The 72089-nt window shown below is 39.7% G+C and overlaps 2 protein-coding genes across 5 annotated transcripts in view; both read left to right on the plus strand.

The window, feature by feature from the left end:
* Positions 1–4589: 4589 nt before the first annotated feature.
* Positions 4590–34689, plus strand: LOC139365139 (nuclear GTPase SLIP-GC-like). Of its 4 annotated transcripts, XM_071102552.1 has the most exons (23): positions 4590–4660; positions 7360–7493; positions 12610–12690; positions 12875–12978; positions 15580–15669; positions 15889–15916; positions 16083–16175; positions 16296–16389; positions 16715–16940; positions 17509–17730; positions 18463–18657; positions 19442–19620; positions 22119–22164; positions 22254–22352; positions 27486–27585; positions 27980–28113; positions 28187–28369; positions 28644–28798; positions 28907–29033; positions 32110–32218; positions 32895–33025; positions 33128–33212; positions 33310–34689. In XM_071102552.1, the coding sequence occupies exons 3-23, from the start codon at positions 12624–12626 to the stop codon at positions 33381–33383; spliced, it is 2541 nt and encodes an 846-aa protein (XP_070958653.1). In that variant the 5' UTR covers positions 4590–4660; positions 7360–7493; positions 12610–12623; the 3' UTR covers positions 33384–34689. The 4 variants fall into 4 exon arrangements, with proteins under 4 accessions (XP_070958653.1, XP_070958654.1, XP_070958656.1 ...); XM_071102553.1 differs by lacking the exons at positions 4590–4660; positions 7360–7493 and adding an exon at positions 7740–7805; XM_071102555.1 differs by lacking the exons at positions 4590–4660; positions 7360–7493 and adding an exon at positions 7930–8029.
* A 33708-nt stretch (positions 34690–68397) lies between these two features.
* The window catches only part of LOC139423598 (nuclear GTPase SLIP-GC-like), an 18422-nt gene continuing 14730 nt past the window's right edge, over positions 68398–72089 (plus strand). The window contains exons 1-4 of the mRNA XM_071175184.1: positions 68398–68412; positions 69454–69491; positions 69675–69782; positions 70031–70136. Coding sequence (XP_071031285.1) covers positions 68408–68412; positions 69454–69491; positions 69675–69782; positions 70031–70136 — 257 coding nt within the window. The 5' untranslated portion in view covers positions 68398–68407. The remainder of the gene's footprint in view (positions 68413–69453; positions 69492–69674; positions 69783–70030; positions 70137–72089) is intronic.

The raw sequence follows: 72089 nt of genomic DNA on the forward strand, positions 1-72089 counted from the left end.
GTGTGGGCTCATTTAAAGGAAATACAGAGATTTGCAACTTTATGTGATGTGAGTATAAACCTTTTATTTTATTTCAAATAAGTGGCAGCATGAATTAGGTTAGCTTGAAATAGTAGCAGAATGACTGAGCGATGTTTTACAGACATTACAAATCTGTTCTGCAATAGAAACAAACTTTTTTAATGGCCAAATCACCTAAAGTCAAACCAAATATCGAGTTTATTTCAGTGGAGTTCAGTTGATTTGGCCATGAAATATTTGGCCCCAACCCACATCCAGAGTGCAGCGGAAATTTTCCTGGGATTTGCTCATTTCTACCGTCGCTTCATTTGGGGCTACAGCACCCTGGCTTCTCCCCTCTCTGCACTCGATTCTCCCAAGGTGCCATTAACATGGTCAACCCGGCTGTTAACAGGGCGTTTTTGGACCTTAAGCATCGGTTTACTACAGCCCCCATCCTCATCCATCCGGACCCGTCCCTTCAGTTTGTGGTTGAGGTCGACCCTTCTGACGTTAGATTGGGGGCTTGAAGGGGCGGAACATGCATTTTTGGTGTGGACCAACCATAAGAATTTACAATATCTCCACACAGCCAAGCGCCTTAACTCTAGGCAGACCCGTTGGGCTCTGTTATTCACCAGATTCAACTTTCCCATCTCCTACTGCCCAAGGTCCAAGAATGTGAAGCCTGATGCTCTCTCTCGCCTGTATAGTTCTGCTGCCACACCTTCTGACTCTGAGACCATTCTCCCTACCTCATGTCTTGCAGTTACAGTTGTCTGTGGCATCGAGAGGCACAATGTTGTCTGGTCCACAAGGCACAACGCTAACCGGATGTTTGTCCCAGCTCCAAGCTCACCTGCCATCCTGGCTCCCGTCAAACCCTGGCCTTCCTCCGACAACGCTTTTGGTTCCTGACGTCTCAGCCTTCGTCGCTGCATGCATGGTATGTGCTCAGAATAAGACTCCGTGGCAAGCTCCGGCTGGCCTCATTCAACCACTCCCTGTTCCTCATTGCCCCTGGTCCCATATCTCCCTGGACTTTGTCACTGGGCTTCCTCCATCTGATGGCAACACCATCATCCTTACAGTGGATAGGTTCTCTAAAGCCGCCCATTTCATCCCCCTCCCCAAGTTACCTTCAGTCATGGAGACGGCCCAGCTCATGGTCAGCACGTCTTTCGAATCCATGGACGCCCTATCGACATAGTCTTCGATCGTGGTCCTCAATTCACATCCTGATTCTGGAAGGCGTTCTGCACCCTCATTGAGTTGTCGGCCAGTCTGTCCTCCGGGTTTCACCCCCAGTCCAATGGCCAGTCAGAAGGTGCCAATCAGGACCTGGAGACGAATCTTCAGTGCCTCGTCTCGACCAACCCCACCGTCTTGTCTCGTCAAGCCTACCAGTGTGTTGTTCCGTACTCCTGTTTTTTCTAGTCCTCCCGGTTCCGACCTTTTCTGCCTGCCCTGACACTGAGCCCGCCTGCCAGACCATTCAGCCTGCCCTGACCTCGAGCCTGCCTGCCACTCTGTACCTTTTGGACTCTGACCTGGTTTACGATCTTCTGCCTGTCCTCAACTTGCCTCTTGCCCGCCCCTTGTATTTTAATAAATATCAGAGACGCGAACCATCTGCCTCCTGTGTCTGCATCTGGGTCTCATCCTGTGTCGTTTTACAACCATAGAGATCCTATTAGATCTTGCAGATTTATACCATCTGCCTATCTGCACTGACTCTATCTTGCATTGACACTACGCACACACACTAGACTTTAAATACACACCATATATACACACTCACGCACACTATATTGTCACTCCCACACAAAACCCACTCACATTCACATACACTACATATGCACACACACACATAACAGACACGCAAACCGACACAACACAAACACACATTCACACATACACGCACACTCACACACACTTTTACACTCATACTTGGCTGCTGCTGCTCTGCTCTTTATTTTTGTGTTTATTATTTTACACACAAAGCTTTATTGTAATGAAGTAGGCCTACTTTTGTGACTTGTGTTCTGTTCTTTTCATAAGAAGTATCTCCACCGATTCCACCCAGAGCCTTCATCAGGGTAATATTTGCTGTAGCCAAGAACAACTGCTTTGAAACAATGTCAACCCAACCAAATAAGGTTGAATTCAGATAGAGAACAAGCCTGCCCATCGGGACATGAATTAAACAAACTCAAGGGAAAGTCAATGCAAATTTAGATAATGTCATTTTCTGAATATGTTTGCATGTGACCTTTGTGGAGAGAGCAGAGTGAAATGTGAAACTACACTGACCCATTGAGAAAACAATATCCCCAAAACTGCCACTGGCACTCTGGAATGGGGAATCATTCAAAAACACTTTCTGCATAAAGCCTTCATCAGGGTTTAAGTCATGGGAGACAGACACGTATTTAAATAAACACCTGTGCTTAGCTGTGGTCTCAGAAAATATACGTTTTTTCCAGGTCTATTCATTAAATGCTTAGCTGTGGTATCAGAATGAAGAGTTTATCCCAGGTCTACTCTTTGTAAATCCACCATGATATATACCCTGATGAAGCCTCTATGCTGAAACACTTTGGTGTTTTTTAGATATGGTATACGTTATAAGTTTATATAAGTTAAAGTCACGCCTACTTTGTAATCCATACGTAACCAATGCAGCTCTAGCAGGGCAGACATTTGACAAACTGACTTGTTGGAGAGGTGGCATCCTATGACAGTGCCACTTTGAAAGTCACTGAGCTCTTCAGTAAAGCTGTTCTACTGCCAATGTTTGTCTATGGAGATTGCATGTCTGTATGTTCGATCTTATACACCTTCCAGCAACAGGTGTGGCTGAAATAGCCTAATCCACTCATTTGAAGGGGTGTCCACAAAATGTTGTATAGTGTACACAAAACATTATTCTAGAAATGGAAGCACAACAGGGATTACCAACAATTGGTAACCACACACATACAAGTACATGTACAACAACATGCACACACACACACACACGCACACGCACACACACACACACACACACACACACACACACACACACACACACACACACACACACACACACACACACACACACACACACACACACACATCTGACTGAGCCTTCCCCGGGGCTTGCTGGCCTGTACTTACCAAGATGTCTTAATTAGTTTAAGCACTATTGCTCAATCACAGTAATATACTGAGCACAGTCATTCTATTTTATAGAGGGGAAATTAGGGTTAAGAAAGGCTACCACAAGGAGGTGTTTTTTTGTAGCTTGAATATGAAAACCAGTCAGAACAAGTCAAAGAACGGCAACACCCATCCTGCTGTACTCCTTTACCCAACACCACATACATTGTTCAGTGTGTTTGTTTGCTGTAGAGAGGTGTGTCAATAGCACAGAATACATTTGTAGAATTTTGCCTTTATGTGGTAAGTATCAGCATATTTTTGTTTAAACTTTCCACACATTTCATGGTAAACTCTCAGTTGATCAGTGTGGGCTCATTTAAAGGAAATACAGAGATTTGCAACTTTATGTGATGTGAGTATAAACCTTTTATTTTATTTCAAATAAGTGGCAGCATGATTAGGTTAGCTTGAAATAGTAGCAGAATGACTGAGCGATGTTTTACAGACATTACAAATCTGTTCTGCAATAGAAACAAACTTTTTTAATGGCCAAATCACCTAAAGTCAAACCAAATATCGAGTTTATTTCAGTGGAGTTCAGTTGATTTGGCCATGAAATATTTGGTCCCAACCAACATCCAGAGTGCAGCGGAAATTTTCCTGGGATTTGCTCATTTCTACCGTCGCTTCATTTGGGGCTACAGCACCCTGGCTTCTCCCCTCTCTGCACTCGATTCTCCCAAGGTGCCATTAACATGGTCAACCCGGCTGTTAACAGGGCGTTTTTGGACCTTAAGCATCGGTTTACTACAGCCCCCATCCTCATCCATCCGGACCCGTCCCTTCAGTTTGTGGTTGAGGTCGACCCTTCTGACGTTAGATTGGGGGCTTGAAGGGGCGGAACATGCATTTTTGGTGTGAACCAACCATAAGAATTTACAATATCTCCACACAGCCAAGCGCCTTAACTCTAGGCAGACCCGTTGGGCTCTGTTATTCACCAGATTCAACTTTCCCATCTCCTACTGCCCAAGGTCCAAGAATGTGAAGCCTGATGCTCTCTCTCGCCTGTATAGTTCTGCTGCCACACCTTCTGACTCTGAGACCATCCTCCCTACCTCATTGGAGCTCAGTGGAGAGGGGAAACCTGGAGAGAGAGAGAGAGAGAGGGTAAAGAAACCTTTTACACATTACATTCACACAGAAACAGGTAAATAAACAATAAAAATGTACTTACCAAGATGTCTTAATTAGTTTAAGCACTATTGCTCAATCACAGTAATATACTGAGCACAGTCATTCTATTTTATAGAGGGGAAATTAGGGTTAACTACCACACTGAGGTGTTTTATTGTAGCTTGAATATGAAAACCAGTCAGAACAAGTCAAAGAACGGCAACACCCATCCTGCTGTACTCCTTTACCCAACACCACATACATTGTTCAGTGTGTTTGTTTGCTGTAGAGAGGTGTGTCAATAGCACAGAATACATTTGTAGAATTTTGCCTTTATGTGGTAAGTATCAGCATATTTTAGTTTAAACTTTCCACACATTTCATGGTAAACTCTCAGTTGATCAGTGTGGGCTCATTTAAAGGAAATACATTTTTTTTGTCATTTAAATTTCCTCATGCAAAAGGTTTCTGAAACTGCTTAGAAATGCCTGAAATGGCTTAGGACTACTTTCAGGGTAAGGAAAAAGATCCGTAATTTTGAAGAGATTTGCAACTTTATGTGATGTGAGTATAACAATCTTTTTGTTTTAAATAAGTAGCACCATTAAAGTAAATGATCTTAAATGAGGGTTTAGCTAGGGTTAAATTGGATTCAGATTTTGATTCATATCTTGTAAGCTGATTATTGAATGCTAACATTAGTGCAAATGATGAAAAGTGAGTAATGTTAGAGATTTGCAACTTTATGTGATGTGAGTATAAACCTTTTCCTTTATTTTAAATACAGTGCCTTGCGAAAGTATTCGCCCCCCTTGAACTTTGCGACCTTTTGCCACATTTCAGGCTTCAAACATAAAGATATAAAACTGTATTTTTTTGTGAAGAATCAACAAGAAGTGGGACACAATCATGAAGTGGAACGACATTTATTGGATATTTCAAACTTTTTTAACAAATCAAAAACTGAAAAATTGGGCGTGCAAAATTATTCAGCCCCTTTACTTTCAGTGCAGCAAACTCTGTCCAGAAGTTCAGTGAGGATCTCTGAATGATCCAATGTTGACCTAAATGACTAATGATGATAAATACAATCCACCTGTGTGTAATCAAGTCTCTGTATAAATGCACCTGCACTGTGATAGTCTCAGAGGTCCGTTAAAAGCGCAGAGAGCATCATGAAGAACAAGGAACACACCAGGCAGGTCCGAGATACTGTTGTGAAGAAGTTTAAAGCCGGATTTGGTTACAAAAAGATTTCCCAAGCTTTAAACATCCCAAGGAGCACTGTGCAAGCGATAATATTGAAATGGAAGGAGTATCAGACCACTGCAAATCTACCAAGTCCTGGCCGTCCCTCTAAACTTTCAGCTCATACAAGGAGAAGACTGATCAGAGATGCAGCCAAGAGGCCCATGATCACTCTGGATGAACTGCAGAGATCTACAGCTGAGGTGGGAGACTCTGTCCATAGGACAACAATCAGTCGTATATTGCACAAATCTGGCCTTTATGGAAGAGTGGCAAGAAGAAAGCCATTTCTTAAAGATATCTATAAAAAGTGTCGTTTAAAGTTTGCCACAAGCCACCTGGGAGACACACCAAACATGTGGAAGAAGGTGCTCTGGTCAGATGAAACCAAAATTGAACTTTTTGGCAACAATGCAAAACGTTATGTTTGGCGTAAAAGCAACACAGCTGAACACACCATCCCCACTGTCAAACATGGTGGTGGCAGCATCATGGTTTGGGCCTGCTTTTCTTCAGCAGGGACAGGGAAGATGGTTAAAATTGATGGGAAGATGGATGGAGCCAAATACAGGACCATTCTGGAAGAAAACCTGATGGAGTCTGCAAAAGACCTGAGACTGGGACGGAGATTTGTCTTCCAACAAGACAATGATCCAAAACATAAAGAAAAATATACAATGGAATGGTTCAAAATAAACATATCCAGGTGTTAGAATGGCCAAGTCAAAGTCCAGACCTGAATCCAATCGAGAATCTGTGGAAAGAACTGAAAACTGCTGTTCACAAATGCTCTCCATCCAACCTCACTGAGCTCGAGCTGTTTTGCAAGGAGGAATGGGAAAAAAGTTCAGTCTCTCGATGTGCAAAACTGATAGAGACATACCCCAAGCGACTTACAGCTGTAATCGCAGCAAAAGGTGGCGCTACAAAGTATTAACTTAAGGGGGCTGAATAATTTTGCACGCCCAATTTTTCAGTTTTTGATTTGTTAAAAAAGTTTGAAATATCCAATAAATGTCGTTCCACTTCATGATTGTGTCCCACTTGTTGTTGATTCTTCACAGAAAAATACAGTTTTATATCTTCATGTTTGAAGCCTGAAATGTGGCAAAAGGTCGCAAAGTTCAAGGGGGCCGAATACTTTCGCAAGGCACTGTAAGTGGCAGCATGATTAGGTTAGCTTGAAATAGTAGCAGAATGACTGAGTGATGTTTTACAGACATTACAAATCTGTTCTGCAATAGAAACAAACTTTTTTTAATGGCCAAATCACCTAAAGTCAAACCAAATATCGAGTTTATTTCAGTGGAGTTCAGTTGATTTGGCCATTAAATATTTGGCCCCAACCCACATCCAGAGTGCAGCGGAAATTTTCCTGGGATTTGCTCATTTCTACCGTCGCTTCATTTGGGGCTACAGCACCCTGGCTTCTCCCCTCTCTGCACTCGATTCTCCCAAGGTGCCATTAACATGGTCAACCCGGCTGTTAACAGGGCGTTTTTGGACCTTAAGCATCGGTTTACTACAGCCCCCATCCTCATCCATCCGGACCCGTCCCTTCAGTTTGTGGTTGAGGTCGACCCTTCTGACGTTAGATTGGGGGCTTGAAGGGGCGGAACATGCATTTTTGGTGTGAACCAACCATAAGAATTTACAATATCTCCACACAGCCAAGCGCCTTAACTCTAGGCAGACCCGTTGGGCTCTGTTATTCACCAGATTCAACTTTACCATCTCCTACTGCCCAAGGTCCAAGAATGTGAAGCCTGATGCTCTCTCTCGCCTGTATAGTTCTGCTGCCACACCTTCTGACTCTGAGACCATTCTCCCTACCTCATTGGAGCTCAGTGGAGAGGGGAAACCTGGAGAGAGAGAGAGAGAGAGGGGAAAGAAACCTTTTACACATTACATTCACACAGAAACAGGTAAATAAACAATAAAAATGTACTTACCAAGATGTCTTAATTAGTTTAAGCACTATTGCTCAATCACAGTAATATACTGAGCACAGTCATTCTATTTTATAGAGGGGAAATTAGGGTTAAGAAAGGCTACCACAAGGAGGTGTTTTTTTGTAGCTTGAATATGAAAACCAGTCAGAACAAGTCAAAGAACGGCAACACCCATCCTGCTGTACTCCTTTACCCAACACCACATACATTGTTCAGTGTGTTTGTTTGCTGTAGAGAGGTGTGTCAATAGCACAGAATACATTTGTAGAATTTTGCCTTTATGTGGTAAGTATCAGCATATTTTAGTTTAAACTTTCCACACATTTCATGGTAAACTCTCAGTTGATCAGTGTGGGCTCATTTAAAGGAAATACATTTTTTTTGTCATTTAAATTTCCTCATGCAAAAGGTTTCTGAAACTGCTTAGAAATGCCTGAAATGGCTTAGGACTACTTTCAGGGTAAGGAAAAAGATCCGTAATTTTGAAGAGATTTGCAACTTTATGTGATGTGAGTATAACAATCTTTTTGTTTTAAATAAGTAGCACCATTAAAATAAATTATCTTAAATGAGGGTTTAGCTAGGGTTAAATTGGATTCAGATTTTGATTCATATCTTGTAAGCTGATTATTGAATGCTAACATTAGTGCAAATGATGAAAAGTGAGTAATGTAAGAGATTTGTAACTTTATGTGATGTGAGTATAAACCTTTTCCTTTATTTTAAATACAGTGCCTTGCGAAAGTATTCGGCCCCCTTGAACTTTGCGACCTTTTGCCACATTTCAGGCTTCAAACATAAAGATATAAAACTGTATTTTTTTGTGAAGAATCAACAAGAAGTGGGACACAATCATGAAGTGGAACGACATTTATTGGATATTTCAAACTTTTTTAACAAATCAAAAACTGAAAAATTGGGCGTGCAAAATTATTCAGCCCCTTTACTTTCAGTGCAGCAAACTCTCTCCAGAAGTTCAGTGAGGATCTCTGAATAATCCAATGTTGACCTAAATGACTAATGATGATAAATACAATCCACCTGTGTGTAATCAAGTCTCTGTATAAATGCACCTGCACTGTGATAGTCTCAGAGGTCCGTTAAAAGCGCAGAGAGCATCATGAAGAACAAGGAACACACCAGGCAGGTCCGAGATACTGTTGTGAAGAAGTTTAAAGCCGGATTTGGATACAAAAAGATTTCCCAAGCTTTAAACATCCCAAGGAGCACTGTGCAAGCGATAATATTGAAATGGAAGGAGTATCAGACCACTGCAAATCTACCAAGTCCTGGCCGTCCCTCTAAACTTTCAGCTCATACAAGGAGAAGACTGATCAGAGATGCAGCCAAGAGGCCCATGATCACTCTGGATGAACTGCAGAGATCTACAGCTGAGGTGGGAGACTCTGTCCATAGGACAACAATCAGTCTTATTTTGCACAAATCTGGCCTTTATGGAAGAGTGGCAAGAAGAAAGCCATTTCTTAAAGATATCTATAAAAAGTGTTGTTTAAAGTTTGCCACAAGCCACCTGGGAGACACACCAAACATGTGGAAGAAGGTGCTCTGGTCAGATGAAACCAAAATTGAACTTTTTGGCAACAATGCAAAACGTTATGTTTGGCGTAAAAGCAACACAGCTGAACACACCATCCCCACTGTCAAACATGGTGGTGGCAGCATCATGGTTTGGGCCTTTCTTCAGCAGGGACAGGGAAGATGGTTAAAATTGATGGGAAGATGGATGGAGCCAAATACAGGACCATTCTGGAAGAAAACCTGATGGAGTCTGCAAAAGACCTGAGACTGGGACGGAGATTTGTCTTCCAACAAGACAATGATCCAAAACATAAAGCAAAATCTACAATGGAATGGTTCAAAATAAACATATCCAGGTGTTAGAATGGCCAAGTCAAAGTCCAGACCTGAATCCAATCGAGAATCTGTGGAAAGAACTGAAAACTGCTGTTCACAAATGCTCTCCATCCAACCTCACTGAGCTCGAGCTGTTTTGCAAGGAGGAATGGGAAAAAATGTCAGTCTCTCGATGTGCAAAACTGATAGAGACATACCCCAAGCGACTTACAGCTGTAATCGCAGCAAATGGTGGCGCTACAAAGTATTAACTTAAGGGGGCTGAATAATTTTGCACGCCCAATTTTTCAGTTTTTGATTTGTTAAAAAAGTTTGAAATATCCAATAAATGTCATTCCACTTCATGATTGTGTCCCACTTGTTGTTGATTCTTCACAAAAAAATACAGTTTTATATCTTTATGTTTGAAGCCTGAAATGTGGCAAAAGGTCGCAAAGTTCAAGGGGGCCAAATACTTTCGCAAGGCACTGTAAGTGGCAGCATGATTAGGTTAGCTTGAAATAGTAGCAGAATGACTGAGTGATGTTTTACAGACATTACAAATCTGTTCTGCAATAGAAACAAACTTTTTTAATGGCCAAATCACCTAAAGTCAAACCAAATATCGAGTTTATTTCAGTGGAGTTCAGTTGATTTGGCCATGAAATATTTGGCCCCAACCCACATCCAGAGTGCAGCGGAAATTTTCCTGGGATTTGCTCATTTCTACCGTCGCTTCATTTGGGGCTACAGCACCCTGGCTTCTCCCCTCTCTGCACTCGATTCTCCCAAGGTGCCATTAACATGGTCAACCCGGCTGTTAACAGGGCGTTTTTGGACCTTAAGCATCGGTTTACCACAGCCCCCATCCTCATCCATCCGGACCCGTCCCTTCAGTTTGTGGTTGAGGTCGACCCTTCTGACGTTGGATTGGGGGCTTGAAGGGGCGGAACATGCATTTTTGGTGTGGACCAACCATAAGAATTTACAATATCTCCACACAGCCAAGCGCCTTAACTCTAGGCAGACCCGTTGGGCTCTGTTATTCACCAGATTCAACTTTCCCATCTCCTACTGCCCAAGGTCCAAGAATGTGAAGCCTGATGCTCTCTCTCGCCTGTATAGTTCTGCTGCCACACCTTCTGACTCTGAGACCATTCTCCCTACCTCATGTCTTGCAGTTACAGTTGTCTGTGGCATCGAGAGGCACAATGTTGTCTGGTCCACAAGGCACAACGCTAACCGGATGTTTGTCCCAGCTCCAAGCTCACCTGCTATCCTGGCTCCCGTCAAACCCTGGCCTTCCTCCGACAACGCTTTTGGTTCCTGACGTCTCAGCCTTCGTCGCTGCATGCATGGTATGTGCTCAGAATAAGACTCCGTGGCAAGCTCCGGCTGGCCTCATTCAACCACTCCCTGTTCCTCATTGCCCCTGGTCCCATATCTCCCTGGACTTTGTCACTGGGCTTCCTCCATCTGATGGCAACACCATCATCCTTACAGTGGATAGGTTCTCTAAAGCCGCCCATTTCATCCCCCTCCCCAAGTTACCTTCAGCCATGGAGACGGCCCAGATCATGGTCAGCACGTCTTTCGAATCCATGGACGCCCTATCGACATAGTCTCCGATCGTGGTCCTCAATTCACATCCTGATTCTGGAAGGCGTTCTGCACCCTCATTGGTTTGTCGGCCAGTCTGTCCTCCGGGTTTCACCCCCAGTCCAATGGCCAGTCAGAAGGTGCCAATCAGGACCTGGAGACGAATCTTCAGTGCCTCGTCTCGACCAACCCCACCGTCTTGTCTCGTCAAGCCTACCAGTGTGTTGTTCCGTACTCCTGTTTTTTCTAGTCCTCCCGGTTCCGACCTTTTCTGCCTGCCCTGACACTGAGCCCGCCTGCCAGACCATTCAGCCTGCCCTGACCTCGAGCCTGCCTGCCACTCTGTACCTTTTGGACTCTGACCTGGTTTACGATCTTCTGCCTGTCCTCAACTTGCCTCTTGCCTGCCCCTTGTATTTTAATAAATATCAGAGACGCGAACCATCTGCCTCCTGTGTCTGCATCTGGGTCTCATCCTGTGTCGTTTTACAACCATAGAGATCCTATTAGATCTTGCAGATTTATACCATCTGCCTATCTGCACTGACTCTATCTTGCATTGACACTACGCACACACACTAGACTTTAAATACACACCATATATACACACTCACGCACACTATATTGTCACTCCCACACAAAACCCACTCACATTCACATACACTACATATGCACACACACACATAACAGACACGCAAACCGACACAACACAAACACACATTCACACATACACGCACACTCACACACACTTTTACACTCATACTTGGCTGCTGCTGCTCTGCTCTTTATTTTTGTGTTTATTATTTTACACACAAAGCTTTATTGTAATGAAGTAGGCCTACTTTTGTGACTTGTGTTCTGTTCTTTTCATAAGAAGTATCTCCACCGATTCCACCCAGAGCCTTCATCAGGGTAATATTTGCTGTAGCCAAGAACAACTGCTTTGAAACAATGTCAACCCAACCAAATAAGGTTGAATTCAGATAGAGAACAAGCCTGCCCATCGGGACATGAATTAAACAAACTCAAGGGAAAGTCAATGCAAATTTAGATAATGTCATTTTCTGAATATGTTTGCATGTGACCTTTGTGGAGAGAGCAGAGTGAAATGTGAAACTACACTGACCCATTGAGAAAACAATATCCCCAAAACTGCCACTGGCACTCTGGAATGGGGAATCATTCAAAAACACTTTCTGCATAAAGCCTTCATCAGGGTTTAAGTCATGGGAGACAGACACGTATTTAAATAAACACCTGTGCTTAGCTGTGGTCTCAGAAAATATAAGTTTTTTCCAGGTCTATTCATTAAATGCTTAGCTGTGGTATCAGAATGAAGAGTTTATCCCAGGTCTACTCTTTGTAAATCCACCATGATATATACCCTGATGAAGCCTCTATGCTGAAACACTTTGGTGTTTTTTAGATATGGTATACGTTATAAGTTTATATAAGTTAAAGTCACGCCTACTTTGTAATCCATACGTAACCAATAAATCCATCAAGTCCCATCGCTCAGTCTGTTGCTCTTTAAGGAGGTGTGGGTAACATTTGCAAAAGACTTAGCAAATATTGTAAGCATAACCTTAAGTGTAATAACTGTAAATGTGTATGTCTTTCTCATTTTATGTTTTAGCCTAATGTGGTTTAATGGATAACTTTGTCAGAGACAAATTAACTGAATGGAACTTCAGTGAGTATATTGACAGATTCAAAGGTAAGCATATTTATAAAGTGTTTTTATACATATATTTTATAGACAGGGATGGAATGAACTGGCAAATTAATTTAGAAACATGATTCACTTTGAGCTTTTATTGTTTCATCACTGAATTGTATAATTCTCTTGTGCTGTGAGTTGTCCTGATTCTTTACGACTTCATTTGTATCCTGACATCTAGATGAAGAAATTGACAAGGAGAGTTTCCTGCTCCTAGATGAAAAAGCCTTTGCCAACTTGATTCCAAAACTTGGTCCAAGGTACACATTTCAAGAGAAACACAAGGTATGTAAAGAAGCTATTTTATTTGATTCGTATTGATCAATTTCTGTTTTTCACATATTGAACGTATCACAAAGCCCTATACTTTAGGCATAGTTTAGGGATAGATCAACCAAATATTTATTTTTTTAGCTTTTTGTAAACTATGTCACAAAATTACTGAAATCTTAATACTTTGTCATGTCTTATTTACTCAACTGCTCAACAAAGTGCATGACTGCATGACTTTGTTGAAAGGATTTCATATTTAAAGTGCATTTCGGAAAGTATTCAGACCCTTTGACTTTTTGGACATTTTGTTACGTTACAGCTTTATTAAAACAAATGTCCCTCGTCAATCTACACACAATACCCCATAATCACGAAGTGGAAACAGGTTTTTAGACAGTTTTGCAAATGTATTACAAATAAAAAACAGATATATCTTATATATACAGTGGGGCAAAAAAGTATTTAGTCAGCCACCAATTGTGCAAGTTCTCCCACTTAAAAAGATGAGAGAGGCCTGTAATTTTCATCATAGGTACACTTCAACTATGACAGACAAAATGAGAAGAAAAAAATCCAGAAAATCACATTGTAGGATTTTTTATGAATTTATTTGCAAATTATGGTGAAAAATAAGTATTTGGTCACCTACAAACAAGCAAGATTTCTGGCTCTCTATAGACCTGTAACTTCTTCTTTAAGAGGCTCCTCTGTCCTCAGCCACTCCTCAGTAAAAGGCACATGACAGCCAGCTTGGAGTTTGCCGAAAGCCACCTAAAGAACTCTCAGTCCATGAGAAACAAAGATTATCTTGTCTGATGAAACCAAGATTGAACTCTTTGGCCTGAATGCGAAGTGTCATGTCTGGAGGAAACTTGGCACCATCCCGAAGGTGAGGCATAGTGGTGGCAGCAACATGCTGTGGGGATGTTTTTCAGTGGCAGGGACTGGTAGACTAGTCAGGAACGAGGGAAAGATGAACGCAGCAAAGTACAGAGAGATCCTTGATGAAAACCTGCTTTGGAGCGCTCAGGAACTTAGACTGGGGTGAATGTTCACCTTCCAACAGGACAACGACCCTAAGCACACTGCCAAGACAACGCAGGAGTGGCATCAGGACAAGTCTCTGAATGTCCTTGAGTGGCCCAGCCAGAGCCCGGACTTGCACCTGATCGAATATCTCTGGAGATACATGAAAATAGCTGTGCAGCGACGCTCCCCATCCAACCTGACAGCGCTTGAGAGGATCTGCAGAGAACAATGGGAGAAACTCTTGAAATACAGGTGTGCCAAGCTTTTAACATCATACCCAAGAAGACTCGTGGCTGTAATCACTGCCAAAAGTGCTTCAACAAAGTACTGAGTGAAGGGTCTGAAAACATATGTAAATGTGATATTTAAGTTTAATATGTTTTCTAAATTAGCAAACATTTCTAAAAAACTGTTTTTGCTTTGTCATTATGGGGTACTGTGTGTAGATTGGTGAGGAAAATAAATAATTTAATACATTTTAGAATAAGGCTGTAACGTAACAAAATTTGAAAAAAGTCAAGAGTGCTGACTGCTTTCCGAATGAACTGTACAGTTGAAGTCGGAAGTTTACAAACACATTATCCAAACACATTTAAACTCAGTTTTTCACAATTCCTGAAATTTTATCCAAGTAAAAAGTCCCTGCCTTAGTTCTGTTAGGATCACCACTTTATTTTAAGAATGTGAAATCTCAGAATAATAGGTAAGAGAATGATTTATTTCAGCTTTTATTTCTTTCAACACATTCCCAGAGGGGAAGAAGTTTACATATACTCAATTAGTATTTGGTAGCATTGCCTTTAAAGTTTTTAACTTGGGTCAAATATTTTGGGTAGCCTTCCACAAGCTTCCCACAATAAGTTGGGTGAATTTTGCCTCATTCCTTTTGGTGTAACTGAGTCAGGTGTGTAGGCCTCCTTGCTCGCACACACTTTTTCAGTTCTGCCCACAAATTTTCTATAGGATTGAGAACAGGGCATTGTGATGACTTTGTTGTCCTTAAGCCATTTTGCCACAACTTTGCAAGTATGCTTGGGATCATTGTCCATTTGGAAGACCCATTTGTGACCAAGCTTTAACTTCATGACTGATGTCTTGAGATGTTGCTTCAATATATCCACATCATTTTAATTCCTCATGATGTCATCTATTTTGTGAAGTGCACCAGTCGCTCCTGCAGCAAAGCACCCCCACAACATGCCACCCCCGTGCTTCACGGTTGGGATGGTGTTCTTCGGCTTGCAAGCCTCCCCCTTTTTCCTCCAAACATAACAATGGTCATTATGGCCAAACAGTTCTACAGTCTATATCAGACCGTATACAACGTGTAAGACAAACATTTGTTTTTACTGCTCTAATTACATTGGTAACCAGTTTATAACAGCAATAAGGCACATAGTTTTTTTTTGGTATATGGCCAATATACCACTGCTTCGGGCTGTATTCAGGCGTTTGCGTTTTATCGTGCGTAAGAACAGCCATTATTTTGGCTATATACCACACCTTCTCGGGCCTTATTGCTTAATTATAAATAGTTCAAAGGGGTTTAAATGCACTTTATACTACTTTATTTATTGATGACAGGCGATACAAAAGGAGTTAGAAAATGATGGGACAGCAACTGGCAGCCAAGTTCAAACATCCTCCACAATGGCATGGGCTTCCTTGGACCAGGTATGCATTGAGTTGTGAACCAAGTCTCTCAGCATACCGGGCAGACACTTACAGACCTTTGCTTTGTAAAGTATAATGCAGTATAAAAGCATAAAGAATGCTTACCCTTAAAACATGTATGTACTCTTAGTGTAAATTAAGGATGATAGCTATATGATGGTTTTATTTAAAACAATATGTATTTACTTTCCTTTATCTTGCAACGTTCCATTGTGTAAGGCGGCAGCTCCCAGCATTAGTCCACAAGGTACAGATTATTTTGTTTTGTAAATAAAAATGGCATTATGTACCGTGCTCATTTAATCATATATTTCCTCTATTTATGCCAGCACCATTCTTAAAGAATAAACAAGGTTTTGGAGCTTAATCGTATAAAAATAAACATTACAGTAACGATTTATGTTTTTTCTCAGGCAAAATAAAACATCCTCATACCTTCCCTTCAACCAGTACACCACCAAAGCAACTGTGTTTCTCCAAACCTACACAACCAACCTCTAAATTCGGTAAGTACTTCCAAAGTTACTCCTTTATTACAAAACCGGATAGATTGTTTTGCTATAGTTAATCGGCCAAAATATCTAGACATTCATACTCATTCATGTTCATTGTATGTAATAACACAGAGAGACAAGCCATGGAGGCAGCAGAGACGTGTGTGACACAAGTCCTTGACAAACTCAAAACTCTTCCCAAGAATGAATTAATTGACTACCTCAAGTAAGCACTCACAAAAATGTAAAATATGTGTAATTTGAATAAATGAATACGCTGCCATCACGTCATGACAATCGCATCCATCCCATATAAAATAATGTTTACCGACTGACTCTTGAAAGCACAAGTTGTCTGATTTACTAACTTAATGTGGACATTGCATTACTTAAATATGGACCATAAAATAAAAAAATCATACAGCTAACCTTTGGCACAATCACAGCCAGGTCACTAGTCGCAACTAAAAAACAAAACTCAAAGTGTTTCACATTGTACGTACAATTTCTTGAAAGAATGACATTTGATTATGTTTTGTACTTTTTTACAGGGGTAAAATGACAAAGTTAAGGACAGGTGTTAAAAACAAAGTCTTAGTTGGAATATTTGGGAAGACAGGAGCTGGTAAGAGCTCTTTGATAAATGCCATCTTGGGTGAGCAGAATTTTCTGCCCAATGGTGCAAACATCAGCGCGTGTACCTCAGTCATGATCCAAGTGGAGGCCAACATGACTAACTACAGTTACGAGGCAGAAATTGAATTCATTTCAAAAGAGGTAGCTTTATCTATTGTAATGTAATCAATGTCTCTAAAACTATGACCATTGATGTTATTCTTAATTGATTCCAAAACCTTTACTTTCAATTGACCCTTCATTAACCCCCCCCCCCCCCCCCCCCCCCCTTGTGCATTGTTCAATTATTTAAACTATTACTTTTTTAATGAAAATGCTCAGTTTTTGCCATTGCAATAATTGACTATGCATTTAAGAGCTTGCTGGAGGCTGGTCAGATTCAAGCTTAGTTAGGAACAGTTGCTATCCACTGGAGCGCTCCAATTGGTTGCTTAACAATTTGGGGAGGGGCTTAGCGAAATATCAATTGAAATAGGGAAGTTTAAGCTGTTTATGTGTTGTCAGTGGCACTAAGAGCACAAACGAGTACTATCTATGGGGGGGGGGGGGGGGGGGGGGGGGGGGGGGTGTGCTACGTTTTCCATTAGTAGGCTAACAGGTCATTCTTACAAAATTGCTGTGTGAAAGAGTAATACATAAATTACTAATCAATGGTTAGTAAAAATTGAATATTCTAAATGCAATTCACACATGATTATTTTTGTTTTAGGAATGGGAAAAGGATTTAAAATCTCACCTGGATATCATGTCAGATGAAAATGACAACAAAAATGAAGAATTAGTCAAGGTGGCAACTGCAAAAATTCAGGCCTTTTACGGAAAAGATGGAGTTGGGAAAAGCTTAAATGACCTGATGAAAGGGGAGCATTTCCGAGAAATTCCAGAATTTCTATCACCAACAAACACTGTTAAGAAGATTTCATGTGGCACGGTAAAAATCTTTTATTTTATTTTTATTTTTTTACATATAATTAGGCAATTTGTGCAGATTAATTGGTTAATCAACAACTTTAATTAATTAATTAAATCAGATATTTAATGTCACATGTTGCCTTTAATTTTGTCAATAATGAAAAGCTTGTTAGTTTACTTTCAATAAAAAATGCAAAATAATATTTACATTTAACAAATATATGGGGAAGTAAAAATATTATTAATAGAATGTGACTCTTGAAAAATCTGTGAACAAAACTACATTCCAAGTATATCATTTCCCCCCAAATTAATTGATTTGTTTGTATATAAACTAAAATCCTGGCTGATGTTTTTCCCCACACATTGAGAATGTTTTTAGTGACACAGGCAATAGCTGAATATACACTTAAAGGTAAACTCAGCGATAGGACGTAGATGCAGAAATTAAAACCATAGTGGGTCAATTTCCGCAACAACTAAAAGCGTTGAAACGTGAGGCTCAACTTCTCTGCTGTTTAGGTGCACTGGCTAGCATGCTGTGAACAGGGTGAAGCGAACTCTTGCACATGTGCAGATACTGTGTGTGACTGTGAGAACGAAGTCTTGCATCTTGTTAATTTCAATATCAGCAGTGCTGCTCATTAAAACGTCATTTTGCTGAGTCTACCTTTAAACATGTCTGGGTCGATCAACAAAATAAATAATGTACAAGTGTATTTTGAGAGAGCTATGCTTTTGACACTGACAGGCATCAGAGCTTTCTGGAAAGATTGCCTGTTACACAAGGAGTGATAATAAGATGGCAGCAAAACACTACTGGCCACTTGTGAAGTGTGTGACAATTAAGGTGCCCAACACCAAAGAGCTTCTGGAACACATTGTGCTGTTGGATCTTCCTGGAACTGGGGACTGCAACAAGACCAGAGATGATATGTGGAAATCGGTATTAATGTATTTCCCTCTTATGGTCTCAATCTGCCATTTATAATGACTAGCACTTCTTTTTATGTCCCTGAGCAATGTGATTGGTAAAATTTTACCAGGACCTGCCAAATTATCAGCCAATAGATCTATACCTTAATCCTTAAAACTGAGATCTGTGAAAGGTGAAACAGCACCACTGGTCGCCCACTGGTTGTTTTTGTTTAGTTGACTAAATGGAGGTGAAGAACTTATTTTTCTCTTTTGTGCCCCTGGTGGACGGTTTTGACGGAGTCCCCCGACATCCTGGGGATCTAATAAACCATCAAATTTCACTTTGAATCTGGAGCGATCTCTCAGGAAAAAAACAGTTTGTTGTTTGCATTAACTTATTTGTGGTTGTAATATCCCAAATTGACATGGCAGTTTCACCATTAAGGATTCCAGCTTTAATGGTATAACTGCCACTTCTGTGTGCGATATTAAAACAGCAAAGAATATGCTGCAAAAAACAAACTACATTTTTTCCCTCAGACATAATTTCACGCAAGATGGAACAGCAGAATATGTACTGCAAAAATGTTTTACTTTGTTGGACGACGCTGCTCACCTCCGCTTCATCAACAAAACAAAAACAATAACAATGGCGCATGACTTTCTCAAGTAATGTCAAGCCAAGGTTATGGGCAACTGTAGGACAGATTGTCTACTTTCATATAATAAGGTGTAAAAACCTTTCATTTTCTTTTGAGGTGTCTGAAAAGTACATCAACATGCACATTTGTATTAATGCTCTATTTTTAAAGCATTTAAGTCAGTGCTCGTCTGTGTGGATCGTGAATGACATCCAACGGGCCGCCTCTGAAAGAGAGCCATGGATGATTTTGGAAAGCAGCTTCAGTTATCTGATACAAGGAGGAGAATGTGAGAATATCACCTTCATCTGCACCAAGACAGATGCCATCAACCCTAAGAACTACCTGGGGTGAGCTGGGGCTTGTATATTTTCCTGCCTGATTTTTAAACCAGTGATCCTTTGTATCCTGAAATCTATAGGGGCCGATTCTGACTTAGGAATTGTACACCTTTCCTACTCACTTGTCATTAGTTGGAATTCAGACTTACCTTATGCAGGTGTGTAGCGGGCTTTGCAGGCGTGGTTCCATTGACCTCACTGAATACATTTAATTCCACCTCTGAAAATCCTCCCACTTGCCAAGCGATTTTATCGTTGAGTTTTTATTCAATATGGCTTTCAGTATGTTTATCTTAATTAAAAAATTCCTTTAAATACAGTGTACTCTACCTTTAATTGGAGTTTTGTTGACAGACTCAATCAAATACATCGAGAGAACAGGTTCAGAATATAGGGATCAATGAAAGAACACCCTTTATGCATATTCGTTTCCTTTTCAGCATCAACAGGTAGAGTTAGTAGATTACTTAAGCACATTTTAGGGTTAGGAAAGTATATATGAATCATAAAGAAATCAGTTTGAAGACACATTACGCAATAAATATATTGATGAATAAATACAGTGGTTTAATTCATCCTGAAAGTTGTCATATTAAATTGCTCAATGGTGATGATGCTGCAGTACAAGTCACAGCAAACACTGCCAAAGTGCTGCATGCTAAATGGCAGTGCATTGCTTCAGACACACCCCTCCTGCCAGACCCCCCCCCCCCCACACACACACACACACACGCCAGCCAATGCACTTTGTCATGTCATCACTATTGACACAACCTGAATCTTCTAATGAACCGAAAGTTTAAACATGGTCTAGACTAAATGTAGGCTAAATTTCCAAGTTTTGGTTCGAACGGTTCATTGCTGTAATCTACAGAAAATGCCATCAAGGTTGTCAAAAGGTTATAAGATAAACGATTCACGTGACGGTTACTACTAAAGGACAATAGGACAAGCGAGTATAAATTAGTCAACATTTGAATCCTCTACTTTGTGAAATTGCAGCCTGCACTCAGATCGGTGAATTCAAAGTGAATTGTGCTGCTTTCCTGTGTCCCGTTTACAGCGCACAGCGGAGGGAAAGTGTACAGACACGAGCCACAGTGCTAGCTACTGTAGGCTATTAAATATTGCAGGTTTTGGTTATTAACTCTTCAGAATGAATAACCAAAAAACAAAACTTGCAACAAAACACCATGCAAAGGAGAAACATGTAAGCCTATTACAGCAACATTTAAGCAGTAGCCTAGTCTGGCTACTCAACTACAATACATTGAGAGCTTCTTATTTTGTTTTAATACGTTAAAATGCTATATAGATGTATTACTCTTTTTCGACTGTGTGCGTGTCTCCATCTCTTTCATTAAAATGCTATATACAGCATCCCGTGGACATTATAAAGGGCCATATTTTTTCAAATCGTATTTGTATGCACAGACATGGCAAAGCAATCGCTGAATTTGACTCAAGCTGGCTGATCTAAATGCATAACTTTGATAGCTTTATAATAAAGAATGTAACCTACGCACCTCCTTAAACCTAACATAAGTAAAGAAGTAAATTTGTGTGGAAGTCAAACATTTGTTTTACTTTGGAGGCAGATCCATTGCATATGCTCAGAATGACAAAAAAATGTAGCCCTTTACATTGCCCTTCTCCCCTTGTCTATAGGAGGGACGCAAAGCTATTTTAAAAGGCCCAATTGTTGATTTAGATGTTCACAAATTTCACAGATTTTGACTATCACTAATGTTATGATATATTTGGTAAAGTAATAAAGAAAGTTAAATATTTTTGGGGAGATTATAACAGATTATACCAATATATGGACATATTATAAAGTATGAAAAGGCTTATTCATAAAAATGCTTATTTTTGCATATCATCATATTTGTATGTTTTATTATAATTGTACTGTTTACTAGATCATATAGGTTGAAAAGTGTTTTATTCTCAGACATAAATAAATAGTTCCAGGTGAAAGTTAAAGTTCATAGCTTTCTATTACATTAATAAAATATTTCCTTCTTGTTAGATAGATGACTAAAGCCATAGCGAATCAGTGCAAACCGGCTGTCAGCTCAACTTTTAAGATGAATGCACTAGCTGTGGGTTGCTCTGGATGGGAGTGTCAGCTGAATGACAAAATTATAATGTTAATGTAGTGATATGTATATTTATGTATTTAATCTGTTTGGTTGTTCACTGTTTGGACTCCAGGAAGATTAGCCGCAACTAATTGGGGATCCTAATAAAATACTATTAAACGTTTTATTTGCATTACATTTGTACACAAACTGAAATTATTAGTGGCTGAACTTTCCCTCACCTCAGAATTAATTTAGATTACACAGCTATCTTCATTTATTATTTGCAAATACTTAAAATTGTGCATGCCACAAGCAGGTCAGCAATGTACACAATGTATAGAGGAACAATCGAGCAACACAGCTATAATGGATGTGCCCATAGAGCAATTTACATTTCTAACATAAGTATTACAATTATAGATCACCAGGTTTAAAGAACACTGAACTGCACCTCAACCTGGAAAAGGTAATCAACACCTACACCAGCTAAAACTGATGTTAAGATCCTTCAAAACTGTGTAAATGATAATGTTCTATATTTTGCTTTTCAATCAGAAAGGAGCAGCTGAGCGGAAACGAGGCTGCATCCAGCACAGAAATGAACAAGCTAAGATAATGTTGGGAGAGAGGTTCAACGACGAAGTTGTGAAAAAGGTTAGTTTTTATGTACACATCACAAAGCTAGAGTCACATGACTTGGACTCGGGTCTGAAACATTAACTTGAGACTTGACTTGGAATAATCAAGAATAATCATTGTCTGATTACAGGAACCTCACGACTCAGGACTCGACTTTGACTTGAGACTGATGACTTGAAATTATCTGGCCAGGTTTTGTAACGTTTTGTCACTCATTTTGTGACACAGAGTCTATGTGGATTACTCTCCATGCATCCAGAGACAGTAGGCGTCATCCTTGCAAAAATAACTGTAACAGATTGGCTAGTGAAACGCACACTCTGTACTCTGATTGGACTAGAAAACACAGGTCGGGTGAGCTAGCAAACAGATTGCTGATTTTCTGTACAGCTATAGGATCAGGTGCATGGTTTTCTTTGTTCATATTTCCCGGTTTATGTCAGAGTTCTGTGTGTCCGTGTCATATGTCTGTCATTTTTGTTGTGAGTAATAGGAGTGCGTGCCTCAATGCCCATAGAAATATACTACGTGGCCTGTGCTCCACGCGTTTGAGCCAGAACTTTGAATAAGAAAAAATTATTGTTCCACGTATGCATGGTGTTGAAATATCAAGAATAATCATTGTCTGATTAAGATTTATATACCAATGTAACAATGGATGTGGAAATGGCCTTTTACATTGTAGATCCAGTTTATCAGTTGTAATTGCCAATTGGGTAATTGTATGGTCTTGGGGGCCAAGTGCTTATATTATGTAGGTCTACCTGTTTGAGCTCCTGTTAGACACATGCATTTGGTTTCTCAAGGGGAGGCTGTACAGTCGTGCCCTCTACCTGTGTCTGTTCAGATAGGACAGGTTAAGCCTGATGCAGAGGCTATTTATTTTGGGCTATTACCCATGTACATTTGGTAATTCTACTTGTATATTTTGTATGATATTGCTCTTTCACCATTGGATCACCAAGACCTGTAAATAAATCTACACTCTGAGCACGTCAACCTGCCTTGCCTTCTGCTGATTTCATGCCCTTTAAGACAGTAAATAGACACAGATTTGTAGTTGAACAATCGTTTTTTACTTTACTCGAGACCTGGCAACGTTCGACTTGACTTACTCATAGAATGTCCGACTTGGACTCGACCAAAATCTTGACCCGTTCTACTTGGGACTCGACTTGAGACTCAGACCTTGTGACTTGAGACTTGCTTGTGACTTGAATAACTGTGACTTGGACTCATGCTCACCAAAACACCCTCAACTGTGTAAACTCTAAGAGAAACATTTGAGTACATTTGTATTGACTAGACACCAAACTACCTCATGGTGTTGTTTAAGTGAGACATGATGTCCCAGATGTGCTCAATTGGATTCAGGACTGGGGAACGGGCGGGCCAGTCCATAGCATCAATGCCTTCCTCTTGCAGGAACTGCTGACACACTCCAGCCACATGAGGTCTAGCATTGTCTTGCATTAGGAGGAACCCAGGGCCAACCGCACCAGCATATGGTCTCACAAGCGGATCTGAGGATCTGGTCTGAGGATCTCATCTCGGTACCTAATGGCAGTCAGGCTACCTCTGGCGAGCACATGGAGGGCTGTGCGGCCCCCCAAAGAAATGCCACCCCACACCATGACTGACCCACCGCCAAACCGGTCATGCTGGAGGATGTTGCAGGCAGCAGAATGTTCTCCACAGCGTCTCCAGACACTGTCACGTCTGTCACATGTGCTCAGTGTGAACCTGCTTTCATCTGTGAAGAGCACAGGGTGCCACTGGCGAATTTGCCAATCTTGGTGTTCTCTGGCAAATGCCAAACGTCCTGCACGTTGTTGGGCTGTAAGTACAACCCCCACCTGTGGACGTCGGGCCCCCATACCACCCTCATGGAATCTGTTTCTGACCGTTTGAGCAGACACATGCACATTTGTGGCCTGCTGGAGGTCATTTTGCAGGGCTCTGGCAGTGCTCCTCCTGCTCCTCCTTGCACAAAGGCGGAGGTAGCGATCCTGCTGCTGGGTTGTTACCCTCCTACGGCCTCCTCCACGTCTCCTGATGTACTGGCCTGTCTCCTGGTAGCGACTCCATGCTCTGGACACTACGCTGACAGACACAGCAAACCTTCTTGCCACAGCTCGCATTGATGTGCCATCCTGGATGAGCTGCACTACCTGAGCCACTTGTGTGGGTTGTTGACTCCGTCTCATGCTACCACTAGAGTGAAAGCATCGCCAGCATTCAAAAGTGACCAAACATCAGCCAGGAACCTGCAGAACCACTCCTTTATTGGGGGTGTCTTGCTAATTGCCTATAATTTCCACCTGTTGTCTATTGCATTTGCACAACAGCATGTGAAATTTATTGTCAATCAGTGTTGCTTCCTAAGTGGACAGTTTGATTTCACAGAAGTGTGATTGACTTGGAGTTACATTATGTTGTTTAAGTGTTCCCTTTATTTTTTTTGAGCAGTGTATAACACAATATATCTGGTAGAAGAAAATACTAAGTTAAAAACAGCCAGTGTTTTTTTTACCACCATCTTTGAAATGCAAGAGAAAGGTCACAGTTATAGCCATCACTCTGGTTGTAATCCCGATAGTGTCCACAAGATGGCAGAAGTGTATGTACAAAGTTTCAGATGGATAACTTAAAGTATGACTGAACCTCAAGACTTTTAGTGTGAAGTCCCCAGGTACATTTGGGCAAATTGTGAAGGAGACATTCGCATTCATATTCCATTTTTCTGCAAGAATATCGTCAAATCTGTATACTTGGACTTTGATTTAGCTTTCCAAGTATTAGTAGCCATATTATAAGTTCAACATTTGCAAAACAACCATTTTTCATAACTTCATAACTCTGAATATCCTTATAATTTTTGTCCAAAATGAAAAGGCTTGCTGTGGTACAAGGTTAGCAGCTACATTTTACGACATATACATGGTTTCCAGATAGTCCCATAAAGCCCAGCTATTTGACTATCTAGCTAGCTTTGTTTGACCCCGATTGGTGCTAATTTGACAAAGATACAGTTGTTCAAGTGATGGCTGCCCGCATCATCGGCGTGCCATGAAGGCGTCGCTCTCGGACCAAATATGGTGTCCTATAGGATATAATACACCCCTAATGAAATAGGGAAGTCTTGTTACCTTCTAGGATTCTCTGAGGAATAGATACAAACGTGATTTGACTCGTTGAAACAACGTTAGGGTGAGATTTTCACAGGTTCCTTTCTTTGCAAATTGAACGAGTGGAAATACAAAATTGATTGTGCATGTTATACAGATCCGTTTAACCTCTAGTAACTCCCGGGTCCGGGAGCGTAATCATCGACTGACACTAATTAGCATAACGCAACGGACATAAATATTCCTAGAAAATATTCCTATTCATGAAAATCACAAGTGAAATATATTGAGACACAGCTTAGCCTTTTGTTAATCACCCTGTCATCTCAGATTTTCAAAATATGCTTTACAGCCAAAGCTAGACAAGCATTTGTGTAAGTTTATCGATAGCCTAGCATAGCATTTTGTCCAGCTAGCAGCAGGTAACTTGGTCACAGAAATCAGAAAAGCAATCAAATTAAATAGTTTACCTTTGATGAGCTTCGGATGTTTTCACTCACGAGACTCCCAGTTAGATAGCCAATGTTCCTTTTTTCCAAAAATATTATTTTTGTAGGCGAAATAGCTCCGTTTGTTCTTCACGTTTGGCTGAGAAATCGCCCAGAAATTGCAGTCACAAAAACGGCAAAAAATATTCAAAATTAGCTTCATAATATCGACAGAAACATGGCAAACGTTGTTTATAATCAATCCTCAAGGTGTTTTTCAAATATCTATTCGATAATATATCCACCGGGACAATTGGTTTTTCAGTAGGACCGATTGGAATAATGGCTACCTCTGTATTTTACGCTAGAATCACTCTGGGAGCCATCAGGTGACCACTTGCGCAATGTAGCCGCTTACGGGTATTCTTCAACATAAATGCGTAAAACTACGTAACAATGCTGTAGACACCTTGGGGAATACGGAGAAAAAGTAATCTGGTTGATAGCCCATTCACTGCTCAATAGGGACGCATTGGAACGCAGAGCTTTCAAAAGATGAGTCGCTTCCGGATTGGATTTTTCTCAGGCTTTCGCCTGCAATATCAGTTCTGTTATACTCACAGACAATGTTTTTACAGTTTTGGAAAATTTAGAGTGTTTTCTACCCTAAGCTGTCAATTATATGCATATTCTAGAATCTTGTCCTGACAAAATATCCCGTTTACTACGGGAACGTTATTTTTCCAAAAATAAAAATACTGCCCCCTAGTCACAAAAGGCTAAGGATATGAACAAATATTTTATCTAACAAAACAACACTTCATGTTATCTCTGGGACCCTTTGGATGATAAATCAGAGCAAGATTTCAGCATGTAAGTACACATTTCACCTTCAGAGGTGAATTTATCAAACCTATCGTGGTGAAAAAGTGTTTTGTTGTTAGGAGCTCTCCTCAAACAATAGCATGGCAATTTTTTTCGCAGTAATAGCTACTGTAAATTGGACAGTGCAGTTATATTAACAATCATTTATGTTTTTAGCAGATATTTGTTGTTTCTCTAAAATCTGCGATCTTGACATAACGCGCTGCATGAATTACAACTGTTCCGTTGACGGAACACCGATCCTTGCTCTTCCACTCATTCACCAACACCTCAAGGCCTCAGGATCATCAAACTTCTGATACTCATGCAGCACATTTGGGGTGATAGGATTTGTGAACCACTATAAAAAAAAATTTTAAGATAATTATTGAGTTTTAAGGCCTTTCAAATAGAAATGACAAAATACTTAAAAGTAATTGAAAAACTGTTTTTCAACGGCATGTAACAGAAATACAGCCCATCTCTTACTGCATTAGTGTAATGTGTAAATTGTTCTTACCCATCTAATAAATAAACCTCAAGTCAGATCTTTCTAATGTTTTAAATAAGAACATCTACTCCATTCTATCAAATGCCTTGTGTTTTGTGTATAAGCGAGGCTGTGCTGCAGACATGGGTATGAGGCGAATCCGAGCTATTGTATTTGAAAGCCTAATATGGAAAATATAATTTAGAATTTATTTATTTTTCTCATACAACTCTTCCAGAAACCTTTCATTCAAATGGAAAACATCTTCCAAGTGTTTACAGTGAGTGCTGAGGAATTTCAGAATGATGAGAATCCCATTCTGGAACAAGAACAGACAGGTAAGATAAGTGTTGACATGAAAGGCGTTCAGCAAGACAAACACCATTGTTAGCTAAAAAAAAGCTAACAAATTCAATTTATTTTCTGTAACCATGAACATTGGCTAACAGTAGCTAACAGTCTGAGAAGGATGTGAGTAACAACGAAAGTAACTGTTTTGGGTCTAAACTGCCACTACAATTAATAATGTGATGATTGAATCTTTTATTACATGTAGTAAGAACAGCAAAATCATTTTCAAGTTGAACATTGTCGCTAAAATGCCACAGTAACCCCTACAAAAATGAGCTATTTGCGACTTCACCGTAATATTTTTGCATGTTCATTCAACCCATTCAACTGAAATTGTTGAACTCACCTATGCTATTGAGCCTTTTTTCACTAATGTTGCAGAGATACCACAACTCAAACAAGTTCTGGAGGATATGAATGAGAGACACTCAATGACTGCAGTTAAAGACTATGTATCTGGAGTCTATGGGATCCTCTCTTTGATCAAAGCGGCCAACTCCAACGACTCGACGATGGTATGACATGCAAAAATCTATCTAGTGAAAGTAAGTCTTGAATGAATTGTCCTTCTTTGATTTTGTGTCTTAGGTTGAGATGAAATCAAACATGTACCAACTGCTAAAGGATTCACTGGAGGAGCAGATTTCTACCATCACATCCCTCATGACAAAACATTACAACGACCTTCAAAAACTCCTGTCAGAGGGAGTTGCCAAGTCAGAAAAATCATGCTTGCAGATTGCCAACGACAAAGTAATCACACCAAAGGCAGTGAGTTTAAGCTAACTGAAAATCATGTTTATATACTCTATGTACAGTAGCTAATTATCTTATCTCTTGTGATACCTATCAAAGCAATTCGGCATGTCTACACTTTGTCAGAGTCCCGGCAGAAGGCTAGACATGCTGAAAGCATCAGAGTTTTATGCATGTTGTTCCATTGAACAATTCAATAATTCATATTTTAATTGCAAGAAGAGTGCGTTCGTCCTTCTTGTTTTTGATAGAATGTGCTAATATTTTTCCATTGTCAAATTCTTTTTAGAGGAAGGATGGCAGAGGATACCATCGTACATTGTCATCTTTATGCAGGAATAATGGGTTCTGTAGGTCAACAAATGGAGACATCACAGACCTCAACAAAACGTTGGCTGAATCTATGTACACTGCCATAAATGAGAAATTTGCTGTAATTTTCCCGTAAGTACTATTCTCACAGAGCCAATTATTCTTTCACATTAGTCAATTCATTATCTCTATTTGAATAAAGGACAACTAATGGTGTGGTTATAATTTATTGTTTCAAAGAAATGCTGGAACAACAGGAGAATCAATCTATGAGAAGATCTGCAACTTCAGCATCATCTCAGACAACATGGCCAAGGAGTGGGAGAACACCCCCATGTCTCTGTATCTGATGTTTCTCACCACCGAGGTATAGTGGTATGATTTGTCATTGGCACTCTGCAAGCATGATATATTTGACTAGATAGTGTAATTTTCCTGAAGGAAATGTTGTGCTTGCTTTAGCTTTCCAAAAGTATTTTTATGGTAGTAGAAAAGCCAATGTGTTTTAGTAGAAGTAGTGACTGTATTTGTAGTAGTCGGTTAGCTTTTAGTGGAATGCAACAGAGGTTGCCAACCTTTGTTGCTTGGAGTGTGTTTATGTCTTTGTAAGCTTCTTACTGTAACTACAATGGTTGTAATGGGTCCTAGGTGTAGCTGGTGTAGAGAGTCAGGCGCAGGACTGCAGATATGAGTAATCAACGTACTTTTACTCAAACTGTCAAATATACAAAGTAACAAATACATGCACACCATGACAGACTGAAAATACAACAAACAATCACTCACAAAAAAACATGGGGGAACAGAGGGTTAAATAATGAACCAGTAATTGTGGGATTGAAATTAGGTGTGTAAAACAAAGACAAAACAAATGGAAAATGAAAAGTGGATCGGCGGTGGCTAGAAGGCCGGTGACGCTGAACGCCGCCCGAACAAGGAGAGGGACTGAATTTGGCGGAAGTCCTGACAATGGTGCTCTCACAGTGAAAAGTTTAGCTACTATCATAATGTCAGGCATTATCCAGTCCATTGAATCAGCATGTGTTGTGGGTGTGACTTTTTCACCAAGATGCTACAGCGAGTAAGAGAAATTAGCTGCACCTAGTTAATTGATTACCCTATCCAGTGTGCGGGGAATTTTGGGAATATGCCATGGCCCAGCTGCCCGCTAGAAAACTCACTTTAGTAAATTCAGTGGTAGTTGAAATAGCCTAGTGATTGTAGCATAGTAGTAGTAGTAGTAGTAGTAGTAGTAGAAGTAGTAGTAGTACTTATTTGTATTTATTTAACTGTCATGCTGGTATAAAGGATTTGGAGACAGGCGCAGGAATACATAATCTGAGTTTTTAATACACCCAAAACAAACACGTATAGAAAACACTGGGATGTACCCAAACAAAAGAGCAAGGGTAAACCTCTTAGAACGACACGGGACGAGACCCGTAATACACACTGCACAAAACACGCAGCACAGAAGCCAAGACAACGCATACTGTAGGTACTCACACGACTAACGGACATGGGAACAATAATCGACAGCCCAATGGGGAAACAAAGGGCACATTTATACAAATACAATCAGTGAGGAATTGTAACCAGATGTGCATAATGACACAGTTCAGTGCAGCCTAGAAGGCCGGTGACATCGACCTCCGGAACTGGTGGACAGAATGAGCAGCAGTACCGGGGGATTCATGACATTAACCTTTCTTTAACTAGACAAGTTAGTTGAGAAGAAATTCTTATTTGCAACGACGGCAGAGCCACATCAAAAATACTGAACAAAATTTTTAATGCAAAATCTGGAGTGTTGGTCCCATGTTTCATGAGCTGAAATAAAAGATAACAGAAATGTTCCATATGCCAAAATGCTTACTTGCCCAAAATGTTGTGCATACATTTGTTTAATGAGCATTTCTCCTTTGGCAAGATAATCCATCCACTTGACAGGTGTGGAATATCAAGAAGCTGATTAAACAGCATGATACTTACACAGGTGTGCTTTTTGCTGGGGACAATAAAAGGCCACTTTAAAATGTGCAGTTTTGTCACATAACACAATGCCACAGATATGTCAAGTTTTGAGGGAGCGTAGAATTGGCATGCTGACTGCAGGAATGTCCACCACAGCTGTCGCCAGAGAATTTTATGTTAATTTCTCTACCTTAAGCCAACGTCGTTTTTGAGAATTTGGCAGTACGTCCAACCATTCTCACAACTGCAGACCACATGTATGGCGTTGTTTGGCAGAGCAATTTCCTGATGTCAACGTTGTGAACAGAGTGCCCCATGGTGGCGGTGGGGTTATGGTATGGGCAGATATAAGCTATGGACAACAAATACAATTGCATTTTATCAATTGCAATTTGAATGCGCCGAGATACCTTGACGAGATTCTGAGGCCCAATGTCGTGCCATTCATCCGCTACCATCAGCTCATGTTTCAGCATGATGATGCACGGCCCCATGTCGCAAGGATCTCTACACAATTCCTGGAAGCTGAAAATTTCCTATTTCTTCACCAGACATGTCACCCATTGAGCATGTCTGGGATGCTCTGAATCAAAGGGTACAACAGCATGTTCCAGTTCCTGCCAATATCCAGCAACTTCGCACAGCCATTGAAGAGGAGTGGGACAACATTCCACAGGTCACAATCAACAGCCTGATCAACACAATGTGAAGGAGATGTGTCGCGTTGCATGACGCAAATGGACATCACACCAAATACTGTGACCAACCGATACATATCTGTATTCCCTGTCACGTGTGAAATCTATAGATTAGGATTTCAATTGACACATTTCCTTATATGAACTGTAACTCAGTAAAATCTCTGAAATTGTTGCATGTTGGGTTTGTTTTCGTTCAGTATAGTTGATAGAATTTCAATTAAAAGTAAAAATTACTAACAAATATATTTTCACAATGAGTGAGACACAAGGTAATACAGTAACATTTTACATCAAGTTCTTAAACATTTAATATTTTTGTGATTATAAGTATAGCGACATTGTTGTTACATAGGACTTGTGACTTGTGTGTGTACAGTAGTAACAAAAACGTTCAGCTCATTACTATGCAATTAAAATGAAATTACCACAGTACTATGTAACAGCATGCTAATAAAATGTTTGTCCAAAAGTAATTTGTTTTATTACACAGGAACAATAATGGTTTAATGTTAAGTGAGAATGCTATTAGTAACAAAATATTGCTGTTAAGTGTCAACTCATGAGGAAATTGCAAGCATTTAAAAAAAAAAAACAGTCTGTTTTAGATTTAAATTTGAGGTGGGGTTTTGCCGAGCTTACTTTAAACAGTTGAGCAGTAGTGGGCCAAAGTCAGAAATATGGAAACTTCTAGAGGGGTCTTGCTAAAGCAAGGCACATAAATTATAAGAGAAAAATGCGCCTGAATAAAATATCTTCTCCATCCCAAAGGAAAATGTTTTGAAGGATAAACTAAAACGAGATGTCCTCCTGAAGAAGAAAGTGATTTATGAATCTCTGACTGACGAAGTCAAGATCATAATGTGCCCATGTTATGAGGGTGAGTCACCAGTTTGATTATGATGAACTAAGAATCTTTAGACAGCAAGATTTTAATAAAGGTAATAACGAACCTTCTAATTACGTATTTGATTATTTAAACCTAGCTGTGATTACTTAATTTCAATCTATGTTTTTTATTTTAAAGGTCATTATGACTATTGTATTGAAGAGGATAATACATGCACTGAGTGTAGAAAACAGTTCCATGCTCTTTCCATGACATAGAATGACCAGGTGAAAGATATGATCCTTTATTGATGTCACTTGTTAAATCCACTTCAATCAGTGTAGATGAAGGGGAGGAGACAGGTTAAAGAAGGATTTTTAAGCCTTGAGAAAATTGAGTCATGACTGTTCCATTCAGGGTGAATGGGCAAGACAAAATATTGAAGTGCCTTTGAACAGGTTATGGTAGTAGGTGCAAGGCACACCGGTTTGAGTGTGTATTAAGAATGGTCCACCACTCAAAGGACATCCAGCCAACTTGACACAACTGTAGGAAACATTGGAGTCAACCTTTGTCCAGCATCCCTGTGGAACTTTTTCAACACCTTGTAGAGTCCATGTCCTGATGAATTGAGGCTCTTGTTCCTAATGTTTTGTACACTCAGTGTATGTACCATGTATAATAGATTATCTCATGTTCACAAACAACAATTATTGTGTGTTTTAAGAGGCTTCAAACATATCTGGAAAGGGAACCTTGACGAAGACTCGGGATCTGCTGGTCCAGCACATCGACTCATCGAAATACATGTTTGCCAATGCTCAGAAAAAGATGTTGGAAGGTTTTAAGAAACTAATGGTTTGTTGCTTTTATTTCACCATTAAAATTGTCAATAAACAATTATAAATCAATAGCAAAAAGACATGAAATAGTGATCAGACTACATTTGATGTGTTATAGGCATACATAGAGCAGACGCTGAGTACCGAAATACTGGAGTCATTGAAGCAGTCCCTGAAGACCCCTAACAGTTTATCTCTCCCAGGTAAATGACAAGTTGCTCTATTCTTAACTTAGCCCTGTTATGTTCTATATCCCCTACCTGACTTCTGACTGAAGGTTATGCTTGTGATTTACTTCAGATGTCAGTGACCAGTTGAAAAACATGGAGACCTACAAGATGTTGGCTCTAAGAGATCGCACAAGCCAAATCTGACTGTTGAGAAGAGTCATAAAGCAGAAGTAGTGACATGATGGTAAACCATTCAAAACCCTTGGCTATAAAAATGTATCACATTTTCAGTAGCTTATTTATCAGTAGTTGTTCGTATCAGAAGTTTTGCCGTAGTTATTAATGTTATGTTTGCTGACGTGATGAACGTGGTATAAGCAGGATAAACATTTAGGGTCTATCAGTGCTCTGATAAAAATGCAGCTTTGCATAAGATGCGCCATGATGCTCAGAGAACTCATAGCTCCTAGGTGTTGATTCCTTACATATTATATACTCAATGTGTTGATCCCTTACATATTCTATACTCAATGTGTTGATCCCTTACATATTCTATACTCAATGTGTTGATCCCTGACATATTATATACTCAATGTGTTTATCCCTGACATATTCTATACTCAATGTGTTTATCCCTGACATATTCTATACTCAATGTGTTGATCCCTTACATATTATATACTCAATGTGTTTATCCCTGACATATTCTATACTCAATGTGTTTATCCCTTACATATTCTATACTCAATGTGTTGATCCCTTACATATTCTATACTCAATGTGTTGATCCCTTACATATTATATACTCAATGTGTTTATCCCTTACATATTATATACTCAATGATTTTATCCCTTACATATTCTATACTCAATGTGTTGATCCCTTACATATTCTATACTCAATGTGTTGATCCCTTACATATTATATACTCAATGTGTTTATCCCTGACATATTCTATACTCAATGTGTTTATCCCTGACATATTCTATACTCAATGTGTTGATCCCTTACATATTATATACTCAATGTGTTTATCCCTGACATATTCTATACTCAATGTGTTGATCCCTGACATATTATATACTCAATGTGTTTATCCCTGACATATTCTATACTCAATGTGTTGATCCCTGACATATTCTATACTCAATGTGTTGATCCCTTACATATTCTATACTCAATGTGTTGATCCCTGACATATTATATACTCAATGTGTTGATCCCTTACATATTCTATACTCAATGTAAACAAATAAATTGGTATTATTTTGTTGGGTAACTGATCGGCACTCAGAACTCATTAAGAGGTGGCTTCTAGCTTCAATATAATCATTCATTCAGAAGGTTAAACACAAAATGGTGCAGTTTGAGGCCATGTGGTGGAGAGTGATGTGGGCGCTGGAGATGGGGGTGTGAGCAGATGTTATGTAGTTGTCGTTTGTATGTGTATGTTTGGTATTGTTTATAAAGATAAAATAAAATCGTTAAAAAAATGTAAATAAGGAAAAATGACAAGCTTGCAACACGCATCTGATTTTAGGATTTATTTGATTTATTTTGTTTAGAATTTTCCTTGTAACCACAATGTCACGAATAATTGAACACACACAACACTTGGTCAAAACATTTCTTTATTGAAGACGATTATAAATAATGTTGGTATTAATTTATTTTGATCCAAAGCCACAAATGAGTGAGTCACTCAGCTTTATGCCAACAAATATAGCTTTATGCTGTGAAATAACCTACTAAATAGGCCAAGCCTAAACTAATATATTAAGTTGCCTAAATAAACTAGTGCCTTACATAAATAAGTGAAGTAGCTTAATAAGTGAAGTAGAAGGACCCCTTGTTTCAGAAAATCACTTTATAGAAAGGCAATCACACTTTCACACTGTAGTAAATAAAGCCAGTTCGTCATTTAGAATGATTTCTTTCTGTTTTTAGAGACAAATGTTGCAGTCAATTAAACTCGTTTTTCAACCACTCCTCAAATGTCTTGTTAACAAACTATAGTTTTGGCAAATCGGTCAGGACACCTACTTTGTGCATGACACAAGTAATTTTTCCAACAATTGTTTACAGACAAATTATTTGACTTATAATTTACTGCATCACAAATCCAGTAGGTCATAAGTTTACATACACTAAGTTGACTGCTTTTAAACAGCTTGTACAAATCCATAAAATTCTGTCATGGCTTTAGAAGCTTTTGATAGGCTTGACATCATTTGAATCAATTTGAGGTGTATTTGTGGATGTATTTCAAAGCCTACATTCAAACTCAGTGCCTCTTTGCTTGACATCATGGGGAAATCAAAAGAAATCAGCCAAGACCTCGGAAAAAAACAAACAATGTACCCAAATATAAACACCATGGAACCCCTCAGCCATCATACCACTTAGGAAGGAGACGCGTTCTGTCTCCTAGAGATGAACGTAATTTGGTAAGAAAAGTGCAAATCAATCCCAGAACAACAGCAAAGGACCTTGTGAAGATGCTGGAGTTAACAGGTACAAAAGTATCTATATCCACAGTAAAAACGAGTCCTATATCGAAGGCCGCTTAGCAAGGAAGAACCAACTGCTCCAAAACCGCCATAAAAAAGCCAGACTATGGTTTGCAACTGCACATGGTGACAAAGATTGTACTTTTTGGAGAAATGTCCTCTGGTCTGATGAAACAAAAATAGAACTGTTTGGCCATAATGACCATCGTTATGTTTGGAGGAAAAAGGGGGAGGCTTGCAAGCCGATGAACATTCCAACCGTAAAGCACGGGGGTGGCAGCATCATGTTGTAATGGTGCATTGCTGCAGGAGGGACTGGTGCACTTCACAAAATAGATGGCATCATGAGGCGAGAAAATTATGTGTATATATTGAAGCAACATCTCAAGACATCAGGAAGTTAAAGCTTGGTCACAAATGGGTCTTCCAAATGGACAATGACCCCAAGCATACTTCCAAAGTTGTGGCAAAATGGCTTAAGGACATCAAAGTCAAGGTATTGGAGTGGCCATCACAAAGCCCTGACCTCAATCCTATAGAAAATGTGTGGGCAGAACTGAAAATATTGTGCGAGCAAGGAGGCCTACAAACCTGACTCAGTTACACCAGCTCTGCCAGGAGGAATGGGCCAAAATTCACCCAACTTATTGTGGGAAGCTACCCGGAACGTTTGACCCAAGTTAAACAATTTAAAGGCAATGCTACCAAATACTAATTGAGTGTATGTAAACTTCCGACCCACTGGGAATGTGATGAATGAAATAATAGCAGAAATTAAATCATTCTCTCTACTGTTGATTCAGACATTTCACATTCTTAAAATAAAGTGATTTCTTTCTGTTTTTAGAGACAAATGTTGCAGTCAATTAAACTCGTTTTTCAACCACTCCTCAAATTATAGTTTTGGCAAGTTTTGACCTAAGACAGGGAATATTTACTAGGATTAAATGTCAGGAATTGTGAAAAACTGAGTTTAAATGTATTTGGCTAAGGTGTATGTAAACTTCCGACTTCAACTGTAGCTAGCTAGCAGCAATTATGCAGTAATTATCTTAGCAAAAGACTGCACAGCAGTGTTCAAACCTGAGGAATATATCAACTGTTCATAATAGAATAAAGATCTATGGAATTATACAGTTTAACAATCCATTGGGTGGTATGTGCCCTGGACAGAGAGAATTGGACAGCACCATCACCATAGAGGGGGGCTGAACATAGGCTGATAGAAACATCAGGGGTAATGGAGTGAGGAACCTGTTATCCAAGGGAGTTCTGCTTCTTCAGGATGTCTAATTTATTTATTTAACCTTTATTACCTATGCAAGTCAGTTAAGAACAAATTCTAATTTTCAATGACAGCCTAGGAACAGTGGGTTACCTGCCTTGTTCAGGAGCAGTTCGACAGATTTGTACCATGGCAGCTCAGGGATTCAAACTTGCAACCTTTCTGTTATTAGCCCAACGCTCTATCCAATTGGCTACCCTGTAGAGAGACCGTAAGAGATGTGAAGTATAAGAGACAGTAAGAGATGTGAAGTATAAGAGACAGTAAGAGATGTGAAGTATAAAACACAGTAGTTGATGTGAATTATAGAAGATAGTAAGAGATGTGAATTATAGAAGATAGTAAGAGATGTGAAGTATAGGAGACGGTAAGAGATGTGAAGTATAGGAGATAGTAAGAGATGTGAAGTGTCATGACGTTGCCCTCTTTTGGGTGTGGCGAGCCCCACCCCCCCCTCCCTGCCTCCCCCTTTCCTCCTTCAACTAGGCTGCTGTGGTCAGAGAGACGTCGTAAATTCCTGAGGTTCTCCTCATGGAAACACAGTATAGAGAGAGTAAATGTTCATAGAGAACAGGAGAATTTCTTCCACCTCACAGAACTCGAGGTCTGAACAAATTTCATGTTCCCTGAGAAAGTGTAGAAGATCGGTGAAGAATCCAGCTACGAACTGGTCCGTTTGTTACAACTTGGGGAAGCTAATGGGAGACGGTGTGGCCACATTACCATAACGCTGTTTATATAATAGCCTCAGATATGAGGTTTACATCTAATTGTTGTATAAGATTAATGAGTGAGTATGATACTGTTTACACAATTTTACAATGTGATTTTGGACTGTTTAATGAAGGAAAACTCAAAAAGGGAATTGGAGTTAACTAAATCAGAGGACCGCCCCTGAGCCCAGGGTCAGGCGTCCTGGACAGCCCCTTTTCTGCAATTCCGAATAAAACCCAACTTTGAGAAATTATCACCAGACCATGTTTTTCTCCATTAGGAGAGGACAAAGGTTGTAGACCATTGCTGAATCTTTTCAACCATACCACGGGGTTACACTCTTAGACTATCGATACCGACAGACGAAGAACAAGTGTTTGATATTAATTACTAGTCTGCAGCTAGGAATTCGGTATCATTGAACGACAACCCCCGAAACATCCATTCTATTACAAATGAATGAATGTCACTTTGAACTATCCCCTCTAACCAAGACAAAGAGAGAGAGAGAGAGAGAGAGAGAGAGAGAGGACGAAACTCTCCTAAAGAAACAAACTTTTCACCAGCGATCAAGATATATAAAAATTGATTGCAATTGTTCCCGAATGAGTGAGCGTTCATGTGCAAAGGATTAGCATTTCAATTGTTATAATCATCACTCTGTAGTGACTTCTTCGTCGACCCCCATTTCCTTTTTTGTCTAACAAGCCGCGATGCCGGTTTAGCCCACTAGGGCACATTCCCCTGTCATTTCTTGTAACCTCATTTACCTTGTTTGTCTATGCATTTCTGTGAATTACTTAGTTAGTAATAAATAAATGATTTAAGACAATTGATGTATGGATGACTCATAGTGAAGACTGGGTTTGTGCAGATAACCAACAATTTACGATGTTTGGAATGAGACTAACGTGAGGTAAAGTAAATAATTCATTAATTCAAAGACTAATTGATCAGATAAAATATCTGAAAAGTTATTTTAGGAAATGATAACTTTGTAATCTGAATATTTTTCCTTGGTGCCCCGACTTCCTAGTTAATTACAGTTACACAATGAATCAGTTGATCGCGTAATACTAATTACAGAGAATCTTTGATAAAAACTTAAAGTCTTCAATTTAATGATAGTAAAGACACGACAGAAGTATAGGAGACTGTAAGAGATGTGAAGTATAAAACACAGTAGTTGATGTGAATTATAGAAGATAGTAAGAGATGTGAAGTATAGGAAACAGTCAAGATGTGAAGTATAGGAAACAGTCAGAGATGTGAAGTATAGGAAACAGTCAGAGATGTGAAGTATAGGAAACAGTCAGAGATGTGAAGTGCGGGAGCCAGTCAGAGATGTGACATAAAGGAGACAGTAAGAGATGTGAAGTACAGGAGCAAGTCAGGGATGTGAAATAAAGGAGACAGTCAGAGATGTGAAGTACAGGAGCAAGTCAGGGATGTGAAATAAAGGAGACAGTCAGAGATGTGAAGTACAGGAGCAAGTCAGGGATGTGAAATAAAGGAGACAGTCAGAGATGTGAAGTACGGGAGCCAGTCAGAGATTTGACATAAAGGAGACAGTCAGAGATGTGAAGTACAGGAGCCAGTCAGAGATGTGACGTAAAGGAGGCAGTAAGAGATGTGAAGTATAGGAGACAGTAAGATATTTGAAGTATAAAAGACAGTACAAGATGTGAAGTATTGGAGAGAGCTGGTGATGTGAATTATAGGAGACAGTAAGATATGTGAAGAAAGGAGACAGTAGGTGATATGAATTACAGGAGACAGTAAGAGATGTGAAGTATAGGAGACAGTAAGAGATGTGAAGTATAGGAGACAGTAAGAGATGTGAAGTATAGGAGACAGTAGTTGATGGGAATTATAGAAGACAGTCAGAGATGTGAAGTATAGGAGACAGTAACAGATGTAAAGTATAGGCGATACTGTCTCCTATACTTCACAACTCTGACTGTCTTCTATACTTCACATCTCTTACCATCTCCTATACTTCACATCTCTTACTGTCTCCTATACTTCACATCTCTTACTGTCTCCTGTAATTCATATCACCTACTGTCTCCTATACTTCACATATCTTACGGTCTCCTATAATTCCCATCACCAACTGCCTCCTATACTTCACATCTTGTACTGTCTCCTACAATTCATCTGTGAAGTATAGGAGACAGTAAGAGATGTGAAGTATAGGAGACAGTCAAGATGTGAAGTATAGGAGACAGTAAGAGATGTGAAGTACAGGAACCAGTAGGTTATGTGAACTATAAGAGACAGTAAGCGATGTGAAGTATAGGAGACAGTAAGAGATGTGAAGTACAGGAACCAGTAGGTTATGTGAACTATAGGAGACAGTAAGCGATGTGAAGTATAGGAGACAGTAAGAGATGTGAAGTACAGGAACCAGTAGGTTATGTGAACTATAGGAGACAGTAAGTGATGTGAAGTATAGGAGACAGTAGTTGATGTGAATTATAGGAGACAGTAAGAGATGGGAAGTACAGGAACCAGTAGGTTATGTAAACTATAGGAGACAGTAAGAGATGTGAATTACAGGAGACAGTAAGAGATGTGAACTATAGGAGACAGTAAGAGATGTGAACTATAGGAGACAGTAAGAGATGTGAACTATAGGAGACAGTAAGCGATGTGATCTATAAGAGATAGTAAGTGATGTGAAGTATAGGAGACAGTAGTTGATGTGAAGTACAGGAACCAGTAGGTTATGTGAACTATAGGAGACAGTAGTTGATGTGAAGTATAGGAGACATTAGTTGATGTGAAGTACAGGAACCAGTAGGTTATGTGAACTATAGGAGACAGTAGTTGATGTGAAGTATAGGAGACAGTAAGAGATGTGAAGTATAGGAGACAGTAAGAGATGTGAACTATAGGAGACAGTAGTTGATGTGAACTATAGGAGACAGTAAGCGATGTGAACTATAGGAGACAGTAAGAGATGTGAAGTACAGGAACCAGTAGGTTATGTGAACTATAGGAGACAGTAAGCGATGTGAACTATAGGAGACAGTAAGAGATGTGAAGTACAGGAACCAGTAGGTTATGTGAACTATAGGAGACAGTAAGCGATGTGAACTATAGGAGACAGTAAGCGATGTGAAGTATAGAAGACATATTGTCAGCCAATTGTGTCAACAGTTCGGTCTGTATTTTATTGAATAATTTGCACATGAAAAAGACAATACAATATGAAGATGAGAATTAAAAGACAAGAGAAATGTACAAGTGCAGGAGAGGTAGAAAACTAAAACAGTAATGTTTCCCAATGCTTCAACCCAATGACATCTACCAAGGTGATGGTTTGTGTGTGTTAGTGAGAGGTTACCTGGGTAGGTGTGTTTTGCACTGGGTGAAAGTTGATTGCAAATGTTTTGGAACCGGGCTGCCTCACAGGTGTGAGGCAAAAGTGACGAAATTAAGCATGTGGAGTGACGTGTATGATTCTGTGTATTCACATGCAAAGGAAATTGCTTTTGATTTCAAAAATGCTTTATCTGCGTTCACAATGAAAACTAGTTTAAAATCTAAACATATGTTATGGAAGAGATGTTTATTTCTGTACAATGCACAATGCTGCCTTGTTGACGACATGAACGAGCGGCACAGATTACTGTTGGATTTGAGGAGGCTTTTGTCCAGTCACGTGCCCCACGGCTCGTCCATGATAAGTGCGAAACTCAGAGGCTAAATGCTGTGTGTGATTATGATTACGTACAGTCAGATGCATATACCTAGTGAAAGTCTACACACTTTTGCACAGTCTTCACATTTTGATGCCTTAAAATTCAATCGAAAATATCAGAAAAATTTAGAACATTTTTCAAATGAATTACAAATAAAAATATGAATATGCATAATGTCTTCACACCCCCGAGTAAATGCTGTGGGATTATTTAAAATAAAATGGTCAATTGCCCCCATTACTAAATAGCAGAATAAAAATACATTTTCCAGACTGCATTAGATCAAACACTTCTGAATGACAGAACTTTAAAACCAAATCCCTCTTTGCATTGTACAGTCCCTCCAGGATTCTGCGATCGCATAATTCAATGCAAAATCAACCAATCAGCGCATATTATGCGAGAGAACACAATTTTTACCAATCCCCGCACTTTTAGCGCATAAAAGGGTCCAATCAAAAGCGGGTTCGTAATTTTGACCAATTACTGCACTGTTACCGTGGAAAAAGGCCTAATCCAACTACACATTTTTTTAAAAAATCTATTTTTTAATATATATATATATATATATATATATATTTTAAATCCAACTACACATCATGAAAGTTTTTTCACCCTGTCCTGTCAGCGTATTCACATGCGAAGATGATTGCGCTAGAACACAATAGAAAGTCGACAATCAACAGTCACTTCAAATCAGCAAACCATATGAGAATGTCAGAACAGTTCCCACAGCAGTGGCAGATCACCATGACTGAAGTGGTAGCAGGGAAGACTGTGGCAAGCGCTGAAAGAATCAAGGTGAGTGGCGTTTTACTCAAACTTTTACTCCGCTAACCTTAGTAGGGTAGGTGGAACTCTGCTCTCCCAGTCTGTCTATGGAGAGCGCTGCTCAGAGCACCGAGTGCAATTTGTCAGCTTTATCGTTTTAAACTCTCTGTTAAACTTCATACGGATCACGAAAGCACCATCTGTCTGGATTTTTTATAGAAATGGTAATACTGTTTTAAAAGCACATATCAACCACAATACTCTATTTTATGCGAAAGGAATATTGATCCTCAAATTGAAATCGATTGATCAGCTTTGAATCTATTTGTTTTTTTTTGGAGAGAGTGTGAGTGGGAATGGGAGGTGCATCTCGTGTTGATAGCAAGCCCCGTGCCTGATGGAGAGATGTGTGAGAGTGAATGTGTGAGTGGATTATGACACACGGATATATTTTATCTAATGAATTGGGGCAATTGTTATTTTTCAGATTTGTGAAGATTGGGTACGCACTTGCACAGCAGTCAACATGCCCTGTTTCAAAAGTGATCACCCCTCAATTAGGCAGTTTCTGAAGGAGAAAGTCATCAATGGAAGTGCCATCCCTGGATATCACCAGTTACAGGAAAACTTGGGAGATTGGGAGACTACAATATCTCCAATGATGACAAATTCATTGTCTTTGACACAGACAATGCTGCGTACATGAAAGCCTACAAAGCTGCACTTCAGTCATTGTTCCCCAACTCTCTGCACATAACATGCATGGCTCACATCATGAATCTGATAGGGAGTGCTTTCCGCTAACCTTTTGACCAGCTGAACGCATTCATGCTAAGTTTTTCGCAGATGTTTTACCAGGCAGGGGCACGCAAGATAAGATACCTTACCTTCCTCACCACCAAACTGGCAGGACGGAAGAGAGCAACTATGGCTCCCAATTCATGTGCAAGATGCTGGAACTCATGGTTCTCAGCAGTGCAGTACCACTCGCACACACTTTTTCAGTTCTGCCCCCAAATGTTCTATAGGATTGAGGTCAGGGCTTTGTGATGGCCACTCCAATACCTTGACTTTGTTGTCCTTAAGCCATTTTGCCACAACTTTTGGAAGTATGCTTGAGGTCACCATTTTTTTCTGAGGTCTTGGTTGATTTCTTTTGATTTTCCCATAATGTCAAGCAGAGAGGAACTGAGTTTGAAGGTAGGCCTTGAAATATATCCACAGGTACACCTCCAATTGACTCAAATTATGCCAATTAGCCTATCAGAAGCTTCTAAAGCCATGACATCGTTTTCTGGAATTTTCCAAGCTGAAAGGCACAGTCAACTTAGTGAATGTAAACTTCTGACTGACTGGAATTGTGATACAGTGAATTAGAAGTGAAATAATCTATCTGTAAACAACTGTTGGAAAAAATGACTTGTGTCATGCACAAAGGAGATGTCCTAACCGACTTGCCAAAACTATAGTTTGTTAACAATACATTTGTGGAGTGGTTGAAAAACAAGTTTTAATGACTACAACCTAAGTGTATGTAAACATCCGACTTCAACTGTACGTCTTACAATTGCTTAAGTCATTGTCATTTATATCATTGTAATTATGCAGAAAGACGTGATGTAATTTCACAGTGAATATAAGTAATATTTCCTATGTTCCTCTTTTTTATTCCTTGTCACTCACAGGTGTGTGGTCAAAGTGCACCACAGTCTGTAGAGAATCTCCATGAGATGCTACAAGTTAAAGAGCAGGTTCAGCCGCTGCAGATTCAGCTGAACATCATGACAGACAAGTGCAAAGTCATCCTGCAGCTTCTCGACATCTTCTAGAGCAGACGCCCCGTGACAACAAAGATCTTTCAGTATTTAGAGGACTTGCAGATGAACATTGCAGCCAACAAAGAACTACAGTATGAGGCTTGTTCACACTGCTTTGACACAGTTGATGACTTGCCCTTTGCTGTGAAAACCAAACTCTTGATTCATACAGCAATGCAGAGGAAAAACTTACAAAGTACATGTCAGATGGTCAGCCTGCCATGGAGTTCCTCCAAGAAGTTAGGGTGCTTGATCCACGTCACATTGCGTTTATGGATGACAGAGTGTCCAGCTTCACGGCTATTCCAGGCTTCAGTAAGGTACAGAGAGATGAACCCGATGCCTACTTCACCAATGTAGGACCAGCACCACTGAGAGCCACAGCGAGTGGGGTGGTGGATTTGGATATCTTCTGGGATAGACTTCAAGAGAGACTTCCTGTGCTGAACATTCTGACCAAACACTACAAAGATGCCGTCTCAAACTCTGCTGATGCTGAGCGAAGCAACAGTATCTACAAGCTTGTGTTGTCCAGCTGTAGGCGATAAACCTCTAACAACAACTTACGAGCCTTGGTCTTCATGTACCACAACCAACGACTCCGCAGTGGAGGAATTGATAAGGAGGAGGATAGGGAGGATGAAATGGATAATTACATTGAGATATAGGCCTAGATGAGCTAGGCCCTTGGTCACCCCCCACCTCTTGTTATGTTCAGAAAAATAACTGTGCTTGTTCAAGAAAAATAAACAGCACAAAAGAGCACTTTGTCTCTAATTGTTTTCATGGAAGATGAACTTGAGATATAATGTGTCTTAATTGCAGATTGGACCCCAGGTGTTTCTTTTGTGCCAGTTTAATTTTTTTGAAAACGGAGGAATGCCTGTTGTTGGAACTCTGAGCTAGCTTCCACACATTTTTTTGTTCAGAAAAATAACTGTTTGTTCTGGACAATTAACAAAATTGAGCACTTTAAATGTTAATTGTTTTTGTATTATGTATTCTGCTTAATATAGTCCTAAAACTGAGCACATATTACTTTTTATTGCTTTATACGAAATGAATGTGAAAGATAATTGCAAAATGTTTCGCAGAATTTCAGAAAAGCTGCCGCAAAATGAATCATTTTTGGCGGAAGAAATCACTTTTTTTCCCGCTAAATTCTGGAGGGACTAATTGTATAACAAACTGAGATAGAATCTGCTTGTTGGCTGCTGATCAGACTTAAGCAGGCACTTCTGTGCTGTTGATATTGATGTAACTTGATATGTAGATTTGTAATTGATCATACTCTTTTTGTTTTTAATTGCATTGAGTATGATGGGTCAATCTTGCCAACTTGCCATCTCACAGTCTAAGATGACCAAAATGAAAAGAAGCGTTCAGGGTTTATTGTGTTTTTATCCTCGATAATGTTTAATGAATGTAATGTTGTCTCGACACCGGTGCCCCCGCACTTTGACACATTAACTCTGTACTGGTACCCCCTGTATATCGCCCCACTATTGTTATTTACTGCTGCTCTTTAATTATTTGTTGTTCTTATCTCTTACTAATGTTAGTGCTTGCAGGAAAAGTTATTGCATTATCCCCCAGCCCTTGTTTCTGGGAAGGATACACGTGTATTCTCCATAACAATTGATCCTACACTTTTGATTTAGCAGAATCGAGAGTGAAAGTAAAACGTGGCCAAAACGTGGTCTGTGTGTGTGGTTGTGTAGGGGATCTGTGGTATGTCAGACGAGTGGACAGGTTTCCAATGTTTCAGAGGCTACTGATGCCACAACTATCATACTGACACACAACAAATACTGCTGAGATACATCTGGGTCTAAGGAGATGCACCATGTAGTGTTTGACATGATGTGTTAGTTTAGGACCTGTACACGACGCAATGTATGTGTTATGCTTTTAGGTGTACTGGTTTCTCTGCTCGGAATCAGCTCACAAATGAAGATTCTCACACTGCTGTACAGTTGGCAATACTTTACTTACATGGTTATACATCCTTTACAATGTATTTTCACTACTTATCATAGTGTGGAATTACTGGGTGTACTCCTCAGTTGGTTAACTAGGAGAACAAGCAGATGGCAGATCAAGTTGAACCAGACAACAGGGTTTTATTGCCATCTTAATACAGGCTAAAGAAGGTTAGCAGGGCAGTTCAAAACAATAAACACTATGGCTCACTATAGCTAGCTAACTTGGTAGAACGTGTTAAGAGTGGAGGCTCTCCCTTTCAGTCCAGTTTATATTCTTCCCCTCACTCTCTTCCCGCTCAAATCCCATACCTCAGTGGCCTGAGCTGGGGGGACTCCTTCCCCTATGATTTCACCATTAGCCATAAGAAAACAGTTATGGAAAAGTACATTGACAGGATAAATATGATCCAAAGGTGAAAGTACAATAGTACAATTGAGCTGTTGCTGCAATAAAAAGGACAGGTGTGTTCTCCCCTGGATCCTAAAGTACTTTGATTTAAAAGTCTTAAAAGTCATAGAGGTGTGTTGTATGAATGTAATCCCAACATTTAGTTATTAAAATATATATATATATATTGCAAAAGAAAAAGACAACCATATGATGAGAATTGAAAGACAAATGAAAAGTGCATGTGCAGGAGAGAAAAAAAACGAGTACAATCATGCATTTTTTAAGAGAAAAGATAAACTAAAAGTTGCATGTAATGAGGTTGGGCACTGATGTTGGGCAATTAGGCCTGGCTCTCAGTCGGCGTTCCAATTCCTCCCAAAGGTGTTCGATGGGGTTAAGGTCAGAGCTCTGTGCATGCCAGTCAAGTTCTTCCACACTGATCTCGACAAACCATTTCTGAACCTCGCTTTGTGCACAGGGGCATTGTCATGCTGAAACAGGAAAGGGCCTTCCCAAAACTTTTGCCACAAAGTTGGAAACACAGAATCGTCTAGAATGTCATTGTATGCTGCAACATTAAGATTACCCTTCACTGCAACAAAGGGGCCTAGCCCGAAACATGAAAAACAGCCCCAGACCTTTATTCCTCCTCCACCAAACTTTACAGTTGGCACTATGCATTGGGGCAGGTAGAGTTCTCCTGGCATCCACCAAACCCAGATTTGTCCGTCGGACTGCCAAATGGTGAAGCGTGATTCATCACCCCAGAGAGTGTGTTTCCACTGCTCCAGAGTCTAATGACGGTGAGCTTTACAAATCACATCAAAGTTTATTAGCCACATGTGCCAGATACAACAGGTGTAGACCTTACAGTGAACTGCTTACTTACGTGTAGTTCGCTCACCTCTTTCTTTAAAAAAAAAACTACGTTTGAGATGTGGTATCCACTCGGCTCACTGTCTCTTAGATCAAAGGTGGGTCCATCTGCTTCGTTCCCAAAGTGGGGTCTCCCTGAGATCCCAAGTATGAGGGATCCCTCGTGCACGATTTACCTATGTTGTCAGGAGCGGTCACCAAGTGAAGATTCACATCACATCCTCGTCTCCAAATGTGGTGGTTAATTTCTTTACTATCAAATGACCCGTGTCTGTCCCTCCGACTGCAAACTGGAACCATCTCTCTCTGGTACCATATAGAACAGAAACATTAACTCATGCTCTGGAATACTCTTTAGGATTCATCACCCAAAAGACATCTACCTTCATTCTTCCATTCGTGTATTTTTAACCCGGTACCGGTTACCTATAGATGAGTCCTGTGACACTTGTGAGGGTCATAGAGCAAAACGTATTGTGAGAGTCTCCCCTTTCCATAGAGTTGTCATAATACTCTGTAGGCTAAAATGTTCTGACACTACAGAAGTTTTCAGGAATACAGATTTTCGGGATGTCTCATGGTCTGACAAACATCTCTCTAGCTCTGACACCTTTCACCGCAGATGGGATGTCTCATGGTCTGACAAACATCTCTCTAGCTCTGACACCTTTCACCGCAGATGTGGAAGTGGTGGATTGAGACATATCTCCAGCTTAAACTGATGGATTTTGATGGGATTTAAAAAATGTTCATTAGGTTTACGCACCGGTGCGTCAATCAACCATAGACAGTTTAAGAATTCACTAACTTTCCGGTCCAACACACCTGTACAAGTTTTTCTGCCTGTATGATGATACCTATTCTGGTTAGAGCCAGAATAGGCTCTCTCTAAATGCAAAGTAAGTAAATGCAAATTTAGATAATGTCATTTTCTGAATATGTTTGCATGTAACCTTTGTGGAGAGAGCAGATTGAAATGTGAAACTACACTGACCCATTGAGAAACCAATATCCCCAAAACTTCCACCAATGCTCTTGAATGGGGAATCATTCAAAAACACCTGTGTTTCTGCATAAAGCCTTCAAAAGGGTTTAAGTCTGTGAAAAGACAAGTATTTAAATAGACAACTGTGCTTAGGTGTGGTCTCAGAATGAGGAGGTCGATTAATTCCAGTTAGATTCATTTTCTATCCACTGTGATTTTCACTTTTATGTTTTTTAATATGCTCTACGCCCAGTTAATAACGACATTTAATATTAAAACCCACCTCAGTGCAGGGACCTTAGATTATTTAGATAAATTCACACTTTTTATGAACAAATAAATCCAACCAAATAATGTTGAATTCAGTTGTGACAGAGAATTAGCCTCAACTGATGCTCCCCACACAGTAGGTGCTCTATTATTCCAACATGATTGTAAAAACAGTGTTTTGGTCTACTGTATTTTGCTTTGACAGAGTTTAAAGGTGAGGTGTGACTGATTAGTACATACATTAGGATGTGACTCTTTACTTTCACCCTTCACCTTGTTTCTTTGTTATTATATTTCTTACAGCAGGTACTGTATGTTTGCAACTGTTGTGAAGGGAAATGTTGTCCATGCTCAACAAGACTGGAAATAAACACTGTATTGAAAATGTTGATCCCAAAGGTTCTCTTCTTCTTGTTAAGTTATGAAAAGTGTGTTATTATATTGTGTTTGTAAAAACTATGTTCACTTCTACATCCTCATAACTTCATGTCCAGTTCCATGTTTATCTTCTCCTGTATTTCAACATTTGTCTGTGGAATTTATCCCTCTGAATGTTAATACATAACTAACTGCATACTTAAATTTGAGAAAGTGGCCTCCAAAGTTTCTGCACTAATTTCCACATCTGCCCGTCAGAACTTCTTATTACCCGTGTATTTAGAATAGATACACTATTTACAGATACAGTATGACAATGGAAATTGAATAAAATATACTTAACTATTTTAATATACTATCTCTAATGGTGCCGGTGTGGTACAATTGTTTTGTATCATGTCATTTTTTCCCTACCGAAGTAGAAAACTGCAAAATAACTTCCAGTTTTGGCAACACATTATCATTATGTTTAAAAACACTCAATAAAAGATGCAAGAAAGCTATTTTCTTAAATGATCAGAAAAATACAATTTTGCCGCTAAAGCCATTCGCTGGAAACATGACATTTTTTACATGATCATGTTACAGCCAAGAAATTATGTAGCTGAATAAAGCCAAAGTTATTGTATGACAGGATTTTGTATTAGTTTAAATTAGTTTAAGCACAATTGTTCAATCACAGTAATATACTGAGCAAGGTCATTCTATTTTATAGAGGGGAAATTAGGGTTATCTACCACACTGAGGTGTTTTATTGTAGCTTGAATCTGAAAACCAGTCAGAACAAGTCAAAGAACAGCAACACCCATTCTGCTGTACTCCTTTACCCAACGCCACATACATTGTTCAGTGTGTTTGTTTGCTGTAGAGAGGTGAGTCAATAGCACAGAATACATTTGTAGAAGATTGCCTTTATGTGGTAAGTATCAGCATATTTTTGTTTGAACTTTCCAAACATTTCACGGAAAACTCTTAGTTGATCAATGTGGGCTCATTTACAAGAAAGACAATTAATTGGTCATTTAAATTTCCTCGTGAAATAGGTTTCTGAAACTGCTTAGAAATGCCTGAAATGGCTTTAAATAAGTAGCAGCATTAAAATAAATGATATTAAATGAGGGTTTACCAAGGGTTTTGATTCAGATCTTGTAAGGTGATAATTGAATGCTAACATTACTGCAAATGAGATAAGGAAAAGTAATGTAAGAGATTTGCAACTTCTTTTTTCTTTCAAATCAGTGGCAGCATGAATTAAGTTAGCTTGAATTAGTAGCAGAATGAGTAAGTGATGTTTTACAGATATTACAAATCTGTTCTAAATATAAACAACCTTTTTAAAATGGCCAAATCACCTTTAAGTAAGGTCAAACTGAATATTGAGTTGATTTCAGTGGATTTTAGTTGATTTGGCCATGAAGTATTTAAGTAGAATGGTTTCGCCAATCACTACCAATGATTATTAGCTAAATGACCAGTTTTCCAGTCCCATCAACTGTTTTCACGGTGAGGAATATACTAAATCAAATCAAACTTTATTTGTCATTTGTGCCGAAAACAACAGGTAGACCTTACAGTGAAATGTTTTATTTATTTATTTATTTTATATGACCTTTATTTAACTAGGCAAGTCAGTTAAGAACAATATTCTTATTTACAATGACGGCCTACCAAAAGGCAAAAGGCCTCCTGCGGGGAAGGAAAAATAAAAATAAAAAATAATATAAAAATAATAATAGTAATAATACAATATAAATATAGAACAAAACACACATCACAACAAGAGAGACACAACACTACATAAAGAGAGACCTGAGACAACAACATAACAAGGCAGAAAAACAACACAGCATGGTAGCAACACAACATGACAACAACATGGTAGCAACACAACACATGCTTACTTACAAGCCCTTACCAACAATGCAGTTTCAAGAAAAATAAGTGTTAAGTAAAAAAAATAGGTAAAAAATACAAGAATAAAAGTAACAAGTAATTAAAGAGCAGCAGTTAAATAGCAATTGTGAGGCTATATACAGGGGGTACGGAGTTAATGTGTGGGGGCACCAGTAAGTTGAGGTAATTGAGGTAATATTTTATTAAATTATTATTAAACCTTTATTTAACCAGGAAGGGCTCATTGAGATTTAAAATCTCTTTTTCAAGAGCGTCCTGGCCAAGATAGGCAGCACCAAGTCATTACAAAAATGACAGACAAACAACATGAAAAACTACAAGTAATCTGTACATGTCGGTAGAGTTAAAGTGACTACGCATAGATAAACAGAGAGTAGCAGCAGTGTAAAAAAGGGGGGGATGTAAATAGTCTGGGTAGCCATTTGATTAGCTGTTCAGGAGTCTTATGGCTTGGGGGTAGAAGCTATTAAGAAGTCTTTTGGAACTAGACTTGACGCTCCGGTACCGCTTGCTGTGCGGTAACAGAGAGAACAGTCTATGACTAGGGTAGATGGAGTCTTTGACAATTTTTAGGGCCTTCCTCTGACACCAACTGGTATAGAGGTCCTGGATGGCAGGAAGCTTGGCCCCAGTGATGTACTGGGCCGTACGCACTACCCTCTCTAGTGCCTTGCGGTTGGAGGCAGAGCAATTGCCGTACCAGGCAGTGATGCAACCAGTCAGGATGCTCTCGATGATGACGCTGTAGAACTTTTTGAGGACCTGAGGGCCCATGCCAAATATTTTCAGTCTCCTGAGGGGGAATAATCTTTGTCGTGCCCTGTTCAAGACTGTCTTGGTCTGTTTGGACCATGATAATTTGTTGGTGATGTGGACACCAAGGAACTTGAAGCTCTCAGACTGCTCCACTTCAGCCCCATCGATGAGAATGGGGTCTCTGACCTCCTCCCTATTGGCTGTCTCGTCTTTGTAGGTGATCAGACCTACCACAGCTGTGTCATCAGCAAACTTAATGATGGTGTTGGAGTCATGCCTGGCCATGCAGTCATGAGTGAACAGGGAGTACAGGAGGGGAGTGAGCAAGCACTCCTGTTGAGGATCAGTGTGGCGGATGTGTTGTTACCTACCCTTACCACCTGTGGTTGGCCCGTCAGGAAGTTTAGGATCCAGTTGCAGAGGGAGGTGTTTAGTCCCAGGGCCCTTAGCTTAGTGATGAGCTTTGAGCATTCTCACATAGGTGTTCCTTCTGTCCAGGTGGGAAAGGGCAGTGTGGAGTGCAATGGAGATTGCATCATCTGTGGATCTGTTGGGGCTGTATGCAAATTGGAGTGTATCTAGGGTTTCTGGGATAATTGGTGTTAATGTGAGCCATGGCCAGCCTTTCAAAGAACTTCATGGCTACAGAAGTGAGTGCTACGGGTCTGTAGTCATTTAGGCAGAGAATTGTAATGGAATTCTGCCCTATGTGCACACAAGTGACCACAGGACACTTATTTGATCAGAGGTTAGCTTGTTTAATAAGGATTGCAACCTGGAGTTTACACTTACAGTAATTTGCAAGCTAGACACTCAGTACAAAAGATGGTGTTTTCCCTTTTTATCCCCTACTGAGGATCACCCCGCCCAGGGTGATGTCCCTTATCTTTAATACCATATAAGCTCATAATTAATAGTTGCTATTACAAAGATGTCTCTGCTAGGCGGAGTTCAGCTTCTTGTTATTTGCAGTTAGTTTCCCAATCCTTCTTCCTCCTATTGCTACAATGTGCTAGCAGAAGTAAGACTGGAACATAGTATCAACAGGAACTGAAATTATAGTTTCAACACACACACACACACAGGGTTCAATTCTCAGGCCGACTCTCTTCTCTGTATACATCAATGATGTCGCTGGTAATTCTCTGATCCACCTCTACACAGACGACATCATTATGTAAACTTCTGGCCCTTCTTTAGACACTGTGTTAACTAACCTCCAGACAAGCTTCAATGCCATACAACTCTTCTACCGTGGCCTCCAACTGCTCTTAAATGCAAGTAAAACTAAATGCATGCTCTTCAACCGATCACTGCCTGCACCTGCCCGTCCGTCCAACATCACTACTCTGGACGGCTCTGACTTAGAATACGTGGACAACTACAAATACCTAGGTGTCTGGTTAGACAGTAATCTCTCCTTCCAGACTCACGTTAAGCATCTCCAATCCAAAATGTAATCTAGAATCAGCTTCCTATTTCGCAACAAAGCATCCTTCACTCATGCTGCCAAACATACCCTTGTAAAACTGACACTCCTACCGATCCTCGACTTCGGCGATGTCATTTACAAAATAGCCACCAACACTCTATTCAACAAATTGGATGCAGTCTATCACAGTACCATCCATTTTGTCACCAAAGCCCCATATACTACCCACCACTGCGACCTGTACACTCTCGTTGGCTGGCCCTCGCTTCATACTCTTCACCAAACCCACTGGCTCCAGGTCATCTACAAGTCTCTGCTAGGTAAAGCCCCGCCTTATCTCAGCTCACTGGTTACCATAGCAGCACCCATCCGTAGCACGTACTCCAGCAGGTATATCTCACTGGTCACCCCCAAAGCCAATTCCTCCTTTGGCCACCTTTCCTTCCAGTTCTCTGCTGTCAATGACTGGAATGAACTGCAAAAAATACTGAAGCTGGAGACTCATATCTCCCTCACTAGCTTTAAGCACCAGCTGTCAGAGCAGCTCACAGATCACTGCACCTGTACATAGTCCATCTGTAAACAGCCCATCCAACTACCTCATCCCCATACTGTATTTATTTATTTATTTATCTTGCTCCTTTGCACCCCAGTATCTCTACTTGCACATTCGTCTTCTGCACATATACCATTCCAGTGTTTAATTGCTATATTGTAATTACTTTGCCACAATTGTCTATTTATTGCCTTACCTCTCTTATCTTACCTCATTTGCACATGCTGTATATAGATTTTTCTACTGTATTATTGACTGTATGTTTGTTTGTTTATTCCATGTGTAAATCTGTGTTGTATGTGTCGAACTGCTTTGCTTTATCTTGGCCAGGTCGCAGTTGCAAATGAGAACTTGTTCTCAACTAGCCTACCTGATTAAATAAAGGTGAAATAAAATAAAAAATAAAATGCTTCTTTGCAGATGTCTCTGAGGAATATGAAGAGATGAAGAAGTGCTACGAGAAATTGCCCAGCAGCACCAATGCAGCAACAACAACTGCCTGATCAAGACAAAGTATATCTAAGAGCACAGCCATTCGGTGATTTGCAGGCTAATTAGATAATCACAAAGAATGTTTTGGTTTTTTGTCTCAATGTATTTTCTCTTCTCTGTCATTGCCTATTTGATATGCACCTTTAACTAACCCAACAGTACAATGACTTCATGTTTAATATTAGTAATGTAAAGGTTATGGGTAGAAGGAACTGGATAATGATAAACACTAGGATAAATGTTTGGATCAGCATGTTATAAATCTAGTATATTTGCTATACTCTATGTTAAGAGATGTTATTTTGTAATTTTGTCAATTTAAACTGTAGCGTAACTGGCTGCAGGGAAGTCAGGCACAGGAGAGCAGAACTGTAGGAAACGGAGCCCTTTATTACCGCGAACAAACACACAGCACTAAGAAAACGAAACAAATACGGGTTGATATAACCCGGCGCAAACCAGCCTGACGTGCACATACACGTAACAACAAACACTTCCACACACAGACATGGGGGGAACAGAGGGTAATATACATTCAGTCAGATGAGGGAATGTGAACCAGGTGTGTGGGAAAACAAGACAAAACAAATGGAAAATGAAAGGTTGAGCGGCGATGGCTAGAAGACCGGTGACGTCGAACGCCGAACGCCACCCGAACAAGGAAGTTGTGACATAAACTTTGTTACACAGCAGTATTTATCAAACCCATCGTTCTCATGCCTGAGGGACCGCTTACCAGTCACCTGTCCACAACAACAGTCCCTGTGCTGGTCCATCAACTGGATTTGACAAATGTTTAATACAGTTCTACTGTTTTTTTTCCTTCCTTTTCATATAGTCATTGTACATTAATATGAATAGGTACTGTATCTTTGTGTGATTTGTAACAATGTATGACGTTTTATATTGTAGATGTTAACTTAATAATACATCTCTTTAGTCTGTAATATATTACTGGACTCTACAACAGCATGGTGTGTTTTCTATTGATCATTCATTTCTGCTCACTCAATGTCATCTCTATCTCAGTTTGAAATGTAAATGTTGCATGTCATGATTTTTCCAGCAATAACAATGACTGCTTACAGAATATATTCACTCATATGAATACACACAGCCATTTAAATATCAATACTTAATATCATTGGTAAATCTGAAGTAATACATCCAGGATTGCCCTAGGTCGGATACATCAGCCCCTTGGTGGGGAAAAAAGACTTGCCTGGCTAATGCGCTTGTAAGTACCACAAGCTCTCCTCTCACTGTGTACCACGTGGGCCTGCGTGTCAGTCAGGCTACAAGAAGACTGCTTTGAGATAAGGATGTTATAGTTACTGCACACTGGAGACTTACATTGGTTTTCATTGTTAATGTTTTCTCTGTAAATCCTCTCATATACACTGGCAGCTTTCAGATATCTCAGTCATGTTTATATGTGAAAGGCAGCTACATTTCTGTGTGTGAGATATTCTAATCTAAAGGACATAGGCTTGTCTGTCAGCGACAGCTCCAACATGCAGGTTAACAGACCATCTGAAACCAAGGCATGGTTCTATTTATACAGTGTAAAATAAATATGAAAATAGTACATTCAATATTACATTATCATTAATTTGGCATTGACGTTTCTCAGCAAAACACATTAATGTATTAAAACGGCACACACCCCACACAAACCTCTTTGAAATGTTACAGACTTCACACAGAGCAGAGATTGATAAAAGCCTTGTTCAGCACCATGAACCAGACGGAGAGAGCCCATCAACTGAAAAATTATATTAGAAATAAATATACCTTTTTTTACATGACAACTATCTATGTGACTACCAGCAGGGTCATTTGACATTGTAAAGGCTACAATAGCAAAGAATAAAGCTAGGGATCACAGAAGGATTATGTAAAGAGGGAAGAATACGTTTGTGTGCATGTGTGTATGCCTGTGTGCATCCATGTGTTCATGCGTCCTTGCAGTAGCGTGTGTGTGAGCGTGTGAGCATGTGGGTGTGTGTGAGCATGTGGGTGTGTGTGAGCATGTGGGTGTGTGTGTGTGTGTGAGCAAGAAAGAGAAAAGGGCAGTTATAAAGGCATGTCCATTTCTCAGGACCAGTAGAAGACTGTTCACTTCTCTTCCTTCATGGGAAACAATGACCTCTATCTCTAGATTGTGTCTGTATCTGGAAAAAAACACAAGTGTGTTTTGCTGCACACAAACCTCATTGTCTTACGTCAGATGGAGCGTTGACTATGTTGAGGTTATGAGTGAAGGAGTGGCACCACCTGTCAGAAGACAATCCATTCCCCTGATTAACGGTCTCAGAAGACAATCCATTCCCCTGATAAACGGTCTCAGAAGACAATCCATTCCCATGACTAACGGTCTCAGAAGACAATCCATTCACCTGATAAACGGTCTCAGAAGACAATCCACAGCCCTGACTGACAGTGTCAGAAGACAATCCACAGCCCTGATTAACGGTCTCAGAAGACAATCCACACCCCTGAAAAAACGGTGTCAGACGACAATCCACAGCCCTGACTGACAGTGTCAGAAGACAATCCACACCCCTGTCTAACAGTGTCAGAAGACAATCCACACCCCTGACTAAATGTCTCAGAAGACAATCCACACCCCTGTCTAACAGTGTCAGAAGACAATCCACACCCCTGACTAACAGTGTCAGAAGACAATCCACACCCCTGACTAACACTGTCAGAAGTCAATCCTCACCCCTGACTAACAGTGTCAGAAGACAATCCACACCCCTGACTTTCAATGTCAGAAGACAATCCACAGCCCTGAATGACAGTGTCAGAAGACAATCCACACCCCTGACTAAGTGTCAGAACACAATCCACACCCCTGACTAATCTTGTAAGAAGACAATCCACACCCCTGACTAACAGTGTCAGAAGACAATCCACACCCCTGTTTAAATGTCTCAGAAGACAATCCACACCCCTGACTAACAGTGTCAGAAGACAATCCACACCCCTGACTAAATGTGTCAGAACACAATCCACACCCTTGACTACACCCCTGACTAAATGTCTCAGAAGACAATCTACACCCCTGACTAAATGTCTCAGAAGACAATCTACACCCCTGACTAAATGTCTCAGAAGACAATCTACACCCCTGACTAAATGTGTCAGAAGACAATCCATGTTTCTTTAAAAGTTTTCACATTGGGTCTCTGAGTGGCACAGCTGTCTAAGGCATTGCAGTGCAGTGCTTGAGGGGTCACAGAGAAAGTGAGGGAGGAACCTGTTATCCCAGAGAGTTCTGCTTCTTAAGGCTGTCTGAGCGCCTCACTCACTCTTTCTGTCACCGATCCCGTAGAGGTTAATAAAGATTGCAACCCAGAGTATAGACTTAGAGTAATTTGCAAGTAACACACTCAGTTCTCAGTTTTCCCTTTATATCCCCTACTATGGTTCACCCCGCCCAGTGTGATGTCCCGTAACTTAATACCATATAAACTCATAATTATGAGTTGTTAATACATAGTTGTCTCTGCTGGGCAGAGTTCGGCTTATTGGCAGTTAGTTACCCAATCCTTCTTCCTCTTATTGCTATCATGTGCTAGCAGAAGTAAGACTGGAACATAGCATCAACAGGAACTGGCTTGTATCCTCAAAACTCCTAATTTTATATAGTTTTGCTTGATTTTACAAGGCAAGTCAGTGAAGAACATCGTATTTTCAATGACGGCCTAGGGACAGTGGGTTAACTGCCAAGTTCAGGATCGGAATGACAGGTTTGTACCTTGTCAGCTCAGGGATTCGATCTTGTAACTTTTCGGTTACTAGTCCAACGCTCTAACCACTAGGCTACCTGCCACCCTAACAAAGAAAGATAGCTCTTTACATTTGTTATTAATTACTATGTAGCAATATGTGTAAACAAAACATCACGCGATAGGGCTTTAGTAATCATCAGTACATTTAAACAGCAGTTCTGTTTCAGGTCTCTTTCTCACACTTCATAGATGGGAACTGCGCTTTATCACACAGATAGAGTAATTGTATTGACTTAACCATGGATAAACATACCTATGAGTACCTAGGAGTACCTATGTACTAAGAATAACATTTCCTTACAGAACCCAAAAGGGTTATCCAAAAGGGGTATCCTTTTTTCTAAGAGAGTAGTTGTATCAGTGGAGGCTGCTGAGGGGAGGATGGCTAATAATAATGGTTGGAATGGAGCAAATGGAATGGCATCAACCACATGGAAACCATGTGTTTAATGTATTTGCACAAATTGCACTCCAGCCATTTCCACTAGCCCATCCTCGTCAATTAAGGTGCCACCAACCTCCTGTGAGTTGTATCATTAGATTTTTATGAGTTAAGGAATTAAAGAAGTAGGGCAGAGAAATAAAGAGAGAGGGAGAAGTCGAGAGGTTGGCGACTGTACTCACCCCTGTTGGTTTAGCTGACCTGAGATTGAGGTGTTCTGACCCTGACTTGGCTTCGGGATCCCGAGGGGGAGAGAAAAGACAGAAAGGGGAGATAGATAGTATACCACTGTCCTGTACTGATACCTAGAACACTCTCCCCTCAACAGCCTCCACTGATCTAGAGGAGAACTGTTTCATATGTACAGCTTTATTTGAAAGTATAGGAGACGGTAAGAGATGTGATGTATAGGAGACAGTAAGAGATGTGAAGTATAGGAGACAGTCAGAGATGTGAAGTATAGGAGACAGTCAGAGATGTGAAGTGTAGGAGGCAGTCAGAGATGTAAAATACATGAGACAGTCAGAGATATGAAGTATAGGAGACAGTAAGAGATGTGAAGTATAGGAGACAGTAAAGAGATGTGAAGTAAAGGAGACAGTAAGAGATGTGCAGTAAAGGACACACTAAGATATTAAAGTATAGGAGACAGTAAGAGATGTGAAGTATAGGAGACAGTAAGATATGTGAAGTATAGGAGACAGTAAGAGATGTGAAGTATAGGAGACAGTAAGAGATGTGAAGTATAGGAGACAGTAAGAGATGTGAAGTATAGGAGACAGTAAGAGATGTGCAGTATAGGAGACAGTAAAGAGTTGAGAAGTATAGGAGACAGTAAAGAGATGTGAAGTAAAGGAGTAGGTAAAGAGATGTGAAGTAAAGGAGTAGGTAAAGAGATGTGAAGTAAAGGACACACTAAGATATTAAAGTATAGGAGACAGAAAGAGATGTGAAGTATAGGAGACAGTAAGAGATGTGCAGTATAGGAGACAGTAAAGAGATGAGAAGTATAGGAGACAGTAAAGAGATGCGAAGTAAAGGAGTAGGTAAAGAGATGTGAAGTATAGGACACAGTAAGATATTAAAGTATAGGAGACAGTAAGAGATGTGAAGTATAGGAGACAGTAAGAGATGTGCAGTATAGGAGACAGTAAAGAGATGAGAAGTATAGGACACAGTAAGATATTAAAGTATAGGAGACAGAAAGAGATGTGAAGTATAGGACACAGTAAGATATTAAAGTATAGGAGACAGTAAGAGATGTGAAGTATAGGACACAGTAAGATATTAAAGTATAGGAGACAGAAAGAGATGTGAAGTATAGGAGACAGTAAGAGATGTGCAGTATAGGAGACAGTAAAGAGATGAGAAGTATAGGAGACAGTAAAGAGATGTGAAGTATAGGAGACAGTAAAGAGATGCGAAGTAAAGGAGTAGGTAAAGAGATGTGAAGTATAGGACACAGTAAGATATTAAAGTATAGGAGACAGTAAAGAGATGTGAAGTATAGGAGACAGTAAGAGATGTGACATATAGGAGACAGTAAGAGATGTGACATATAGGAGACAGTAAAGAGACGTGACATATAGGAGACAGTAAAGAGATGTGAAGTATAGGAGACAGTCAGAGATGTGAAGTATAGGAGACAGTAAGATATGTGAAGTATAGGAGACAGTAAAGAGATGTGAAGTAAAGGAGACAGTAAAGAGATGTGAAGTAAAGGACACACTAAGATATTAAAGTATAGGAGACAGAAAGAGATGTGAAGTATAGGAGACAGTAAGAGATGTGCAGTATAGGAGACAGTAAAGAGATGAGAAGTATAGGAGACAGTAAAGAGATGTGAAGTAAAGGAGACAGTAAGAGATGTGAAGTAAAGTCTTTTCCTTTTGATCCTGACAAACTCTGCAGTCCCTGGCTGTGACAAGCATACCCATAACATGCTGCCACCACAATTCTTGAAATACAGACGGTTTCACTCTGTGTTGAGTTGTACTGGATTCAACTCAAATCTGTAATTTTTTTTATGTAGGCCAAAAAGTGAATTTGTTTGCCATGTTGTCTTGCAGAGTTTATATCTAAATTTGTCATTTGAATCATTTAGCAGAAGCTCTTATCCAGAGCAACTTACAGTTAGTGCATTCATCTTAAAATGGCTAGGTGAGACAATAAAGTAGATATCCGCAAAGTCAGTGCTAGTAGGAACAAGTCAAGTGTGAGTGTTAGTTTAATTAAGAAAGGAAATGTTGTTAATTATTATCATTAGGATTATTATTATTATCATAATTTACACACGTCATTAAATATGAGATTTAGTTTTTCTTCCAGGATGCATTAAATCAAACACTTCTGAATGGAAGGGAACAACCTAACATCTAATGACAAAACATACTGTTTGAGTTATAATAAAGCATTTTTTAATGTATCTGGATTCTTTGCAGGAATAAGTGGCAGATGGTTTTGGTAAATGTTTTGTCAAAAGAATGAGACTTTCGTGTTTCTTGTCTGAGTTGAATTTATTTGAATTGCCTTTAATTAAATGATTCTTGCTGTGGGGTAAGTCTAATTCAAATTCAACATTAATTAATGGGTATAATTGAATTAAATTCAGGAATTCAGAATCAACCCCAACCCTGGCTCGAACGAACCCTGTCTCCTGTCTCCTTCGTCAATCATCAACCCCTGTATGGAGGCAGAACTTTTACACCGAATCCCCTTTGCGTTGTATAACAAACTGAGAAAGTCTGTTGGCTGCTGATCAGACTTAAGGGAGCACCTCTGTACTGTTGATGTTGTTGTAACTTGTTGTATATATTTGTAATTGATAATACTGTTGTTGTTTTTAATTGAATTGAGTATGATGGGTCTATCTTGCCCACCTGCCATCTCACTGTCTAAGAGGATTTATTGTGTTTTTATCCTTGATAATGTTTATTCATGTTTAATGTATGTAATGTTGTCTCTGGCTGGAGCAGCCTGCTACTTTTAAATATGTAATACATTAAATCAATGAATCAATGAATCAATCAGATATCTCTAAACAGATTAATCGATCATATGTAGTTTACATTACATTTAAGTATTTTAGCATTCCCAGCCATTTACAATAAATCCATTAAATTAAATAAGTATCCGTAAGATTGAACAACCTCTGTGAGAGGGATTTTAAGTTAAAAAATATTTGTGTTTTGTCATGTTTTTTTTGTGTGTGTAAATGACAATCAAAGTGCTAGAATGAAAGAATATGAGTGAAACAGTCTGCAAAAATATAATAATAAAGTGTAGTAGGGCTATCAGTGCTAAAGTATTATGGGCCCCCAGTGGGCCCCCAGTGCTTCCTCAAGAGCAAGGTGGTCATGGGTATCGCTTGTCGTTGAAATAACCCAGCTTCCTGTAGCCATCTGTCAGAGTTCGAAACTGCTAGCACTTCCTCTTGAGGAGGCACTGGGGGCCCATGTGCAGTTGCGGTTTAACATCTCACAGCTAAAGTTATCTCCATCTAAGTCTTCAGGATCATCATAATTTATATAATATGAGCCTCTTTCCCAGTGAGGGGGCCTCCCTATCTTCCTACTCTGAGATGAGCAAAAAAATCTAGATTTCGCTTCATTGTCCAAATAAACACTTAGGGGAGTGTTTGTGTTTACAATTGAGGTGATAATCTCTTTACTTTAATGTATAATAATGCAATGTACAATAATACATACATCATTGTAATAAAATCAATCAATAATTGTATTTTTATTACACAATGTATTATACATCACAAATATGAAATCACATTGTATTTATCACATGCACCAAATACAACAGGTGTAGACTTTACAGTGAAATGCTTACTTACTTGCTAAATAAAAAAGGAATAAAAAAGGAAATATTAACACAATAAAAACAGTAACGAGGCTATATACCAGGAGTACCAGCACCGAGTCATTGTGCAGGGGTACAAGGGGTACAGCATGTAAACTCAGCAAAAAAAGAAAAGTCCTCTCACTGTCAACTGCATCTATTTTTAGCAAACTTAACATGTGGAAATACAGTGCCTTGCTAAAGTATTCGGCCCCCTTGAACTTTGCAACCTTTTGCCACATTTCAGGCTTCAAACATAAAGATATAAAACTGTATTTTTTTGTGAAGAATCAACAACAAGTGGGACACAATCATGAAGTGGAACGACATTTTTTGGATATTTCAAACTTTTTTAACAAATCAAAAACTGAAAAATTGGGCGTGCAAAATTATTCAGCCCCCTTAAGTTAATACTTTGCTGCGATTACAGCTGTAAGTCGCTTGGAGTATGTCTCTATCAGTTTTGCACACCGAGAGACTGAAATTTTTTCCCATTCCTCCTTGCAAAACAGCTCGAGCTCAGTGAGGTTGGATGGAGAGCATTTGTGAACAGCAGTTTTCAGTTCTTTCCACAGATTCTCGATTGGATTCAGGTCTGGACTTTGACTTGGCCATTCTAAAACCTGGATATGTTTATTTTTGAACCATTCCATTGTAGATTTTGCTTTATGTTTTGGATCATTGTCTTGTTGGAAGACATATCTCCGTCCCAGTCTCAGGTCTTTTGCAGACTCCATCAGGTTTTCTTCCAGAATGGTCCTGTATTTGGCTCCATCCATCTTCCCATCAAGTTTAACCATCTTCCCTGTCCCTGCTGAAGAAAAGCAGGCCCAAACCATGATGCTGCCACCACTATGTTTGACAGTGGGGATGGTGTGTTCAGCTGTGTTGCTTTTACGCCAAACATAACGTTTTGCATTGTTGCCAAAAAGTTACATTTTGGTTTCATCTGACCAGAGCACCTTCTTCCACATGTTTGGTGTGTCTCCCAGGTGGCTTGTGGCAAACTTTAAACAACACTTTTTATGGATATCTTTAAGAAATGGCTTTCTTCTTGCCACTCTTCCATAAAGGCCAGATTTGTGCAATATACGACAGATTGTTGTCCTATGGACAGAGTCTCCCACCTCAGCTGTAGATCGCTGCAGTTCATCCAGAGTGATCATGGGCCTCTTGGCTGCATCTCTGATCAGTCTTCTCCTTGTATGAGCTGAAAGTTTAGAGGGACGGCCAGGTCTTGGTAGATTTGCAGTGGTCTGATACTCCTTCCATTTCAATATTATCGCTTGCACAGTGCTCCTTGGGATGTTTAAAGCTTGCGAAATCTTTTTGTATCCAAATCCGGCTTTAAACTTCTTCACAACAGTATCTCAGACCTGCCTGGTGTGTTCCTTGTTCTTCATGATGCTCTCTGCGCTTTTAACGGACCTCTGAGACTATCACAGTGCAGGTGCATTTATACGGAGACTTGATTACACACAGGTGGATTGTATTTATCATCATTAGTAATTTAGGTCAACATTGGATCATTCAGAGATCCTCACTGAACTTCTGGAGAGAGTTTGCTGCACTGAAAGTAAAGGGGCTGAATAATTTTGCACGCCCAATTTATCAGTTTTTGATTTGTTAAAAAAGTTTGAAATATCCAATAAATGTCGTTCCACTTCATGATTGTATCCCACTTGTTGTTGATTCTTCACAAAAAAATACAGTTTTATATCTTTATGTTTGAAGCCTGAAATGTGGCAAAAGGTCGCAAAGTTCAAGCGGGCCGAATACTTTCGCAAGGCACTGTATTTGTATGAACATAACAAGATTCAACAACTGAGACACAAACTGAACAAGTTCCACAGACATGTGACTAACAGAAATGGAATAATGTGTCCCTGAACAAAGGGGGGGGGGGGGATCAAAAGTAACAGTCAGTATCTGGTGTGGCCACCAGCTGCATTAAGTACTGCAGTGCATTTCCTCCTCATGGACTGCACCATATTTGCCAGTTCTTGCTGTGAGATGTTGCCCCACTCTTCCAATAAGGCACCTGCAAGTTCCCAGATATTTCTGGGGGGAATGGCCCTCACCCTCCGATCCAACAGGTCCCAGACATGCTCAATGGGATTGAGATCCGGGCTCTTTGCTGGCCATGGCAAAACATTGACATTCCTGTCTTGCAGGAAATCACGCACAGAACGAGCAGTATGGCTGGTGGCATTGTCATGCTGGAGGGATATGTCAGGATGAGCCTGCAGGAAGGGTACCACATGAGGGAGGAGGATGTCTTCCCTGTAGTGCACAGCGTTGAGATTGCCTGCAATGACAACAAGCTCAGTCCGATGATGATGTGATACACCGCCCCAGACCATGACGGACCCTCCACCTCCAAATTCATTCCAGAGTACAAGCTTTGGTGTAATGCTCATTCCTTCAACAATAAACGCGAATCCGATCATCACCCCTGGTGAGACAAAACCGCGACTCGTCAGTGAAGAGCACTTTTTGCCAGTCCTGTCTGGTCCAGCGACAGTGGGTTTGTGCCCATAGGCCTACAAGCCCTCAGTCCAGTCTGAGCACTGATGGAGGGATTGTGAGTTCCTGGTGTAACTCGGGCAGTTGTTGTTGCCATCTTGTACCTGTTCCGCTGGTGTGATGTTCGGGTGTATCGATCCTGTGCAGGTGTTGTTACACGTGGTCTGCAACTGCGAGGACGATCAGCTGTCCATCCTGTCTCCCTGTAGTTCTGTCTTTGGCGTCTCACAGTATGAACATTGCAATTTATTTCCCTTTCCACATCTGCAGTCCTCATGCATCCTTGCAGCATGCCTAAGGCACGTTTACGCAGATGAGCAGGGACCCTGGTCATCTTTATTTTGGTGTTACCTCAACTAACCTGTATCCCCGCTCACTGACTCTGTACCCGTACCCCCTGTACAGAATGTAGTAACCATTTTTTTAAAAAAAATCAAAATATATTTTATATTTGAGATTCTTCTAATAGCCACCCTTTGCCTTGATGACAGCTTTGCACACTCTTGGCATTCTCTCAACCAGCTTCACCTGGAATGCTTTTCCAACATTCTTAAAGAAGTTCCCACATATGCTGAGCACTTGTTGGCTGCTTTTCCTTCACCCTGCGGTCAGACTCATCCCAAACCATCTCACTTTGGTTGCGGTCTGGGGATTGTGGAGGCCAGGTCATCTGATGCAGCACTCCATCACTATCCTTCTTGGTCAAATGCTCTTACACAGCCTGGAGGTGTGTTGGGTCATTGTCCTGTTGAAAAACAAATGATAGTCCCCAATATTGTTGAGGCTGGTAACTATAATGAACTTATCCTCTGCAGCAGAGGTAACTCTGGGTCTTCCATTCCTTTGGTGGAGTGGCAGGGAGCCTAGTGGTTAGAGCGTTTGGCCAGTTACTGAAAGGTTGCTGGATCGAATCCCGAGCTGACAAGGTAGAAATCGGTCGTTCTGCCCCTGAACAATGCAGTTAAGCCACTGTTCCATGGTAGGCCGTCATTGTAAACACTCATTTGTTCTTAACTGACTTGCCTAGTTAAATAAAGGTTAAATGTTGTTTTTTTAAAGCCCAAGCCAGATGGGATGGTGTATCTCTGCAGAATGCTGTGGAAGCCATGCTGTTTAAGTGTGCCTTGAATTCTAAATAAATTAGCAAAGCACCATCACACCTCCTCCTTCATGCTTTACGGTGGGAAAAACACACGAGGAGATCATCTGTTCACCTACACCGCGTCTCACAAAGACAGTGGTTGGAACCAAAAATCTAAAAATGTAGATTCCAGACCAAAAGACAAATTTCCACTGCTCTAATGTCCATTGCTTGTGTTTCTTGGCCCAAGCAAGTCTCTTCTTCTTATTGTCTTTTAGTAATTGTTTCTTTGCAGCAATTCAACCATGAAGGCCTGATTCACAAAGTCTCCTCTGAACAGTTGATGTTGAGAAGTGTCTGTTACTTGAAATATGTGAAGCATTTATTTGGGCTGCAATTTCTGAGGCTGGTAACTATAATGACCTTATCCTCTAAAGCAGAGGTAACTCTTGGTCTTCCATTTCTTTGGCGGTCCTCATGAGAGCCAGTTTTAGCATAGCGCTTGATGGTTTTTGTAACTACACTTGAAACATTTTTCAAAGTTCTTGATATTTTCTAGATTGACTGACCTTCATGTCTTAAAGTAATGATGGACTGTCGTTTCTCTTTCTTATTTGAGCTGTACTTGCCATAATATGGACTTGATCTTTTACCAAATAGGGCTATCTTCTGTATACCCCTCTAACTTGTCACAACACAAGAAGGAACGATATCCCACAAATGTACTTTTAAGAAGGCACACATGTTAATAGAAATGCAGGTGACTACCTCATGAAGCTGGTTGTGAGAATTTCAAGAGTGTGCAAAGCGGTCATCAAGGCAAAGGGTGGCTATTTGAAGAATCTCAAATATAAAATATATAACTTTTTTGGTTACTATTTCATAGTTGTGATGTTTTTAATATTATTATACAATGTAGAAAATTGTAAAAATGAAGAAAAAACATTGAAGGAGTAGGTGTTCTAAAACGTTTAACCGGTAGTGTATGTGTTATGGCTCTACACCCCCTGCTATAATGTGGATTAAGAGTTACTTGTCTGAAAGAACACATAGTGTGTTCTTTAAAAAGTTGATGCAAATAGTTTCCTACATTTTTGAAAGTAAAAGGGGTACAATATTTTTTACATTGTGCAAATGTTGTCCCTGCTCAACATTTCACAGGAATGGAAACTTGATACAAATGTGCTCTTTAAATTATTATTTTGCTTGCTTCTGGTCTATCTTCTCTTGTATTTCAACATTTTACACTTTCTATTTATCTGTGGACTTTATCCTTCTAAAAAGTAAATAAACTTACATTTGAGAACGTGGCTTATAAAGTTTCTTCACAAATGTCCACATCTGCCTGTCAGAACGTCTTAGTAACCATGTACTTAGAATATATACACTAATTACATATGATCATGGATATAGAATATATACACTAATTACATACATTATCATGGATATAGAATATATACACTAATTACATACATGATCATGGATATAGAATATATACACTAATTACATACATTATCATGGATATAGAATATATACACTAATTACATACATGATCATGGATATAGAATATATACACTAATTACATACATGATCATGGATATAGAATAGATACACTAATTACATACATGATCATGGATATAGAATATATACACTAATTACATACATGGTCATGGATATAGAATATATACACTAATTACATACATGGTCATGGATATAGAATATATACACTAATTACATATGATCATGTACTTAGAATAGATACACTAATTACATACATGATCATGGATATAGAATATATACACTAATTACATACATGGTCATGGATATAGAATAGAAAATATATATTTGTTCCTACTTTTTGTCTACTGCCTTTTTTTGCTATGCAAGTAGAAAACTGCAAAATAACTTGCAAATTTGGCAACACTTGTTATTCTTAGATTGAAAAACACTCAAATAAAGATGCCAGACAGAAAGCTATTTATTTAAATTATTGGTGGAAGAAAAATGTATTATGGAGATAAAACCATTAGCTTGAAACATTAAACATTCTTACATGAACATGCTACATAAGCATTATTTTGTTGAAGTTATTGTATGACAGGATCTTTTCTGAGTTTCATTTGTTTCAAGCACTATTGCGCAATCACAGTAATATACTGAGCAAGGTCATTATATTTTATAGAGGGGAAATTAGGGTTAAGAATGGCTACCACACTGAGGTGTTTTCGTACCTCGCATAATTTTGCATGCAAATGAATATGAAAACCAGTCACAACAGCAGCTTGGCATTTATTGAGATGACTCATGTACTGAAGGCAGCTCTGCAGAGTGGTCACTATCTGACGCAGCCACAAAGTCATAAAATCTGATTTGAAACCTAACCGTAACCCTACCTTAGCCACACTGCTAACCCTAGTGCTTAACCTTAACCTTAAAATAAGACCAAAAAGCTAATTTTCATTTTCATAAATTTTTACAATTATCATCAATCTTGACTTTGCATTTGGTCCTTCTAGCAGAAACCGCTCAGTCATGCCTCCATGGCAAAACTCATGCCAATGAATGTAAACCTGCATCACAACATGACAAAGAACAGCCACACCTACAGTATACCCATACTGCTGTACTTCTTTCAACACCACATAGTCTTGTTTTTCAGTGTGCTGAATTTGCTGAACATTGCCTTTATGTGGTAAGTATCAGCATATTTTGTTTAAACGTTTCAGTGTGGACTCATTTTGATTTGATTTGATTTGATTTGATTTAAAGGAAAGACATGTAATAACTTCAATTTCCTCATGTGATAGGTTAGGACTGCTATAAGAGTAAGGAAACAAATCAGTCATTTTTAAGAGATTTGCAACTTCATGTTGTGTGAGTATAAAATATATTTTTGTTTTATATGTAAGTAGCAACATTAATTTAATTATGTTTGATTAGGGTTAAGCTTGGGCTAGATTGATTCAGATTTTGATTCATATCTTATAAGGTGATAATTAAATGCTAAAATTCCTGCAAATTAGATAAGCAAAATTGAGTAATGTAAGAGATTTGCAACTTTGGTTGCATTCGTAAATTCACTCTATATTGTCAGATTGCGCTCGGAGTGTGCTCTGGGTGTTTGTAAATTTAGAGCATTGTCTGATTGTCTGTTTGTAAATTCAAAGCATTATGCTCTCTGAGTTGATCCGAGCGTTCTGACCTCACAACAGCAGTCAAGCACACAAGCTAACTGTCTAAAGTTGGCTAACTTGCTAGTTGCTTATAGACACAAATAGGAGAACACTGCACTCTGAACATTTTACTCGCCCTTGTAGAGCTGCTAGGGTGTTTTCATGTTATGCAAAGGGCTTGTGACTGTAACTGTGTTACTGGCAACAATTTAATTCAATTTTATAGTAGATGTTTACCAACGCCTGTCATAACAACCAAGTGTAGGGCGTTCGTAAATTCTTCAATTTAAAAAAATTCACTGAGTAGCATGGTCCTCCTCTAAGGACCCTTATCTCTGTTTTCATCACCATAATCAGTGAATTTATTATCTCTGTTTTCATCACCATAATCAGTGAATTTATTATCTCTGTTTTCATCACCATAATCAGTTAATTTATTATCTCTGTTTTCATCACCATAATCAGTGAATTTCTTATCTCTGTTTTCATCACCATAATCAGTGAATTTATTATCTCTGTTTTCATCACCATAATCAGTTAATTTCTTTTTTATTTTTCAGTCTAAGCCCCGGACGGTGTCAAATCATGCCTACCCAAGGTACATGAAAGTCTAAGACGCACATTACTTCAGTTGAGGATTAATATGTCTATAATAACTTCTTGTTGTCCAATGTATATTATATTTACATAAATGGTATACAGCCTACCATGAAGGAAATACTGACTTCTTGGACAGATAATGGATCTGCTTGAACATTGAGTGATTGTGATTCTCTCTCAGGCCACAAAAGAGGGTCTGATGACCCCTCTACTTCAAATGATCAGGGCAGGGAAGGTAATAAACGCCTTTGTGCCATAGCAAAGGGAACTGCAGCAACACCTACCCCCGGTAAGATATATTCGTTATAATAGCTACTTTAAGAAACAAGCAGTAAACCCGATGTTAAAAAGTATACCATAGCGTAATACAATTATTACATTGTAAACTCATTGTTTGTCCACCTCGTGTGTGTGTGTGTGTGTGTGTGTGTGTGTGTGTGTATATGTGTGTGTGTGTGTGTGTGTGTGTGTGTGTGTGTGTGTGTGTGTGTGTGTGTGTGTGTGTGTGTGTGTGTGTGTGTGTGTGTGTGTGTGTAGAGATGGATGTCATCAAAGTGGCCAAAGAGGGCCTTGGAAAAGTCCTTAGCAGACTAGACAAGGTGTCACCTCCATATGCAAACATGGATTTCATTGGTTATTTAAGGTAAGTGTACTTATATTCTTCAAAAAGTTGGTACATCAAGTCAGGACTGACACTGGACTACTCAGGAACACTGAACACCTCTTGGAAAGCCATTCAGCATTGTTCACATTCTCTTTAGCCTTAGCCACACCCATCTCTTTAAGAATTCACATGTGAACAGGTCTCTTTGTGAATGGCTCTCTTTTGTCACCTTTGTTTCGCTAGCTAACTAAACAAGTTCCCAAACCATAATCACAAGCTATGGTTTATAGCAGTGGTCACCAACCGGTCGATTGCGATCTTCAAGGCATTCCTAGTCTGTAGAAAAGCCAACTTTAAAGCCTTGCTTTCCTTTTTCTTTAAATTTGTCCTGCCCTGTTAGAGGTACCTGCACCTGATTCAGCTGCCCTCCGTACCGTGTAGGCAAAGTATTCCCATTGAGATCACAAAGGTGAATATCTCCCAAAAGTGCAGAGTTTGAATCCCTGCGTATAGCAATGAAAACTGATTGTCATACACTAAGCAAGCCACCATGCATGAAATGATGCAGTGTGAATCTGCAGGTAAAGCTAACAAACTAGGTCTAATGTTAGCCCAAGTCAGGCATTTCCTCATCATCTCATTTACAGTATACAGAGTCAAAGAGAGTCAGTCTGGCATTGTTCTCCAGAAAGTAGTGGCTCACAACTTTCTCCAACTGAACTTTGTCGATAGTACCAGTTAAATTTAGGGCAGCAATGTTGTTGAGAGCTAAAGCAACACTTTTGCCGTTGTCAATAGTTATAGCTTTTAAAAAATATGGTAGCAAATCTGATCTATTCACTGACCTGGGAAGCCCCTATTCTGTTAAAGACAGAAGCCTGTGACATGTCAGACCATATAGAACTCATCTCTTGGCATGTCTAGGTGCACCATTATCTCAGCCAATCATGGCAACCCAGGAAGAATCCTGTCTTTCTCCCTTTTTACAGTTGAAGTCAGAAGTTTACATACACCTTAGCCAAGTACATTTATTCACAATTCCTGACATTTAATCCAAGTAAAAATTCCCTGTCTTACGTCAGTTAGGATCACCACTTTATTTTAAGAATGTGCAATGTCAGAATAGTAGTAGAGAGAATGCTTTATTTCAGCTTTTATTTCTTTCATCACATTCCCAGTGGGTCAGAAGTTCACATACACTCAATTAGCATTTGGTAGCATTGCCTTTAAATTGTTTAACTTGGGTCAAATGTTTCAGGTAGTCTTCCACAAGCTTTCCACAATAAGTTACAGTGGGGCAAAAAAAGTATTTAGTCAGCCACCAATTGTGCAAGTTCTCCCACTTAAAAATATGAGAGAGGCCTGTCATTTTCACCATAGGTACACTTCAACTATGACAGTCAAAATGAGAGAAAAAATCCTGAAAATCACATTGTAGGATTTTTAATGAATTTATTTGCAAATTATGGTGGAAAATAAGTATTTGGTCACCTACAAACAAGCAAGATTTCTGGCTCTCACAGATCTTCTTTAAGAGACTCCTCTGTCCTCCACTCGTTACCTGTATTAATGGCACCTGTTTGAACTTGTTATCAGTATAAAAGACACCTGTCCACAACCTCAAACAGTCACACTCCAAACTCCACTATGGCCAAGATCAAAGAGCTGTCAAAGGACACCAGAAACAAAATTGTAGACCTGCACCAGGCTGGGAAGACTGAATCTGCAATAGGTAAGCAGCTTGGTTTGAAGAAATCAACTGTGGGAGCAATTATTAGGAAATGAAAGACATATAAGACCACTGATAATCTCCCTCGATCTGGGGCTCCACGCAAGATCTCACCCCGTGGGGTCAAAATGATCACAAGAACGGTGAGCAAAAATCCCAGAACCACACAGGGGGACCTAGTGAATGACCTGCAGAGAGCTGGGACCAAAGTAACAAAGCCTACCATCAGTAACACACTACGCCGCCAGGGACTCAAATCCTGC

Source organism: Oncorhynchus clarkii, chromosome 13 (assembly GCF_045791955.1).
Source record: "Oncorhynchus clarkii lewisi isolate Uvic-CL-2024 chromosome 13, UVic_Ocla_1.0, whole genome shotgun sequence".
Taxonomy (NCBI): domain Eukaryota; kingdom Metazoa; phylum Chordata; class Actinopteri; order Salmoniformes; family Salmonidae; genus Oncorhynchus; species Oncorhynchus clarkii.

Coding starts and splice junctions, on each gene's coding strand:
- LOC139365139 (XM_071102552.1), top strand. CDS start 12,624: ATGGATAACTTTGTCAGAGACAAATTAACTGAATGGAACTTCAGTGAG. Junction 15,670..15,888: donor CATGGGCTTCCTTGGACCAG/GTATGCATTGAG, acceptor CCATTGTGTAAG/GCGGCAGCTCCCAGCATTAG. Junction 27,586..27,979: donor TCTGGAACAAGAACAGACAG/GTAAGATAAGTG, acceptor CTAATGTTGCAG/AGATACCACAACTCAAACAA.